Source organism: Cydia strobilella, chromosome 16 (genome assembly GCF_947568885.1).
Source record: "Cydia strobilella chromosome 16, ilCydStro3.1, whole genome shotgun sequence".
Lineage (NCBI taxonomy): Eukaryota > Metazoa > Arthropoda > Insecta > Lepidoptera > Tortricidae > Cydia > Cydia strobilella.
Genome location: NC_086056.1, coordinates 16,497,745 through 16,569,833, shown reverse-complemented (window position 1 = coordinate 16,569,833; position 72,089 = coordinate 16,497,745). Strand labels below are relative to the sequence as shown.

General features: G+C 44.0%; 3 protein-coding genes across 3 annotated transcripts; 1 reads left to right on the top strand and 2 right to left on the bottom strand.

The window, feature by feature from the left end:
- Positions 1 to 15,162: 15,162 nt before the first annotated feature.
- On the bottom strand, positions 15,163 to 60,415 carry LOC134748192 (protein kinase C). Its single transcript, XM_063682905.1, has 19 exons — positions 60,151 to 60,415; positions 59,846 to 59,978; positions 59,650 to 59,764; positions 59,102 to 59,162; positions 54,258 to 54,453; positions 52,085 to 52,116; positions 51,864 to 51,934; positions 50,976 to 51,126; positions 50,288 to 50,424; positions 49,770 to 49,851; positions 45,806 to 45,952; positions 45,245 to 45,363; positions 44,643 to 44,875; positions 38,165 to 38,313; positions 37,278 to 37,330; positions 36,854 to 37,040; positions 36,592 to 36,728; positions 29,583 to 29,681; positions 15,163 to 28,773 (listed from the first exon to the last, which is right to left on the bottom strand). The coding sequence occupies exons 1-19, from the start codon at positions 60,245 to 60,247 to the stop codon at positions 28,696 to 28,698; spliced, it is 2,277 nt and encodes a 758-aa protein (XP_063538975.1). The 5' UTR covers positions 60,248 to 60,415; the 3' UTR covers positions 15,163 to 28,695.
- Positions 60,416 to 60,822: 407 nt separating this feature from the next.
- On the top strand, positions 60,823 to 64,604 carry LOC134748191 (ADP-ribosylation factor-like protein 2). Its single transcript, XM_063682904.1, has 4 exons — positions 60,823 to 60,984; positions 61,057 to 61,212; positions 61,910 to 62,108; positions 63,724 to 64,604. The coding sequence occupies exons 1-4, from the start codon at positions 60,920 to 60,922 to the stop codon at positions 63,856 to 63,858; spliced, it is 555 nt and encodes a 184-aa protein (XP_063538974.1). The 5' UTR covers positions 60,823 to 60,919; the 3' UTR covers positions 63,859 to 64,604.
- Positions 64,605 to 64,634: 30 nt separating this feature from the next.
- On the bottom strand, positions 64,635 to 69,359 carry LOC134748190 (pinin). The gene is made up of 6 exons (XM_063682903.1): positions 69,125 to 69,359; positions 68,919 to 69,050; positions 68,195 to 68,411; positions 67,636 to 67,930; positions 66,291 to 66,635; positions 64,635 to 65,794 (listed from the first exon to the last, which is right to left on the bottom strand). The coding sequence occupies exons 1-6, from the start codon at positions 69,253 to 69,255 to the stop codon at positions 65,640 to 65,642; spliced, it is 1,275 nt and encodes a 424-aa protein (XP_063538973.1). The 5' UTR covers positions 69,256 to 69,359; the 3' UTR covers positions 64,635 to 65,639.
- Between the last annotated feature and the right edge of the window lie 2,730 nt (positions 69,360 to 72,089).

The window sequence follows — 72,089 nt, the reverse complement described above, 5'->3', positions numbered from 1 at the left end:
TAATTGCTGTGTATCCGGTGCTATGTCGTCACTGGGATAGCCTGGCATACCGGTCTATCCTCCTATCTTAACGGCCTTTACCTGGTTGACAGTGACTCTGCGTACTAAGCTGAATTTCCTGGGTTGACATCCAGGTAACATTTATTTGTGTGATGAGCTTAAATAAATGTTAAGGATTGTATATGAGGTGTGTCATATGTATATCTGAGAATGTATTTATCAGTAAATACCTAACTATTTATGTTGTCGCCTAGAATAGAACCCAATAGTGCAAGATTGAGTTAAATTTGATCTAGGTCGATTGTGTCTTATCCCAATTATTGGATATCTCCAATACTTCATACAATGACATATGAATGCTCCACAAGTGCATATAAAGCGTAATTAAATAAAATGGGTTGCACCGACACAATGAGCATTATTATTGGGAAATATCAACTAATATATCAAGAGGGACCCCAAAAATAGCTTTTTTAATTTGTGACAGTTGAAAGAGACACACTAATACTAAGCACAGACGCGTATGCAATAATGTTGGGAGATGTATTGTGATGAATAGAAGTACTTAAGTAAGGTTTAGTTTTGTTGTAACACTGGTTGACGGAATTGCAGATGATGTAAAAAAAGGTATAATACATTTCTAACTCAATAAACGAAGTAACATATACGTGGACTGTAATATTTATTAGTCGTTACACATACATATAGCTCTTTATTGATATCGTAACGGACAGCCGGATCTGATGACGGAACTTGTATTGTTCGACCATCGCCGTGCATCAAGGCTCTCAGCGAGACAATAACGCGGGTCAATTACAATTTATAGACGGATTAAACCAAACTTGATTATCTGACATCTTACAAAACATTCGTAGGCCCGAATGGACTAATCTGTTCATTTGCATGACGGCGCGCAGCATAAGTATCCCATAGGGCCTAATTAAGAAAACTGTCTCCATGTAATTGAAACTTTTAGTAAGAGATACGGCGCATAACATTTACATAAAAGCCTTAAAGACGCCGTTACGAGTCGCGCGGCGCGCGGGGAGGCCGTACGTCTATTAATATGCTAATGCCCCGCTCTACACTATTTATTGGACAAATCTAGTATATTCGAAGCGCAATGAATGCCCACGCGACCCAAGTAAGCTGTTTCGATTTGATTGGTATTTTTATTGGTGTAGAAAACGTGAGCATTTATCTGGGAATCGTTCGGAGCGTTATGGCGGTTTGTTGTAGTATCGACACGGCCATTACGATCGTATCGCCTCGCTCTATGTTACTGTCAGACGCAACAGTAAAAGCTCATTTAAAAGGCGGCGGTAGTTTTTGGATTATGCCGGAACAAAACACGAGCGATAAGATCTCTCGATGTAGCGATTGCGACACCATTGTATCACATGCTCTCTTTTTGTTAGATACATACCTACTGATCGTGGTGCCCGCATGCCGATACCACTGAGTAATACTCTTGCCATATATTTAAATATCACAATATTTCTTTTGCCTAGACGGATCATAAGTGGGTGTAATAAGAGCAAAATTAAAAGCAATTTCGTGCGGGCCGGTCGGCACGGCCGGTACGGGCTGCGCAGGCGCGGGCGCCGCAAAAATGCACACAATGAGCGGATCCGTGACAGATAGATTGCGGCAGCGCGACCTCTGCCGGTTGTTGCGAGCGAGGCGCTGCTGCCACCACGCTAGCCCGTTTCCAAGGAATGTTTATTTCTCCTTTGGTTCTCTGGATCTCAAAATCTCATAGGGCTCTTTCGTGCTACGATTGCGGATCGTTAAGATCTGCAGTAAGTTTTATATTCTGTAGTTATTTGGTAAATCGTAACTGAATTGATTATTTTTGCAGACCCCCAAAGTAGACACAGCATACTCATATGATCAAAGTATTACATAGGTAACAGATAGATAGTTTTACAGTCACCGCCAAAGAGCCAAAATGTCCGTCGTCCTACTCCTATCCTCGTGGTGGGCACCCTGGCCGGCGTCGGGAGCGAAATTAAAAGCTCTCCTCTCATAAATTATCGGCGCGCTGTTGGACCGACCACAGGGCTGCGGCTGCCCTCACACGAGATATGGAATAATATTAACATCAATAAATTACTCTGATAATTAGCTTAAGACAATATCTTCTTCTTCCTCGGTCCCTCATTGCTGAGGATCGCGACCATGTATGCTCCGTCTCCATAGTGTGCGGTCATAAGCCATATGAGTCACGCACTGCAGCATGTTGCCGCCAACCACCCTCTTCACACCATCAGACCATCTCGTGAGTGCTTTTCCTCGCCCGCGCTTGTCATCCATTTGACCCAAGATAATCTGCCTTTCTAGGTCATGCTTCTTAGACCGCATGATATGACAATATATATATGTACATTATTATTCACCATTCATAAGTGCTCGTTGCTAGGCCAACATGAATAAAGTATATGTGTACCTTGGCTAGCTTCCTTCTTCTTTTATCCGGCCAAGTGTGGAGGGATGATAGCACAGCCAGTGAGGGCAGCCCTGGGCCTGGGCGCCTCGCGTCGAGCGTGACGTGTAATTGCGCCGCGGTCACGAAACTAGCGCAGCCGCGTCGTGCGCGCGCGCAACCAGGACCCGGCACCAATTTACAACCTTCAAAATTTTCTTACGATAAATTAGACGCCAATACCTATTGATCTGTTAAAGTTCTTCTTATGTAAAAATGAAAAAATACAAGTGAGGAAAATTAAAAATATTTAAATCGTTATCTAATATGGGCATAACACCCTTGAAGTTGCAGACGACCAGTAACAGGCATATAGGCTGCCGTGACCGCTTACAAGGCCTGTTTACACTCGAGGTATTCAACAAAAAATATAACCATCTTCCATTTGTTTTAAAATAAACAGAACCTACGATGTTTCAGCTTGAAAGTTCGGTGTTGCAAATAATTCTGATGAGTTTTAGTTTTTCAGGGCAATCTCTCTCCGAGAAAAACTCATAATATATGATAGATATATTATGTACGCTTTGAAACAGTGAACCGTCCGACTTCTTTTTTAGGGTGCCGTACCCAAAGGGTAAAAACGGGACCCTATTACTAAGACTCCGCTGTCCGTCTGTCTGTCACCAGGCTGTATCTCATGAACCGTGATAGCTAGACAGTTGAAATTTTCACAGATGATGTATTTCTGTTGCCGCTATAACAACAAATAATAAAAAGCACCCTCGGTGCGCGAGTCCGACTCGCACTTGGCCGGTTTTTTTATTTGTAATGTCACTAAAATGCATTAAAGACGAACAGGAAACCGTAATGCCACATTAACTATACCTAATAAAAAGAAATGCCTCTTGTTTCGTTTAATTATCACGAAGTTTCCATAAAATAAATATAAACCGCTATAGATACAAAATGTTACTTGAAGTGCATACATCGCACTCCAGTGCGAAGTAATTATTAGCGCTTGTTTACTGCTAATTCCAATACCTCAAGACGTTTGGGAAGCCGTTCTGTAGATGGTAAAAGACGATAAATGCCGGTGCTTTTCTAATAGTAATTGCCTGCTGGCCAGTTTTTAGTTGCACTTCTGGTGTGTAGATGATAAAAAGCGGTAAATGCGATTTTCTAGTAGTAATTGCTGGCGAGTTTTTAATTGCACTTACTGCAGGGATTGATTTCGACAGGTTTCAAAGGTATTACCTACAAGTTGTGCCTCTCCCGTGGAGCATGGACATGGAAGCCCTTAGGAGTGGAGCATTTGTAGAATATGAATATGTAGGTATGTACACTACGAATATTCAATTTTGTAATATGAAAACATGATACGACACCCCTAGCATTATAAAACAACCATATGGGTAAGTAATTAAGTACGTTGTGATGGAAATAATCACCCCAAAGTGTGCCTAGGCTTCGATAGCTCAGTTTGTGGAGCTTTGTGCCGGTTTTATCAGATCCCATTTTTAAATCATGTCCAAAGCAATGTTTTTTTAGTAGACAGATTCGATGAGTACAAAAAATAAGTAGGTACTAAGCATTAACGAAGTACATCAGTCAGCAATCAGCATCAACAGAACGCGAATGAAATAACGCTCTTAAAGTAAGTAAAAGTACCACCCTGCGAGTTCTTTTATACCTAAATATAAAAATATATCAGTAGGTACATTTCAAAGTCAAAGTCAAATCATTTATTTGCCATACGTAGTAACGTACACATACACAAGTATACATCAAAATAAACAATAAAATAGTATTTACATTACAACAATAATTACATTGTTACTATTTACCTATTTTGGTAAAGTACCTGTCACAGTCTAAATTGTCCTATGTACTTATATATTTTGTTAAGCTATTAAATAGTTAGGTACTTTTAATGCTACTGTAATTGTATTTCATTGTATCAAATTGTATGAACGTTCTGTTCATATGTGTTCTGGCTCCCGGTCCATCGCGTCGCTCCCAGCATTCCTCGCGGTGGTGAACTGAGAGGGGGGAGGGGGACGATATTCAAGTACTAAAGCTTTTTCAAAACCACAGTATCAAGCCAGGCTTCTAAGCATAGACCTTATCTAACCTAACCTAACACTAACCCAATCAAGCTTAAAAAAACCATCAACCTTATTAACAAATTTAATATCTCGTCTGAATTGATTTTATGTGGTTTTAAAAGTGTGTTAACATCTCATTTCCTAAGTGATTAAATATGTATAACTGTAGCAAATATAAATCGTCTGTTTTGATTTCCAACTTCTATTAATTATCATCAGCATGCACAGACAGCTTGCTACTCACAATATACTATAACAAAATGTAGCTTTAAGGGGATCCCATGCCCCAATGACCTTCGATTTGAATCCCTTAGTTTTCTAATGTTTTTTGTAGCTTATCATATTAACAGCAATGGATTTTAGCAATATAGTATCCCATATTTACTCCAAAGTTCATTGTTTTCGAAATATTTGGCATCAAAGGTGAACAATTTTAGGCCAAAAAACTGGTTTTCTGGCCATAACTTTTGTGTTAATTAGTTTAAAATTAAAACCTTAGACAAATTTTTAGAGACGTCTAAGACGAACCTAAATATGTAGATTTCGTATAAGTAAGATCTTTCCCAGCAATCGAGATACGAAAAAAGTGTTTTTTTAGACAATGTTTAAAACAATCATAAATAAAGAAGTATTCATTTTTTTCACAATCCGGTAGACAAAAATGGAGATAAAAGATTGAAGAACCGATAGCCGCTTGTCTTATAATTTTATATATAGTGCAAAAGTAGGAGATACGATTCGAAACTTGTCAAAAATCGATGAAAAACCTCAGGTAGCCCCTTAACACAAAACATTGATAACATCTTTGTTATCTTCCTCCTAATTTTTTTTTTTTGAAAATACGCTTTATTCACATACAAGATATATACAGTGGTACTACGTAAACGAAATTAATAACTAGCTTAAATATAAAATAGGCCCTTGAGGCATTGTACCAAGGATGCTGGCGGCATTTCCCCGCTGTATCGCAATGCTGATACGTTGTGCGAGGAAGCCGCCAACTCTTCGGTCACCAGTTACGTCAACCAGACGCTTCGCGATTTCTGCAAACAACTTGTGCGCGCTGGGACCCCATGGACCTAGAGTTTCAACTCCAACTCCTTCTAATTAGTTTTAAAGTATGTCGATAGATGGCAGTGAATTTACTGTGATTACAAAATTTACTATGACAGTACCGCTCTATCTTATTATATCCTCTTTGCTTCTAATAAGTAGGATTTTAGATTTTTCGGACAATATTGACTACTTTTGATTTTTGTCACTATCACCTTTAGCTTTACTTTTAGATAAAAGCCATCACAATAAAACTAAACTCGTTAGGTCAAGATTAAAAGTTATATGTTAACCCATAACAATGTTTGTTTCTTCGTAAGGAATAAAGAGATGGGGTATGGTCGAATCGAAATCCACTTAGGTACATTACGAATTTACTGGTATTCGAATGTTTAATTACTTACCTATTTATTTCACCTATGTACAGCCAATACAGCTTATTGTTATGATATATAGAGTCCTAACCAAATGAGATGAATTTATGAGCGTCAATAAATCTCCCCAGAACGGCATGCATAAACGATACATTTATTACCTACTTGATAATGAAACCTACGGGAAAGAATCACCAATCTACCGGCCATAACCTCGTCGTGATTTTATGATCGACATCTCATCCCGATATCAGAAACATAGTCATTCCACCCATTATCGTTTCTATTCAAAGGTATCATTGATTGGGAATAATTTCTAACGCAGTAATCACGCACACGCTTGCGCGGGAGCCGATGGGGGGTGGAGAGGGAGGACACGCGCCTCCTGTTCCTTTTATTCTAATTGATTTCCACTAAACTCATCTCATCGCCATCGCGCCACATACCAGTTTATTCAAACCGAAACCCATTCGACTCATACCCGATCCATTGACCCCATCGTGGATTTAATCAAACGTCTTTTGTTAACCGAAATTAAATTTCCTGTCAATCATACAAATAACGAATGATTAATTTATGTGAATCGACACAATCATAATTTTACTGCGTTAGGAGCTATCACACAGCGTTCTAATTTAAACAACAAAGCCACAGTTTCGAACGCTTAAAAAACCTGACAAAAAGCGTTCCCGGGCGGGAGTCATCATTCAAATTACGCGATTGGTCATGGCGTACTCTAACGGTAGCGATTAAAATCGATTACGATAATACGCAGCACTCGAAACTATTCGATACGATGGGGCATTAATCGATCCGATTTTACGCCGCGATACACAGTTAAACACAATAATCGCTTTAATGAATAAAAAGATAGATTTAGGGGCGAGGGGTCGCACATGTTAAAAATAAACTGCGGAGGAATAATGCTGTCTATTGCGGCGTCCTTTAAACAATATCGTGCGATTTGGGCATATTATTCAATGATCGCGGTTAATCTTATTATTGTCGCGGAGTACAATGCTCCACTTGTGCAGCTGACGCCATAAAAAACCTGCCAAAAGGGGCGCTAGCGCAGCCCTGGCTGTAAGTACATTGGACGCGCAAGCCCTGGCAAGCCGAATGCTCGGACTATCCAGTATAATATTACCCCGAGATCCGTCGAAAATATGTGTAATAAAAGAGCGCACTTATAATAGTTCCCTTGATCGTTAAAACTCTTCTGCGGTTCAGCAATTAAATATATGACACCCCTAGGGATCTAATCTAACCCCTGCGAACCGCGATCGGCAGCCCTATTCAAATTATATTTGCAAACACGATAACGCCAAATGGCACCCAATTAAAACACACATAAATAAGTGTTAGACGTCTGTCGAGCGAGTTTTTACAAGTCTGCTCGTGAAACTGATACTCGGCCACAAAATGGACCGTTAGATTTTTCTATTAACCCAACCTGTCAGATTCAGATGTGTAGCGGCGGGGGACAATAAATAATAATAGACGGATAATCAATACGCGTACAGTCGGGTTTTTGTTTTTTGTACACAAAATTCTTAATTAATGATCGAGATACCATGGTCACGGAGCGGCGGTTAGAAATGGTCTTAAGGTGCTGAATTACTATCATATTTTAAAGCAAGTGCAGAAAGGTAAGCTTGGGTTTTATGCCTACCTCAGGTAGAACGTAGCAGCTTTTTGAAAATTAGGTACCTACATAGTTCTCACAAGAATCCTGCACCGTTGGGGATTATTTCTAAACAACAGCTAGCTCGCCTAGAATTCAGATTATTATGCAAGATTGGACAGTTTTTGAAATACTTTGAGTAATACGGGACAGAATCACCAATCTACCGGCCATAAAATCGCCGTGATATTCCAGAAGCTGATCAATTTTATACTTAAGTGTGTTATTAACTAATGGTCTCGACTGTAGTTTATTTTAATTTGTTAAACGGTAAAACAAACTCTCGGGCCATAAAATTAGCGCCGATGGCTGCGGCTGCGGTTGACCAACGCGAATATTATTATAAATATTATAATTAAAATGTTGCACAATAAATTTGTTTTGGCACCTATTTTCGTAGCCCAGTCCATGACGCGGGTATTTATGTTATATCTGGTTTATTATTTATCCGTTGTTGTATGAAGGTGTTAGGTATCAATTAAATATACATTAAACAGATTAAGTGTCGTCAGAAAACCCGTAAATAAAAAGCCAGCTGACACTATTGAACCCTAATTAACTGGGGTATAGAATATCACATTATTGGGCTATTCTTACGATAAATACCTATTATTCAGTTTAGACCAAGGACAATTTGGTTTAGACATAGAGTATTTGTCGTGCATGTTCACGCGGTCGGCCATTCTAACGATAGGTTTAGAACTACTGACATCTATTAATTTACAAAATCCTTCAGGCTTCATGAACAAATATTAAGTACCTAATTTAGTACTCCTGTGCCATCTATCAGTGAACCAAATCCTTTAGACTTCATGGATCGGGCTAGTAGGTAGAACCCGTTTCCAACGTGCATGTTCACGCGTTCGGCCATTCTCACGATAAACGCCCATTAGGCTAGAATTACTCTGAGAACGCAAGCGTAACACTAGTAACACTACATACAGAGTTTCCTACAAATGTAATATATACCAGTAAATAAAACTGATACCTAATATGAACTAAACATTATCTATGTTAACAGAATGTGGCATTTTTTTAAATAGTCATCACACTAGTTTTGTCTGTGTTGCGAGCTTTAGGGTTTCGGTGTTAAAACCCTTTGGTATCTCTCGAAAACCCTGTGATGTACCTACATCGAAATGCAAAATTGCATGGACATGTTATGTTATGAATGAATTGGGTGTAGGTAGCCTGCAATGTCAAAGTACGTATTTCTGAGCTTAAATATTATTAAATAATATTAAAATGGGAATGGGTGCATTCATATGAATCATTTCCTTCTGTCCCCGCCTCATGTGTGACGGCGGTCACGTGAGACGGGAGACGGGGGCAATTGGGAATAAGTACACCAAATTAGGGACACTTCTGTGCCTATTTTAGTCGAAGATTGCTCGACATGTTTCAATTCATAACGAGGAGTCTGCGACGTTAAAGCTCCTCGTTATGGAGCGAAATATGTCAAGCTATCTAGCATATCTTTGACTTAAAACACGTGTGACCCGTTTTAATGTATTTAATATGGCTGTGTCTCAGATAAGTTTTTTTATTAATATTGCTGAGCTTCATGAAGAAGCTGGGATGGACAGAGTACCTAGTGATGGGTAGCGCTACTCTATCCATCCCAGCTCCTTCACACAAAATCACTTACACACTGGATTTTGACCTGCAGAAAATGCCCACAAATACAAACTTTTATAACTATGACTATTTACAATGTAATGTTAGTTTCACATTCTTGAGCAGTTTATTATGTAAAAAACATCGGCATTTTGCCACAATAGCCTTGGGCTTGATGAAGCCTGTAACCGCTACCTAAAGCGCTCCCTCCGACGGCTCAGCTACCGTCGTGAGCTGCCTTCGTGTCGACCTTTAGCGACCTTGACCTTGGCCGCGCTTCATCTCCTGACCTCAAGTCAAACTCCACCACGCCACGCACATCCGAGGGACGTGGGGTATTGTACTGGAAGACCGGCCAACTCTCTAGTAGACAGACCCAGTATCTAGGCTTCGAACCCACTCATGCCCTTGTAGAAACATAAAATTAGACCATTAACTTAACTTAATTTCACTTAATTTAACTTAAACTTACTGTAAAATGTATAATTTTGCTGCAATAAAGAATATTTACTTACTTACTTACTTACTTACTTAATTTAACTTAGTCTAAACTTAATTCTTATCTCCTACTTACATATGGTAAACAGAACCTTATCTCTAAGCTAAAACGAGATAGTGTATATTAGTATTAGTGTAAATTTAATAAATTGTTATATAGATTTCAATATTCTTGATCATTTACGTCCCAGTAGCATCTACCCAAGTAATAAACGCTTAGGTGATATATATTTAGGTGACAGGGGGGGGGGGTGGTAACATTTTCTCGCAGTGAAGTAACTTGCAGGGAAACTACCGTTATTCCATGAAGAAAACTTCTATAAAATTACATAACAATCGTGCAATTCCTATAACTAGGCGATATCAATGCAACACAAGCGATCGTTTGTTGGCGGCTTTCGCGCAATAATGATATTGTTGACAAACAAAACAGAATGGTCGCAAACAAATTGTATTGCGAATGAGTTCGCGCCAAAAGCGGCGGCCATTTGCAAGTATTGCGCGGGCCTTTCCTGGAGATGGCTTCCCAATGTCGAGAGGTGAGGCGATCGGACTCGATTGAATGGACCAGTTTTACTGTGACTCAGAGATACCATAGAGAAATATACTTAAGTCAAAGATAGATATAATTCCGTAATAGATAGATACAGTCTAAGGAAAAAACGTGCCTCGAAAATCACGAAAATTTGACCCTCGATCAGATGGCGCCACTAGTTTTGGCCTACTCTCGTATAGAGGGCGTTGACGGTTTCCTGTGTTATTTATAATTTTAACGCATATCCGTTAAAGAACATGGGTCAAAATCATATAAAAATAATTAATGCAAATAAAAAAATCATTTATCCATATTTAAATACATTTTAACGTATTTTTATAAATCTTCATTTTTAGTTTGAAAGTATGTCGATAGATGGCAGTGAATTTACTGTGGTTACAAAATTTACTATGACAGTTATATCGCTCTATCTTATTATATCCTCTTTGACTTAAGTAAAGAAAGAATGGTAACTCCATACATCAGTTTTCTTACCAAAATGCGCTTTATTTCGTAGTCAACATCAACGTCAAGTAGCGAAACTCAGTACACAAACAGTCAACAAAAAGTCCAATGCCAAACGATTTTCAGCTAATATTATAACCAGAGTAACTGGAACTCTAATTTCAACTCCTTCTGCTTTTAATATTAGTTATAAATTGTCGATTGTTGACTTTTCGTCAGTCGCGACACATTCGACATCTAGTGTCGAGTAACAGTACTGAGAGTTCCGCTACTTGACGCTTGATGTTGACTACGAAATAAGGCTCGCGCACTGATGTATGGAGTTACCACTCTTTCTTTACTTATATTAAATTTCTCTATGGAGATATGTAAACACATATTGGAGGTCGATTCTAATTCAACAATTTGATAAGTTTTTGAACTGGTTTTGATACGATCTTGACGATCGTCTTGGTGATTGGCGCGCATCTCACGCACGACTATGGATGGTATAGAAAGGATGCACATCTCTTATGGCAGAATTGTTGCAAAAGTGATCGCTTTCAGCTTTAAATAATAGTTCCTAATCTCTCCGGTGGCGCTAGTTAGGCTCTGGGACATAAGCCATAAAAGGCAACAAATAACCCGACCAAATTACGTAGGTTGTTTTTGGTAGTATTTTGGTGTATGGTGGCGCCGCCTAATTACTGTTTTTTGATGGACAGTTTTCATACATAGAGATTTGGCTCCTTTATATAGTCTCCATGCGCACGACTTTCACATCATGTCGCATGCACCAATCAGCGTAAGCTATCTTCAAGGTAGATCAAAACCGTAACAAGTTGTTAAATCTGAATTGGGTTCCTGGTTATTATGGTTACTACACATGTTATGCAAGCCATATCTAGTTTGTATAGAATGCTTTTTTACTCCCTTCATTTTTTTGTTTCCACTTAGTTATTGCATGTTAATTAGGTACTTTTGTGGACATCTGTTATTGGCTATGTTTTCTGTTCACTATGATTTGTATTAATTTTTGTATTGCTGTTGATGCCCCAAATAAATAAAATAAAATAAAAGCCAGACTTGTACAGTATCAAAAAAGCTTACACCCTTAATTTAATATTGTCGACAATGAGAAACAAACAAAATTTTAGCTAATTACTTGCACGTGTAGGCACTGATTTTATCAACTTTAGCCCGAGGATTTTTCCTTTAATTGCATACCTACCACCAGATGCTTGATTGCTTAACCTCCTGAGACCCGGTAACGTTATCTTTTTCAGACAAATTTTAACTTTAGCACTATACATATATGTATGTAGTGTCCAAACTCTAAATAATATTTGTATTTATGACACGGAACGATCCAGTGGTCTCAAAAACCATAATAAAATAGGTATTATGGATGGATGGATAGATACCTATGGATAGGTACCTATCCATAGTACAAATTATCCTGCGCTTCAGACTCGTCTGTTAAAGTTAAGAAACGGGAATACAGCATTGTCCTTAGTTGGCGACTCTAGACTCGGGTAATTTAGTTCAGTGGCGGCGCGCGACCCCTGCCCTGCTATCGCTTCATTAGGGCGCTACATTAGAGCTGCGGAAAATGTATTAGAATTATATAGGCTGGGAAACAGATGCTAGTTTATTAGGGTTATCATGTACAAATAGGTATCTATAAATAAATAATTATAAATAAATAAATAAATATTATAGGACATTCTTACACAGATTGACTAAGTCCCACGGTAAGCCCAAGGAGGCTTGTGTTATGGGCACTCAGACAACGATATATATAATATATAAATACTTAAATACATAGAAAACACCCATGACTCAGGGGCAAATATCTGTGCTCATCACACAAATAAATGCCCTTACCGGGATTCGAACCCAGGACCATCGGCTTCACAGGCAGGGTCACTACCCACTAGGCCAGACCGGTCGTCTATGCGAGGGTGCTAAGCTAATAGTTTTGCTGACTGTACAATTGTACACTGTGGGTAGGTACGAGGTAGGTAGGTAGATGATAGAAGATGGAGCAAGCGTGTCCTAGCGTGCAGGCCTCGCTTAAAAAGATCAGATCACAGACCTCCAACAAGATGGGAGGACGAAATTAAAAAGATTGCGGGCCCACTCTGGAGGAGAGAAGCAGCAAATCGGGCTGCTTGGAGGAGCCAGGAGGTTTGGAGAGGCGTATGCCCAACAGTGGGCGCATACTCGCTGAGGAAGAAGAGAAGAAGAAGAAGAAGGTAGGTACGAAGTTTACTGTTATCAAAGCATTAACACAGGTCGCCTTAATTTCTAACAATCTATTCAACATACAAATTCGCCTGTACTTTAAGCTCGTCGACAGCTTAGGGCCACTTGCATCTCACTAACCCGGGGTTAAGCGGTTAAACCGTTAACCCAGTGTCAAATTGTACTGGTAAACATGGTAACTCCAGGTTTAACCGGTTAACCCTGGGTTAGTGGAATGGTGCAAGTGGGCCTTAGAAAATTAAATGTGATGTGTGTGTGATGTGTGTAAGTACCACAACATGTCCTTAGATGGCTCAAGACTCGGGTAATCTAGTACGGTGGCGGGGCGCGACCCCACTATCGCTTCATTAGGGCGCTACATTAGAGCTGCGGAAAATGTATTAGAATGATATAGGCTGGGAAACAGATGCTAGTTCATTAGGGTGTTCGACTACACTTTAGGTAGTACACTCTTTTATCAAAATATTAACGCGAGTCGTTTTTTTTAAATAATACTCAACTCTAAACCTATCATATTTTGTAACTAGTGTAGAGAAAATATTTCTACCACTAATTGTATTGAATGTGTAGGTGTAGAATGTTTTATTTTTATATTATATAATGTTTGTTTGTGCTTACGAATAAAATTTTATTTTTATTCTATTCGACAACACAACTAGTTTCTCGTCCATCTCACCGTCTACATTAGATTCCAGTCTTGTCGCGCTAAAGGTTAGCGCGCTCTCGACGTTTCTTTGTTGCGGACTTCATTAACCGCTCCAAGGTGCCCGGAAAGGCAGCACAATCAATTTAGTCACTTAGTCAGCGGCAAAAGAGCAGCTAAGTGGGTGATGTACCTACATGTACAGTTAGCTGCAGAAAGAGGTAACCCCCCTGCATAGAATTTCTTTTGCAGGGGGGGGGGGGGCACCTCTCTCTGCGTAGTGTGACTGCTATAGTTAGCCACTATTGATGTCAATAAGACAATTGAGATCATTTATAGCCTACATTGTTGCTGCTCTACGTTTTCCAAAGATCAGTTACTCTAACAAATCTAACAATAGAGGCCAGAGGGTGTAAAATTTCAGATCTACCTATACTCCATACAGTCTTGAAGCATTTCATTTTCTTGATTAGTGCCCCTTAAAAACTGTTACTAGAGTTAAACACCGGGACACCGGGTCCGGGTCGGGTAAGGTTGCCAGAGCTCGAGGGAGAGGAGTGTTAGGGTCGGCAACGCGCATGTAACTTCTCTGGAGTTGCAGACGTACATAGGCTACGGAGACTGCTTAACATCAGGCGGGCCACCGACGTAGTATAAAAAAAAGAAAAAACAGAAGTCTGCAACGATTTTGGTAGCATACGCAGTGCAAGTGTTATTTATACGTCATAATTTCGTAGAAGTATGACGTTTAAAATAACACTTGTACTGCGTGTGCTATCAAAATCGTTGCAGGCTTTTCTTGGTCTAACTATATTAGACAGGTCGACCGCAAGTCTTGAACATAAATAATATCTAACGTTGGTTTACGATTTTATGCGACTCGCTTTTACACACATACTCTGCTAATTATCTGCTAATGATAAACACAAGTAGGTACTTGGCGTTATGAATAAACTATCTGTATCTGTATAAAAAAGGGAATACGAACATCAGAGAAACAGACCTAGTTGATTTAAGATGATATAATTAACATATATTATCATTATATTCATTATTATCTAAAGGCCACTTTAATTGGCTATGTGCTAAGTTGGTGGTGGTAAAAACACAAGCGACGCCAACGCACGATGTGGTAAAAATATGAACTTTCACGGGACGATATCTTCATACTATTTGGCAGCTGCCATTTGTCAAATAATCAACCCACACCCACTGGGGCGGTGCTGCTGCTACAGTCATGCACATTGCACGGAGCGAACAGGATGTAAACATGGATGAAGGAACTTTAAAGGTTGGCGTCCACTAGACTCGCCGAGGCGAATCGAATCGCAATAATTCGCCTCCTACATTTTCTAATGCAACTGCGTCCATTGACGGGCGCGACGCGGCTCTTCGTCAATGGACGCAGTTGCATTAGAAAATATAGGAGGCGAGTTATTGCGATTCGATTCGATTCGCCTCGGAGAGTCTAGTGGACGCCAGCCTTAAAATGGAAGAAGGGTGAAGTAAAACAGCCTTTTTATAATCTATTTTTTCATTGATTTAATAGACATGTAGGTAGGTTACATATACATATTTATCTCACCATAAAACTATATTATATGCATTAATTTACTCAGCTATGTGACCTAATAGTGATCAGTGAACCAACAACAAATATAGGTACGGTCTTATAATATTAAGGCCTAGAAACCTAGTTCCTTCATGAAGCCAAAACACCTCTCTCGACTACATAGACCTAGCATTACATGGATCAGCAATACGCGTGCGCCCGTGACGGACAAAACATACGCAATGCGACAATATGATTGGTAGAGAAGATTTATAGCCCACCATAAACCATACTAGATTTACGGTGTGGAATAAAAAAATGTGAGACTGTGACAAGGAAAAACAATAACAGTGCTTGTTCATTTCCCTCCACCCCTCATGCCCGATCCAGTTATTTTAGATTCATGGTCGACTTAAGGCAACATGCTATACAGCTCGGTTCTAGTACTTTTAGTGTCGTCACAATGAATGTACGGACTCACCCTCTAGGCCTCATTATTGTAAGGGTAAGGCGCGCCGCAGCCGCCGCCCATGACGTCTGAGGCGCGCTGTTCTACGGATACCAACAAACAATTTTAACATTCAACTTATCTATGTGAGTCGATCTAACAATCAAAATGGGTTATTTAAGCAAGCTTAATCGATCGTTTCCCTCGTGCCGCTCACATCATTTTCACTATACATAACATTTTACTAGCGGCGGCGGGCCGGTGACCTTTATATCATGCTCAGAACTCGACTAGGATCAAAGCACCGACTGAAAGATTACTATCAGGTAGGTAGAGATATCAGGTAGAGATATAAGTTGCTTGCCTCAATAATAATATAGATGGCACCACTTTAGAAGTCTCACGCCTTTAAACAACAGCACAACGCTATCTCGTTTGCAGATTACTAGATGGCGTTAGCAAGTTACTTCTAGAATTAAGATTTATCTATAAGTTGCCATACACAGAACCGATGAGACACGAGACTGCCGGCCTAGCCAAGGTGACAATCGCTATCGCTTCGACAACGAAACACTTTGTGTATCTCTATCACTCTTCCGTATTAGCACGACAGCGACAGTTGCGTTTCGATCGCTACGGAGCGTAAGCGATTGGCATCATATTGGCATGTTGGCTACGCGACCTGAAAAGAAATTCTCCGATGAAAACACAACTGTTTTCATGCGCAAGGATTCGTCAGTTTAGGGTCTTCCCACATAGGTATTCCGACGCAACGACGTCTTTTTCGCTCTTATTACGCAGACATAAGGCTTTTTTACAAGCTTTTTTTTAACTTGCAATGTACCTATGTAAGTACGTATGTAATATGTATGTAACATGTTTGTAAGGGTCAAATCTTGCAAGTTAAATTTGACCCACTTCCCGGTTTCCGTTGAAGCTGAAAATTTGCATACATATGTAAATCGGGTGACAATGCAATATTATGGTACCATCGAGCTGATCTGACGATGGAGACAGGAGGTGATCATAGGAACTCTGTGATAAAACAACGCAACCTAATTGTGTTTGGGGTTTTTAGAATTGTCTCGATGAGTATTAGTTGTTCGTGGAAAGAAGAGTGCAGTCAACGATAAAAGCTTGTACCAAAAATGAAATTTTTGCCAAATTTCTATCAGCTTTTGCCAATTCGGCGTCGATATATGAGGGAAGACACTTACATAAGTTAAATACTATCATCTTGCAACGGATTATTTACGTGTTGCAACCAATTCTACCTCCCTGATAATAACCCCTGACTGGTGTGCCAACGGCACAACCTCACTGGTAAACTATACACTAATAATCTCTGTAGGTATATTAATCTCTACGTCACCGGTACCCGCCGTCGTACCCGTGCTTGACTACACTGGCAAGAAATTAACTAAAAACATAACAAAATAAAGGCTTACAGCCGCTTTGTACAATAAAAATACATTTTCTTTGGCTTTAACACCTCTGGGAAGCGTAAAATATACTTTTGTATAAGCGTTTAAAACGAGTAAATGATCGCTTCGCCGGCAGGCGGTTAACGATTTGTGCGCGTAACTAGTGCTAGGTCTCCCTTATGGCTCGGCTACGAAAAAACGTTCAAACTTTTGAACGCTTTGAACTTCAGAGCGAATTCGCTTATCGCTGAAGCTGATAGCGTTGATTGTCAAACATCAAACATTTATTCAGTAAATAGGCAACAGGGGCACTTTTACATGTCAATTTTTACAAACAATAGAATCAACCCAAAATTCTGTATGTCATGTGATATAGTCGTTCGATTTGTAGCTGGCCCCGAACGGCTTATCCTTTGTTTAGTGTTAAGTAGCGGTCACGTCCCTGTACGGTTACTGAGTGCCAGCGAGTCGAACGCTACAGAACCAGTCTAAAATGTGTCATCGAGATGCGTATAGTTAACGCTATCTCTACTGAGTTCGTTCACTTACCTGTACTAACAATGGCATTCTGTTAAACAAAAGCCATTATTTCTTTTGTATGAGCGCGTGGCCAATTGTGTGTGAGCCTCAGGCACAAAGGCCACGCGCTCATACAAAAGAAATAATGGCTTTTGTTTAACAGAATGCCATTGTTAGTACAGGTAAGTGAACGAGCTCAGTAGAGATAGCGTTAACTATAACAAAGGCACGTTATCGGAGAGCGCACCTACACTGGTTTGTTGTGCGTTGAACTAGCCCGCGCTCAGGTGCCAGTTAGAATTACACGACCCTTTTTTTGCAGGTGGCACGTTTTACTTAACAATAGACAAAGGATTAGCCGTTTGGGGCCAGCTACAAATCGAACGACTATATGACGGTCGGCGCTGTCAGCGTGAGCATCAAGCGATATCGATCGAAGCGTTTTTTTTTTGTGGCCGAGACAGGGCGCCTCGAGCATCATAATGATAACGTTATTGGTAGACCTATCTCAATGGAAGGAATATTGCACCTAGCCCGATGAGAGACATCAAAAATTAAGTACCTTTTAAAACATTAACCCTCTTCTTCCAAATGTAAATTATATAAATTATTATTATGCTGCGTATGTCTCAGGAAAATTTTTGAAACAGTCTGACGATCGCCTGACGCTTACAAAATGTTCTGGATCCCGTCAACCCGAAAAATATAGGGCACATATATATGAAGGCAGCAATCTTTGTGATGATTAAACTATATCCGCCTGCCGACGAAGTACATAAAACAATGCTCTATGTTTGACACAGGACAATACATATATAATATGTAAAGGAAACAGCGTGATATGTAAGGTTACGGCGCACTAATACATGGCATCGACGCGCTCGGCGGGGCGGAAACTATAGTGTACATATGACTATGTGTCACTGCTAATAAGTAATTTATAACAAATGATATTGCGAGAAAGGTGCGGTGACATTACACAAAATCATAAGCCCATTTGTGTAAATTTCCAAAAAAGCTGAACTCCTTTAGGTATGAATCTATTAGGCAATATACGCACAGGGCCTTTTCGATATATAATACTTCACAATAAAATCATCTGCTTCAATGCATATAAATAATTAAATATGTATATGTACCTAGTGAAATTTTATATATTGTTTTAACATTATATAACTATTAAAAATATTCGAATCGTCAATTTTATATATTTTTTCCCCTATTATTTGATTACCATGATCATAAAATAATCAATAGTAACTTATTTATAGAATATATTCATATATAATTAACATTATAATAATTTTGTTTCAAAATCTTTGACTTTATTTGACTCATATTATTATCTGAGTTTTAGTATTAAATTGTTCAACATTTGTGACAAGCGACAATAAGTACCCTTTTGGTTGAAAATGGCACATTTTTTTTATGTAAAATAATAAAATGTCACCAAACCTTCCTCTATGTAAAAAAATATAATAGAATATGCGTGGTAATACCTACGTTTGCGAGGTTACGTATGAAATGTGACTAGGTGTACACTTATTGCACTTAAATCCTCAGAATCATACCCTGTCATGGAAACAACACATTTCATTGTACATTATATGACATTTTAAATAGTTTTACGATAACATACATATAATATATAACGAGCTACAAATTCGATACTAAAGTATTGTACTAACATAACAAATTAATAATCTAACAATTATACTAAATATGTATTTTGATTAAGATCAAATGAACAAAACATTTAGCGTTCACATATTAAATCACATTTAGAAACGGGTCTATCGCGAATTTATTTTGTTACCTTTATTTACCGACGTTTCGACACAGGTTTCACTGGTCGTGGTCGCGGCTAAACCTGTGTCGAAACGTCGGTAAATAAAGGTAACAAAATAAATTCGCGATAGACCCGTTTCTAAATGTGATTTAATATGTGTTTAAACCGCGAAAGTTTTAAATGTTATATTTAGCGTTCAGTCAACAACAAATACAACTGAAACATATTTAGCTAGAAACATTTCATTAGACTGATTGTATCAGTTGAACGTACAGGGGTATAAATATATATACATTCCCAAAGTTTCAAAAATATGTGCACTCTCTTGCACCTTAGACAATAAAGTCGTGTTCACATATTTTTGAGCCATTTGTCTGGATCGATATTTTTACCTTCGACTGTACTTCGATAATTATAAAATCAACTTTCTATAGAGAAACCATCTAAAACAAAATGCGCACCCCTATTCCCTCTTTAAATCATCTACACTCACATAAGCATTTACACGCAACGCACGTGAACAGTAATAGTGGATACTGTGTCCACGTGTACGTATAAAGGTTACTTTAGTAGCTGGGTGAACAATTTTTTTTGTCACGTCACCATGGTTACGGTCGCCTGGCTCACTATTCAAACCAAACATTCATTTTGGTTTCCACAGTGGGTCAGTTACATGACGATATGACGCGATACAGCCAAGTTCATAAATATGTAAACATTTCTTCACCTTAATCCATTGCCATAAGGTGAAAAAATGTATACCTACTGTACGAGTAGTTCTAAAAACTGTGCTACTAATGTCGCCTGGCTGACGGGACAAAATAACAACAATAAATTCCTAGTTGCTTCAATGAGGGGCACGAATTTTAAAAATGGTTTATCTACCACATTAATTAGAAAGTTCCCTCTCCTATAACTTCAGCGAATCTTAATTTAAAAAATTCTCTGACAGGGTACGCATTTAAACCACTAACTCCCTAGTGACCTGTGAACTTATATGTATACTTATAAAATAAAGTGCGCCCCGCCGACCTGCTACGATGCGCTACGAAACGGTCGAGTCAACCGAGATTTGTACGTGGTCGAGGACATTTGGCACAAACGGTGACGGCTTCTCCATATACTATTTATTAACAAGCGTAAATTGCATCCATGAGAGAGATAAATAATAAAGAGTGTCGTATACACAGATATAAATATACCATAGATGACGCAAATGCATCTACTTCGCGTCCGAACCCCGACCAAGCGTCGAGGTTGACCGTCGCTGTTGACAGTCCACGCGCGTCAATTGTTGCAGCCGGACGTCCGTGAAAGCTTAAAAAATGCCTCGTTGCGTGATAAATAACTGCAACAGCCCAAAAATCGCGAGCACCCAAAGGCAAGGACATATTTCCTATCACAGGTAAGTAAAACCAGCGCCAGGCCCTCTACTTGGAGTGCTTCGCATATGCTGAGATTGGAGCCCATTGCCCAATCTTTAATATTAAATGTTTTAAATTTCTAATTAAATTGTACCTATTTTTAGTATTTAAGATTTATATTTGTACTTAGTTCTTAAGGTATTTTTTTTGTGGCAATAAATGTTTTTCTGATTCTGATTCTAATTTTAAAATTATGTTATGCGTAAATTTTGTATGAAAAAGTCGGTACGCTTGGTAACAATACAAATCGCGATATTTGCGTCATCTAGCGTATATATTAAATCTGTGGTCGTAAACATGTTCTTAATTGTTGTAGATGGCGTCATTAAGTGGCTCAGTTTCATATACCGCATGTATTTCAAGACCCCACACTAGGGTCTTTTGAGCGTCGGCGTCAGCGCTATGGAAAATTGTGTCGCTACACAGTTGCCATAGAGTTGACTGTACGCTCACTCTAAATCCCTCATTATGACATGTTGTGTTGAAGTGTATTAAGCAATTCATAGATGGTAAATATAATAAGTTTCAGATAACTTACTAGATGGTGCTACGACGTTTAGCAAGAATAACAGCACCATACAACCTCACTATGTGACGCCATCATCAATAAAAAATAAATCGACTATGTAAGGATATTCTTTATTATTTATCTGTCTATGATTTTACTGTACATCTACGACAGACGTAGAGATCGGAAGAAATAGAATTCTAGAGATTCTTAAACCCGAAGTATGGGAAGGGAGAAGCGAACTCAGACGAGTCGAAACACTATAATTAGTATAATTACAAACTATTATCATATATTCCTCTTTTAAATAAACTTTTAGAATCGCAAAAAATTAAAACACGTGTAAAATTCTCTTAGAAAAATGATTAAAAAACATATGTTCAAAAATGTTTAAACTCTCAATAACAAACGGGTCGCGGATACTCGCGCGGTGGCGGGGCGGAGGTGTCGGCGGTGAGAGACCGGACTCTGAATACTACTTGTAAACATAATTATTATATTCAAAATGCTGCACTACTGTCCTCCAAGACGACATAAGTGTTGCATTTATAAAAACTATGTTAACCCCTCGAGTTGGGCTTTGAAATGTCAAAAACCTTTGAGCCCCAGGTTTATGATTTTTCACGCATTTGTGATATCGCGTCCGTAGACTTAGTGATAACTTTTCTGCCGACGCGATAACGCTGGCGACGAGAGGGGTTAAACTTCACTTCAGGCATACTCAGTTCATCAAATGAAACAATAGAACAGTGAACAGTTTGAATCGCGGGGGTTTAATGTTTATTAAACATCGATTTTTGAGAAATTTATGATGTAGTTGACAATCTTAACAGAAATACATGATGAAAGTGTTCAGAAACTAATTCCTTATAGTTTCAAATAGATGATCAATATTTCCCCGCGATTCAAAGTAACTCCAGTTTACCGATTCAACCTTCGCAATCACAAATTCTTGAAGTGTCATCATAAAAGTATTTTTTTTAATGAAAATTGGACGTTTATATTAACATTTCCACTCTGTTTTCTGTCAAAATTGGTTCAGAGTTAACATGTCGTCAAACGGGATTTTGAACGTTCTTTTTATTTGTATATTCCGAGTCCAGCGTTCTCGTACGCACTGGTACATGTCACCGAGTCCACCCGCGGCGCCGCTGCGCACTCTTACACCGCACGCACCGCGCCCAATCTCAACCCGACTAATGACGAATCGAAAAATAGAGGACTGATTGTGTGTGTTCAAAATATATACAACTCATACAAGTAATAAGCCGCTAATATTGCACTACCCGTTTTAAATTTCCAATTAGATAAATCACTTTTGTAATTTGTAACTATTGATACGTCGCCTGAGTAACTTTTTACAACTTTGTTTTTATAAATATATCAAACTTAATTTTTAACAAGCAGAAACGTCTGCGATCGATGCTATTAAGCTTAGAATAAATTTAAAAGTGGAAAAATTACTGCCTTGGGTGAGACTTGAACTCACGGCCTCTGGATCGATACTCCAGCGCTCTGCCAACTGAGCCACCAAGACCTCATCCATAGTCAGCAAATCTTCCCACTATATGGGTCTAGGGGACCCTAGCGACATCTACCGTAAGAGTGTTACACTTCTTAAACGGCGTTTATATCAAATTGCATTGTTGTCGAAGCAACTATAATAAGTAAGCCAAATTTCATGATTTTGGGGTGTACATACCTATTATGAAAACATTTATATCTAAAGAAATTATGTCAATGTCCCCTAGCTCACAGCATAAAAAAACTAAAAAAAAAAACTAGATAAACTCATAAAAGAATATGTAACATCTGATATTAGTTATGTTTTTCGTGTGTTCTGATTTGATAATGACAACAACTTCCCACTATATGGGTCTAGGGGACCCTAGCGACATCTACCGTAAGAGTGTTACACTTCTTAAACGGCGTTTATATCAAATTGCATTGTTGTCGAAGCAACTATAATAAGTAAGCCAAATTTCATGATTTTGGGGTGTACGTACCTATTATGAAAACATTTATATCTAAAGAAATTATGTCAATGTCCCCTAGCTCACAGCATAAAAAAACTAAAAAAAAAACTAGATAAACTCATAAAAGAATATGTAACATCTGATATTAGCTATGTTTTTCGTGTGTTCTGATTTGATAATGACAACAACTTCGCCGACCTGGAAACATACCAAGACTAATCCGGTTCGCACCGTGTCAGGTTCGGATCGGGCGCGGCGCGAGCGCTCTTACGCTTAACTGACTAGTTACACGACACGGTCGAGCAGAGCCCGCGTGTCCGATAAATCGTATCCGATGTAGGACGCTCTCACGGACTGGTTCGCCAAAATTCACGGTCGGTATGAATGTAGATTTAAATAGGTCGTCGTTATTATAATAAATTAAATAGATTAGGTAGTGCATAACGTATGTTAAGATTACCATTTGTGTATTATGTATTTAAATAAAATAAAATACTATTGTTTATTGTGCATCACAACAATATAAACTATTGTTTGTTATTATTTAAGAATTTAATGTTGTCCCTTGGGTAACGTCATGGAACAACCGTGTCAAAAGTTTGATTCAAGCCGCTTTCATTAAGTATGACAATTTCTATACACATATTTTCATAGTCCTGTTTCATTGCCGCATACCGACAGTGTTTTCTAAAAAACCAATTACGTGAAAGAGCGTGCTATCAAAAATTCGCTGCCGTGACGCACCAAAAGGAAGCGAGATGCAAAATTTGACGGTTCACTTATCATAGACGGATAATACTTGCAAATTCATACAATTACAATAGTTACGGTGGCCACGATCACGTGATAAAGATATGATAAAGCATCAGTCTCTTCCTACCAAGTAGTGCCAAAACGGTAAAAATGCATTATATTATGTTTATCGCGCGATAAAAGCATTCATAGGCCTAATACAATCAATAGGCACAGGCAGCCATGTACTAATATTTGTACAAGATTTTATATAAAATCTGTTTCAAATATAGTATCATTGACACGAATAATAAATCAATGTATCATAGCAATGGCGCGTGCCATTCAAATATAACCCTAATCTCTTTGACATAAGACCTTACATTAACAAATATGCGATCACATTTGTGCGTTCCTTATTGAACCGCTCACATCTCGCCTCGTATCGGTTGCCGCGGCTTCCTTACTCTACAGTTAGTACGATTCACATCAAAAATAAATCAGCACTCACATCACTTACGCTATAACAGAGAAACGCCCAAACACGATACATACATACGCGATTACACAGTGGACATGGAAAGCCTCGCGGCCGCCTTGCGTATGTACACACAAGGTCTAAAGTCCCGCGAACTCATGCTATTAAATTAGCTTGCACGAGCTATTACAATAAATAAATCCACCGAACGAAGCCCTCCTATAAACACCACAATTAAAAAAACGTACACAAAATCAAAATAACAGATCTTTAATCTAGTACAAGGAACTGTGGCATTATAAAAGCCCGGAGGGCGACCGAAATGAACACGAAATTAGTTATAAACATGTCGTTAGACGGGCAACACGTACAGAGATTTATAATTAATATTATTAATTTTATAATACACTAACAACTACATAAAGCATCACTCGTGCGCGACGCACGGCACACCGGCACGTGTAACGCGCACTAACGACTACCGCTCTAACAACATAGCCTTTGGTTCCGGTCAATACTAAATCATAAAAACGTAAATAAATAAATTCATTATACATCACTCAAAATGTACCAGAGGTACCGCGTAAAACATTGGGTCAATCGATTTTTTGACCATACCTATTGTGATGTCTCCTGGGTAACTATTGAAAAGTTTTCTTTGTAAGTTTTTTCCTCAGAATGTTACAGTAAGCAATAATACTGGACGGACAAAGTGCTTAGAAACATTTGAACATGACTTTTCCAAAGCAACGTGTCACATTATTGAGCACGTTTGCGCGTTTTGATGGCGCCTGTGTCATCCACAAAACTTTTTTATTTTTATATTTTGCTTCCTAGCTCACTGGGCTGTATATACCTAAAACAAAAAATCGATCGACCCAACAATAGAAATAGAAATAAAAAGTGAACCGCGGCTCGCCGCGAATACTGTCAAACAAAACCCCTAGTGAGTATTGGGTCGCGTTCCGCGGTACTCGGAACGCGCGGACTAGAAACGGCAGGACCGTCGCTGCTACTAGTCTAACCAGACATGCGTCAGTGGAAACCAATAGAGAATATACACTCATATGTAAGAACATTAATTGCATTAATAAACTGCTTTGATAATGAATTAATACTTTTCGAAACTACTTGTGACTAGGTACTTAAAAAAATAATACTTAGAATCTAGAATTTTAATATTGAGAACTGAATAAAGCAACTTTTTGTACAGCTTTGCGTTTCTTGATTATGTCTCTGAGGACACGCTATTTATAATTAAATGTTTATAGGTTATGAATTCTCAAGACTAAGGACCGAATGCCGGTATTCTTTCCATACTTACAAATGGTTATTATTATAACTTTCTATTCTGCTAAGGTAATACAATCGCTATCGAGAACCGACGCATAAGTTTTCGTGTAAGCGTTTTAGATATAAAACGTTTATAACGAAAACTAATACAGATATATTTAACAATAACAAAATCTTGTTAGGGCAGCTTGTGGCGAGCTGTTGGGGAGTGACGACCCCACGGACCCGAGTGCTCCAGAGAGTCGGTCAGGGTCTCCGTCTCCGGCGTGTCTTCGTCGGTCGGAGTGGACCCCAAGGGGACCCGCATGACTCTCAGCTCTGGCTTGCCTTCATTGGCCGTCCAGAGGGGAGTCGTAAGAGCTATATGATCCAGGGGTGGAAATGAAAGATGCATAAGACGCGAGTTGGCACAGTGGCTGTTAACATCAGACACTGGGTAGAAAGCGGCGCACACCTCTCGACAGCCCTGAGCCGCTCACACCGGTGTTGCTCCTGGTCGTCTTCACGACGGCAGTTTCAGGGGCCCATCTAGTAAGCGGCAAGTCACCACCTGCCTCGATAACGTGTGTTAGCATTGTTATGGCAGGTGTCTGGACTTCTTTTCAATAGCCCAGTCTCATTATCCACCCAAACTTCAATCCATAGACCGGTATACTGTTCACTTTTTCTACAATAGTCCCAATGCCTGCTGCGATTGGTTCATGGGTGTCTATTGTTGCACCTGTGAACGGGTTCCAGCAGGCGTTCTACATGACATTAAAGCTCTCCAAGGGGCCTCTACGTGTTGGATCTATATCCCCACGCAAGCCTATTCAAAGACCGGGATTTATAGGCCCGTGAAATCCGAGGAGATACAAAATCTAATTGCAAGTAAAAAATGTTTTTTCTTTCATTCCGTATACGAATTAATAGATACAGAAAGGAACATTATTGGAAAGCCACCATCTCTGTCAATATACTGTCAATTCTCCTTTGAGCCCTTTGAATAAAAAAGAAGTGCAGTATTAGAGGACAAGATGATGTGGACAACGTTTTATTTTTAAGAAATCAACTGTTGTCCCTTGGCTCACGGACAGACCAACAAAACAAAAATATGAGACGCATGTATATTCTCAACTTCCTATTGGACGTTTAGGAAAAAGCATCCACACAAAAATCTGTCAAACAATTGAACTTTCTACCACAATGAAAACTCATTCATTTAAATTAATTTGTTGAGGATGTTCTTTTTACGCTAAACGTGGTAATGTCTGAGTAGACAAGCAAACAGTAGGTTCTGCCGCTGTTACTCATGTGCCTATAATATACGCTTCTTCGCGCCGGTGACGCGTGGGGTTTACTGATTCCGCCTCCGCTTTACACCCGAATATTAAATCTTCAATATTTACAACGATAAATAATTGCTCTAACTCTTTTCCATTTATATATAATCTGTGGCCGGCGATCCCGCCGGGATTTGTGTGCGTACAATCAAGGTCATACACGTTTACACCTTTACATTCATGTATTAAGGTAAATAAATGTATAAATTTTTGCCCTTAAGTGTACTCGCGGCAGCCGGCAAGGTCAAAAGCCTATCTTCCAAATTTACAATAACGCGCTAAAAACTGAAGCGCACGGTTTAAAGAACTATGTTGAATTTTACCTCCATAAGATAAATGCGATCAGTATTGCATCGGCAAAGAGTGCTAACATCAATCTTTAGAATATTCAATTTAAAACCAGTAACTGTAACGCCATACGATAAAACAAATTGCATCTAAATAGTGATTAAATTGCTTTGTGCCGTTAACTTAGACGCGTCGCTTTGCCATTACAAAATTATGACGATTTGCTTATAAAAGTATAATACAACATAGCTATTCAAACTTAATAGAGAAGAGCAACTTGCTGCCGCCGGCCGCCGCTGCATATGTGATCGCTGGCTCGTATGTGTGGACAGAATTTCATAAGAACCGGCCTGGAACTATACCGCAACGTTCAAACATCGAAGCTACGATATCTCTATCTCTCTTAAAGAAACTTAACACTCGCGGTCACCACTAATATGAATATGCGTACATAAAATACTATGCAATTAATACAGAACAGTCGAATATCACCGCGTATACTATAATAATCCCTTGTAACTTTAATTTACGTACGCAGAGGTCAACAACAATAACAAAATTTAATTACAAGTAAAAAATGTTTTTACTTTCATTCCGTATACGAATTAGTAGATACAGAAAGGAACATTATTAGAGAAAGCCACCATCTCTGTCAATATACTGTCAATTCTCCTTTGAGGCCTTTGAAAAAAGAAGTGCAGTATTCTAGGACAAGACGATGCGGACAACGCGACCGACGGTACGGTTCAGTAATTTATAAATACGAACGGTCATAAAAGTGATCACTGCGAGTCGTATACTATCTACACTATACTTGACAATTCATAAAAAGTGCCGTTTTTGTAACACTCCAACCGCGCTAAGTTTTCAGCCGCTACGTCAATTATGGCGCGAGCACGTCACGGGTCGCCGCAAACTCAGCGTAGACAGACAGTAGGAGATATCGTATCGCTTTATTCTACAGCAGCACGGTGCAGACGCACCACTTTCCCCAACAGCCAGACATTTGCAACGACAAAGCGTGGCAGTGTCATCATTAATGTATGAAAATACGCCGTTTACGACACTCCCTCACTGTCCTATTCGAGACGCCGCAAAGTTAGGCGGAGTCTAGGACCGGCCGAAAACCTTACGACCAAAACAATAATGCGAGAATGCAGAGATAAGGCAAGTTCAATGTTGGAACTCGGCGGCGTCGGTGCAGGGCCGCTCCGCAAGTCCGCACTGTACCGGCCGTGGCTAGAGAGTGCACCGCCACGGTGGCCGCGGTGGCCGCTGCACCGGGACACGCGCGAGTCAGTTGGCGGCCGCGAGCGCCGGCGCCGGCGTCGGCGTGAAGTCCGAGTTCACGAACGAGAAGCCGCGGAACTCCTCCTACGATATACATAAACGTCATCATCATCATTTATTTAATGCAAAACCATGGTTATAAAAGGTGTTACATAGAGATTTGGTACATGGTCACCCTGCAAGGGCGTAGCAATGTCTTAAAAACTAGTTAAAGCTAAAAAGTTAATTTATACAAAACAAGATATGTTTAAATTGGTACTTTCAGTGGAAATATAATAATAATCAATTCAAAAACAACGTCGTTAGTCGGTGACCAAATAATCCCAAATTGTGTTGCGTCTCTTGATACGATGGCAAAATAAAATGTTTAAAGCGTAAACCGCGATAATAAGCCACAAAATTAATTACTGGCATATAATCAGTTAAATTTTATTTTATGTCCCAAATGTCCTTTGGGTTACTCTTGTAAAACGTGACATAAAACTATGACTAATGAATGCTTTATTTTCAACTTAGTCTCCTGGGTCACATTTAAACAATATTAATACGGGTTTTATTTAATAAACGGTCAAGCTCACTATATAAAACGATATTCAATATTCGTGATAAAATTCACTAAATAGAAACTACAGACAACTAAACTTCATCATAGTCTCCACCACAAATATACTTGTAAGCAAATGTATCCATTGTCACTTGGGTCACGGAAAGACAACAATAGGTAAAAAAATAGTTGATCAAGTCGTAAAGTCATAATTTGTGAGTTTTGCGTACATAATCGTTCTAATCTGCCAATTTTAACACTGTGAAACTACGAAACGGTGCTACAACGGGTTGAAAATGTAAAAATTAACTCTTTGGTAGTACAGAGAGTAGCTGAAAAGTTTCCGTACCTGGTTGATGGTGCGCACGACGTCGGGCGGCACGGGCGTGAGCACGGGCTCCTCCTTCGTGAACTCCGCGTCGAAGTTCACCGCCTCGCGCTTGCTTTTCTGCAATTATAAATTACATTTCATGAGGTTATATGCCGTTTGATAAATTGGTTTATCAAATATTGTTTATTTTCTGGCAACTAAGGCCCATAGATACGTACATTACAAATTAACTAAAAAATCGCGTTGCTTCAACAACAGACACACACAGACCACACACACACACACAACACACACAACACACACACACACACACACACTCTGTTGTCTGTGGAACACATGATTCGATGCAGAATTTGGCAGATTCCCACGGACAAGCCGAAATACCGCAACCTTAGGCCAAAAGTCCGCGCTCGCAGTGGCTCCCAGCAGCGACCGCGGCACGCGCACCACGAACGAGCTGAAGTGCACGTAATAACGCGATCGCAGTTGAAACGCTTTCAACTAATACCAACTACTTGCTAACATATCCGGCGGAAACATGCAGGCGCAATACATATTTTAATCTGAATTTAATCAATGTTATTATTATGTTCCAACAATTAAATTTTAATGTCTAGAAATGCCGCAGCGCGACCCAGTCCATGTCCTTGAAGAAGGCGTGCGCGCGGATGTGGAGCCGCCGCTACAGTAGTGTAGTTACCTTGGGTCGGAAGGGTGGACGCAGGCGGCGCTGCTGCAGCGCGTCCCAGTCCATGTCCTTGAAGAAGGCGTGCGCGCGGATGTGGAGCCGCCGCTACAGTAGTGTAGTTACCTTGGGTCGGAAGGGTGGACGCAGGCGGCGCTGCTGCAGCGCGTCCCAGTCCATGTCCTTGAAGAAGGCGTGCGCGCGGATGTGGAGCCGCCGCTACAGTAGTGTAGTTACCTTGGGTCGGAAGGGTGGACGCAGGCGGCGCTGCTGCAGCGCGTCCCAGTCCATGTCCTTGAAGAAGGCGTGCGCGCGGATGTGGAGCCGCCGCTACAGTAGTGTAGTTACCTTGGGTCGGAAGGGTGGACGCAGGCGGCGCTGCTGCAGCGCGTCCCAGTCCATGTCCTTGAAGAAGGCGTGCGCGCGGATGTGGAGCCGCCGCTACAGTAGTGTAGTTACCTTGGGTCGGAAGGGTGGACGCAGGCGGCGCTGCTGCAGCGCGTCCCAGTCCATGTCCTTGAAGAAGGCGTGCGCGCGGATGTGGAGCCGCCGCTACAGTAGTGTAGTTACCTTGGGTCGGAAGGGTGGACGCAGGCGGCGCTGCTGCAGCGCGTCCCAGTCCATGTCCTTGAAGAAGGCGTGCGCGCGGATGTGGAGCCGCCGCTACAGTAGTGTAGTTACCTTGGGTCGGAAGGGTGGACGCAGGCGGCGCTGCTGCAGCGCGTCCCAGTCCATGTCCTTGAAGAAGGCGTGCGCGCGGATGTGGAGCCGCCGCTACAGTAGTGTAGTTACCTTGGGTCGGAAGGGTGGACGCAGGCGGCGCTGCTGCAGCGCGTCCCAGTCCATGTCCTTGAAGAAGGCGTGCGCGCGGATGTGGAGCCGCCGCTACAGTAGTGTAGTTACCTTGGGTCGGAAGGGTGGACGCAGGCGGCGCTGCTGCAGCGCGTCCCAGTCCATGTCCTTGAAGAAGGCGTGCGCGCGGATGTGGAGCCGCCGCTACAGTAGTGTAGTTACCTTGGGTCGGAAGGGTGGACGCAGGCGGCGCTGCTGCAGCGCGTCCCAGTCCATGTCCTTGAAGAAGGCGTGCGCGCGGATGTGGAGCCGCCGCTACAGTAGTGTAGTTACCTTGGGTCGGAAGGGTGGACGCAGGCGGCGCTGCTGCAGCGCGTCCCAGTCCATGTCCTTGAAGAAGGCGTGCGCGCGGATGTGGAGCCGCCGCTACAGTAGTGTAGTTACCTTGGGTCGGAAGGGTGGACGCAGGCGGCGCTGCTGCAGCGCGTCCCAGTCCATGTCCTTGAAGAAGGCGTGCGCGCGGATGTGGAGCCGCCGCTACAGTAGTGTAGTTACCTTGGGTCGGAAGGGTGGACGCAGGCGGCGCTGCTGCAGCGCGTCCCAGTCCATGTCCTTGAAGAAGGCGTGCGCGCGGATGTGGAGCCGCCGCTACAGTAGTGTAGTTACCTTGGGTCGGAAGGGTGGACGCAGGCGGCGCTGCTGCAGCGCGTCCCAGTCCATGTCCTTGAAGAAGGCGTGCGCGCGGATGTGGAGCCGCCGCTACAGTAGTGTAGTTACCTTGGGTCGGAAGGGTGGACGCAGGCGGCGCTGCTGCAGCGCGTCCCAGTCCATGTCCTTGAAGAAGGCGTGCGCGCGGATGTGGAGCCGCCGCTACAGTAGTGTAGTTACCTTGGGTCGGAAGGGTGGACGCAGGCGGCGCTGCTGCAGCGCGTCCCAGTCCATGTCCTTGAAGAAGGCGTGCGCGCGGATGTGGAGCCGCCGCTACAGTAGTGTAGTTACCTTGGGTCGGAAGGGTGGACGCAGGCGGCGCTGCTGCAGCGCGTCCCAGTCCATGTCCTTGAAGAAGGCGTGCGCGCGGATGTGGAGCCGCCGCTACAGTAGTGTAGTTACCTTGGGTCGGAAGGGTGGACGCAGGCGGCGCTGCTGCAGCGCGTCCCAGTCCATGTCCTTGAAGAAGGCGTGCGCGCGGATGTGGAGCCGCCGCTACAGTAGTGTAGTTACCTTGGGTCGGAAGGGTGGACGCAGGCGGCGCTGCTGCAGCGCGTCCCAGTCCATGTCCTTGAAGAAGGCGTGCGCGCGGATGTGGAGCCGCCGCTACAGTAGTGTAGTTACCTTGGGTCGGAAGGGTGGACGCAGGCGGCGCTGCTGCAGCGCGTCCCAGTCCATGTCCTTGAAGAAGGCGTGCGCGCGGATGTGGAGCCGCCGCTACAGTAGTGTAGTTACCTTGGGTCGGAAGGGTGGACGCAGGCGGCGCTGCTGCAGCGCGTCCCAGTCCATGTCCTTGAAGAAGGCGTGCGCGCGGATGTGGAGCCGCCGCTACAGTAGTGTAGTTACCTTGGGTCGGAAGGGTGGACGCAGGCGGCGCTGCTGCAGCGCGTCCCAGTCCATGTCCTTGAAGAAGGCGTGCGCGCGGATGTGGAGCCGCCGCTACAGTAGTGTAGTTACCTTGGGTCGGAAGGGTGGACGCAGGCGGCGCTGCTGCAGCGCGTCCCAGTCCATGTCCTTGAAGAAGGCGTGCGCGCGGATGTGGAGCCGCCGCTACAGTAGTGTAGTTACCTTGGGTCGGAAGGGTGGACGCAGGCGGCGCTGCTGCAGCGCGTCCCAGTCCATGTCCTTGAAGAAGGCGTGCGCGCGGATGTGGAGCCGCCGCTACAGTAGTGTAGTTACCTTGGGTCGGAAGGGTGGACGCAGGCGGCGCTGCTGCAGCGCGTCCCAGTCCATGTCCTTGAAGAAGGCGTGCGCGCGGATGTGGAGCCGCCGCTACAGTAGTGTAGTTACCTTGGGTCGGAAGGGTGGACGCAGGCGGCGCTGCTGCAGCGCGTCCCAGTCCATGTCCTTGAAGAAGGCGTGCGCGCGGATGTGGAGCCGCCGCTACAGTAGTGTAGTTACCTTGGGTCGGAAGGGTGGACGCAGGCGGCGCTGCTGCAGCGCGTCCCAGTCCATGTCCTTGAAGAAGGCGTGCGCGCGGATGTGGAGCCGCCGCTACAGTAGTGTAGTTACCTTGGGTCGGAAGGGTGGACGCAGGCGGCGCTGCTGCAGCGCGTCCCAGTCCATGTCCTTGAAGAAGGCGTGCGCGCGGATGTGGAGCCGCCGCTACAGTAGTGTAGTTACCTTGGGTCGGAAGGGTGGACGCAGGCGGCGCTGCTGCAGCGCGTCCCAGTCCATGTCCTTGAAGAAGGCGTGCGCGCGGATGTGGAGCCGCCGCTACAGTAGTGTAGTTACCTTGGGTCGGAAGGGTGGACGCAGGCGGCGCTGCTGCAGCGCGTCCCAGTCCATGTCCTTGAAGAAGGCGTGCGCGCGGATGTGGAGCCGCCGCTACAGTAGTGTAGTTACCTTGGGTCGGAAGGGTGGACGCAGGCGGCGCTGCTGCAGCGCGTCCCAGTCCATGTCCTTGAAGAAGGCGTGCGCGCGGATGTGGAGCCGCCGCTACAGTAGTGTAGTTACCTTGGGTCGGAAGGGTGGACGCAGGCGGCGCTGCTGCAGCGCGTCCCAGTCCATGTCCTTGAAGAAGGCGTGCGCGCGGATGTGGAGCCGCCGCTACAGTAGTGTAGTTACCTTGGGTCGGAAGGGTGGACGCAGGCGGCGCTGCTGCAGCGCGTCCCAGTCCATGTCCTTGAAGAAGGCGTGCGCGCGGATGTGGAGCCGCCGCTACAGTAGTGTAGTTACCTTGGGTCGGAAGGGTGGACGCAGGCGGCGCTGCTGCAGCGCGTCCCAGTCCATGTCCTTGAAGAAGGCGTGCGCGCGGATGTGGAGCCGCCGCTACAGTAGTGTAGTTACCTTGGGTCGGAAGGGTGGACGCAGGCGGCGCTGCTGCAGCGCGTCCCAGTCCATGTCCTTGAAGAAGGCGTGCGCGCGGATGTGGAGCCGCCGCTACAGTAGTGTAGTTACCTTGGGTCGGAAGGGTGGACGCAGGCGGCGCTGCTGCAGCGCGTCCCAGTCCATGTCCTTGAAGAAGGCGTGCGCGCGGATGTGGAGCCGCCGCTACAGTAGTGTAGTTACCTTGGGTCGGAAGGGTGGACGCAGGCGGCGCTGCTGCAGCGCGTCCCAGTCCATGTCCTTGAAGAAGGCGTGCGCGCGGATGTGGAGCCGCCGCTACAGTAGTGTAGTTACCTTGGGTCGGAAGGGTGGACGCAGGCGGCGCTGCTGCAGCGCGTCCCAGTCCATGTCCTTGAAGAAGGCGTGCGCGCGGATGTGGAGCCGCCGCTACAGTAGTGTAGTTACCTTGGGTCGGAAGGGTGGACGCAGGCGGCGCTGCTGCAGCGCGTCCCAGTCCATGTCCTTGAAGAAGGCGTGCGCGCGGATGTGGAGCCGCCGCTACAGTAGTGTAGTTACCTTGGGTCGGAAGGGTGGACGCAGGCGGCGCTGCTGCAGCGCGTCCCAGTCCATGTCCTTGAAGAAGGCGTGCGCGCGGATGTGGAGCCGCCGCTACAGTAGTGTAGTTACCTTGGGTCGGAAGGGTGGACGCAGGCGGCGCTGCTGCAGCGCGTCCCAGTCCATGTCCTTGAAGAAGGCGTGCGCGCGGATGTGGAGCCGCCGCTACAGTAGTGTAGTTACCTTGGGTCGGAAGGGTGGACGCAGGCGGCGCTGCTGCAGCGCGTCCCAGTCCATGTCCTTGAAGAAGGCGTGCGCGCGGATGTGGAGCCGCCGCTACAGTAGTGTAGTTACCTTGGGTCGGAAGGGTGGACGCAGGCGGCGCTGCTGCAGCGCGTCCCAGTCCATGTCCTTGAAGAAGGCGTGCGCGCGGATGTGGAGCCGCCGCTACAGTAGTGTAGTTACCTTGGGTCGGAAGGGTGGACGCAGGCGGCGCTGCTGCAGCGCGTCCCAGTCCATGTCCTTGAAGAAGGCGTGCGCGCGGATGTGGAGCCGCCGCTACAGTAGTGTAGTTACCTTGGGTCGGAAGGGTGGACGCAGGCGGCGCTGCTGCAGCGCGTCCCAGTCCATGTCCTTGAAGAAGGCGTGCGCGCGGATGTGGAGCCGCCGCTACAGTAGTGTAGTTACCTTGGGTCGGAAGGGTGGACGCAGGCGGCGCTGCTGCAGCGCGTCCCAGTCCATGTCCTTGAAGAAGGCGTGCGCGCGGATGTGGAGCCGCCGCTACAGTAGTGTAGTTACCTTGGGTCGGAAGGGTGGACGCAGGCGGCGCTGCTGCAGCGCGTCCCAGTCCATGTCCTTGAAGAAGGCGTGCGCGCGGATGTGGAGCCGCCGCTACAGTAGTGTAGTTACCTTGGGTCGGAAGGGTGGACGCAGGCGGCGCTGCTGCAGCGCGTCCCAGTCCATGTCCTTGAAGAAGGCGTGCGCGCGGATGTGGAGCCGCCGCTACAGTAGTGTAGTTACCTTGGGTCGGAAGGGTGGACGCAGGCGGCGCTGCTGCAGCGCGTCCCAGTCCATGTCCTTGAAGAAGGCGTGCGCGCGGATGTGGAGCCGCCGCTACAGTAGTGTAGTTACCTTGGGTCGGAAGGGTGGACGCAGGCGGCGCTGCTGCAGCGCGTCCCAGTCCATGTCCTTGAAGAAGGCGTGCGCGCGGATGTGGAGCCGCCGCTACAGTAGTGTAGTTACCTTGGGTCGGAAGGGTGGACGCAGGCGGCGCTGCTGCAGCGCGTCCCAGTCCATGTCCTTGAAGAAGGCGTGCGCGCGGATGTGGAGCCGCCGCTACAGTAGTGTAGTTACCTTGGGTCGGAAGGGTGGACGCAGGCGGCGCTGCTGCAGCGCGTCCCAGTCCATGTCCTTGAAGAAGGCGTGCGCGCGGATGTGGAGCCGCCGCTACAGTAGTGTAGTTACCTTGGGTCGGAAGGGTGGACGCAGGCGGCGCTGCTGCAGCGCGTCCCAGTCCATGTCCTTGAAGAAGGCGTGCGCGCGGATGTGGAGCCGCCGCTACAGTAGTGTAGTTACCTTGGGTCGGAAGGGTGGACGCAGGCGGCGCTGCTGCAGCGCGTCCCAGTCCATGTCCTTGAAGAAGGCGTGCGCGCGGATGTGGAGCCGCCGCTACAGTAGTGTAGTTACCTTGGGTCGGAAGGGTGGACGCAGGCGGCGCTGCTGCAGCGCGTCCCAGTCCATGTCCTTGAAGAAGGCGTGCGCGCGGATGTGGAGCCGCCGCTACAGTAGTGTAGTTACCTTGGGTCGGAAGGGTGGACGCAGGCGGCGCTGCTGCAGCGCGTCCCAGTCCATGTCCTTGAAGAAGGCGTGCGCGCGGATGTGGAGCCGCCGCTACAGTAGTGTAGTTACCTTGGGTCGGAAGGGTGGACGCAGGCGGCGCTGCTGCAGCGCGTCCCAGTCCATGTCCTTGAAGAAGGCGTGCGCGCGGATGTGGAGCCGCCGCTACAGTAGTGTAGTTACCTTGGGTCGGAAGGGTGGACGCAGGCGGCGCTGCTGCAGCGCGTCCCAGTCCATGTCCTTGAAGAAGGCGTGCGCGCGGATCCCGCCCACGCCGCCCGCCACGCCCAGCCGTCGCGCAGAGTTCTTCGTCATGAAGCCTGTACACATTGCATGGAATTAGAGACACATCGGAAAAATTAAGTTAACGGCGTCCTTAGACTGCCAGACGGGGTACGGCACGCCGTGGGGGATGGACTCGGGACATGTCCGTCCGTGTACTCACCCTTGAGGATGGACACGGCGTCCTTGGACAGCCAGACGGGGTACAGCACGTCGTCGTGCAGGATGGACTCGAAGAGGTCGTCCTCGTTGTCGGCCTCGAAAGGCGGCTGGCCGGCCAACATCTCGTACAGTAGCACGCCGAGCGCCCACCAGTCCACCGACGGACCGTATTCCAGCTCTTGCAGGATCTACACACAAACAAACGTTATCAACAGCTTTTTCTCAATAAAGAATACACACTGGTTCGATCTTACGAATAATGTGAAGGTTTAAACGAGGCAAAATCAAGCTAAATCAATAGAGAACGAACCTCCTTGCAAGGAAATTGTCACGCAAAACAGGAACGCTTGGAACTGAGCGAACTGAGCAACCGCCGATTGATAAAAAATCTGATGATTCGATTTCATTATTAAAAACTGACTTACCTCAGGGGCTATGTAGTCTGGAGTACCACAAAAGGTCGTAGTAGTCGCTCCATCTGAAAATAAGAAGTTGACTTAGACTCCCTCTCAAACTATGCATTTTATATTAAAGGGTATGAGTTTGTCCTCAGCTCTCGTAATCGTAAGTCACAGGGCACCTCTGCGTCGGACATACCAAACTGGTCCGTCTTTCGCAGCTCCCCTCCAGCGCTTTTTTTTTGGACAAATACACGCTTCCGTTAAATAAACTTTGTGTTTTTAAATCTACATACTGGGTTAATGTTGTGTTACAAAAGAAAAAACAGTACGTATATAGATGTGGTGCATAATTATTTTCCATCGTTTTTTCACAGAAACGTACGAACGTGTGTCGCCATTTCAGTCAGTTTCGGTACAAAAAGTACTGAGGTTGACTGAATGTAGCATGAAAAATAGGAACGTTTCCAAGAAAATACGATAGAAAAAAATTATGCACACATCCGTTTTTTAAGTAACAACGACCGATATCTAAACCACCGGAAGAAGAATAGCCAAAAGCAGGAGATGATGTAGATATCATCAGTCTTACAAATTTCGGAAGCGACAAATGTTGTTTTTCGAGGTTTAGTCTAAGTGATCTAGTCTGGAACCCCAAGCTCTCAACTCGGAGCTAGCGCTCGCGCCTCCACGCGCACGCGCACGCGCCACGGCCGAGCGGCGACAGCGGCGCGCGGCGGTCTGTGCCCGCGCCGGCATCGAGGCTGTAATGACCAACCTAATAGTGTGAAGTCTGCATCCAGAAAGATGTTGTCGAGCTTCAGGTCGCGGTAGATAACTCCGTGCGCGTGCAGGAACTGTAGGGCCAGGGTCACATCGGCCGCGTAGAACCTGCACACGTGACAGCGACTAACCTAGTATGCCCTCCTTGCACATGCCGAAGTCTGCGAGTTTGCAGTGCCCGTCTGCGTCTAGTAATATGTTATCGAGCTTCAGGTCGCGGTAGATAACTCCGTGCGCGTGAAGGAACTGTAGGGCCAGGGTCACTTCGGCCGCGTAGAACCTGAGAAACGAACGGAAGTTTATAACGATAACATTTGTTACTTTTTTCATTGTTTGTTGTGGTTTTTTTAATATATTTATATAATATTTAGTTCGTCCTCAGCTCTCATAATCTTAGGTCACGGGGCACCTCCGCGTCGGACAGACCCCCGAAGGATCCGTCTTTCGCGGCTCCCCTCCAGCGCTTTTTATAATCATAGGACTTCATAAATTATGTTGAAATGTTAGCTAACACGTTCGATGTAGATACATTCTCGTGACATTCTCAGTTATTCGCTAATATGGATCAAAGACGACGCAAAGAAAAGCCGACAGGAAAATTTTACATTAAACATGGAAAACAATACATTTAAATCTAGCTACCAATGTACAGAATACCATACCCGGCGCGGAGCTCGTCGAACTTCCTCGCGCGCCGTATCTGGAACATGAGATCCCGCCATCCACATGCTCCGTGACGAAGAACAGTCTGTCCCTCGTTTGGAAGGCGCAGGGCCGGGAGGAAGGGAGCCATACCTCGCTCTCGGTTCGTCGAACTTCCTCGCGCGCTGTATCTGGAACATGAGGTCCCCGCCGTCGACGTACTCCATGACGAAGAACAGTCGGTCCCTGGTCTGGAAGGCGCAGTGCAGCGCGGTGAGGAAGGGAGATGTACACCGTGTGCCGTACCTCGCTCTCGGTTCGTCGAACTTCCTCGCGCGCTGTATCTGGAACATGAGGTCCCCGCCGTCGACGTACTCCATGACGAAGAACAGTCGGTCCCTGGTCTGGAAGGCGCAGTGCAGCGCGGTGAGGAAGGGAGATGTACACCGTGTGCCGTACCTCGCTCTCGGTTCGTCGAACTTCCTCGCGCGCTGTATCTGGAACATGAGGTCCCCGCTGTCGACGTACTCCATGACGAAGAACAGTCGGTCCCTGGTCTGGAAGGCGCAGTGCAGCGCGGTGAGGAAGGGAGATGTACACCGTGTGCCGTACCTCGCTCTCGGTTCGTCGAACTTCCTCGCGCGCTGTATCTGGAACATGAGGTCCCCGCCGTCGACGTACTCCATGACGAAGAACAGTCGGTCCCTGGTCTGGAAGGCCCAGTGCAGCGCGGTGAGGAAGGGAGATGTACACCGTGTGCCGTACCTCGCTCTCGGTTCGTCGAACTTCCTCGCGCGCTGTATCTGGAACATGAGGTCCCCGCCGTCGACGTACTCCATGACGAAGAACAGTCGGTCCCTGGTCTGGAAGGCGCAGTGCAGCGCGGTGAGGAAGGGAGATGTACACCGTGTGCCGTACCTCGCTCTCGGTTCGTCGAACTTCCTCGCGCGCTGTATCTGGAACATGAGGTCCCCGCCGTCGACGTACTCCATGACGAAGAACAGTCGGTCCCTGGTCTGGAAGGCGCAGTGCAGCGCGGTGAGGAAGGGAGATGTACACCGTGTGCCGTACCTCGCTCTCGGTTCGTCGAACTTCCTCGCGCGCTGTATCTGGAACATGAGGTCCCCGCCGTCGACGTACTCCATGACGAAGAACAGTCGGTCCCTGGTCTGGAAGGCGCAGTGCAGCGCGGTGAGGAAGGGAGATGTACACCGTGTGCCGTACCTCGCTCTCGGTTCGTCGAACTTCCTCGCGCGCTGTATCTGGAACATGAGGTCCCCGCCGTCGACGTACTCCATGACGAAGAACAGTCGGTCCCTGGTCTGGAAGGCGCAGTGCAGCGCGGTGAGGAAGGGAGATGTACACCGTGTGCCGTACCTCGCTCTCGGTTCGTCGAACTTCCTCGCGCGCTGTATCTGGAACATGAGGTCCCCGCCGTCGACGTACTCCATGACGAAGAACAGTCGGTCCCTGGTCTGGAAGGCGCAGTGCAGCGCGGTGAGGAAGGGAGATGTACACCGTGTGCCGTACCTCGCTCTCGGTTCGTCGAACTTCCTCGCGCGCTGTATCTGGAACATGAGGTCCCCGCCGTCGACGTACTCCATGACGAAGAACAGTCGGTCCCTGGTCTGGAAGGCGCAGTGCAGCGCGGTGAGGAAGGGAGATGTACACCGTGTGCCGTACCTCGCTCTCGGTTCGTCGAACTTCCTCGCGCGCTGTATCTGGAACATGAGGTCCCCGCTGTCGACGTACTCCATGACGAAGAACAGTCGGTCCCTGGTCTGGAAGGCGCAGTGCAGCGCGGTGAGGAAGGGAGATGTACACCGTGTGCCGTACCTCGCTCTCGGTTCGTCGAACTTCCTCGCGCGCTGTATCTGGAACATGAGGTCCCCGCCGTCGACGTACTCCATGACGAAGAACAGTCGGTCCCTGGTCTGGAAGGCGCAGTGCAGCGCGGTGAGGAAGGGAGATGTACACCGTGTGCCGTACCTCGCTCTCGGTTCGTCGAACTTCCTCGCGCGCTGTATCTGGAACATGAGGTCCCCGCCGTCGACGTACTCCATGACGAAGAACAGTCGGTCCCTGGTCTGGAAGGCGCAGTGCAGCGCGGTGAGGAAGGGAGATGTACACCGTGTGCCGTACCTCGCTCTCGGTTCGTCGAACTTCCTCGCGCGCTGTATCTGGAACATGAGGTCCCCGCCGTCGACGTACTCCATGACGAAGAACAGTCGGTCCCTGGTCTGGAAGGCGCAGTGCAGCGCGGTGAGGAAGGGAGATGTACACCGTGTGCCGTACCTCGCTCTCGGTTCGTCGAACTTCCTCGCGCGCTGTATCTGGAACATGAGGTCCCCGCCGTCGACGTACTCCATGACGAAGAACAGTCGGTCCCTGGTCTGGAAGGCGCAGTGCAGCGCGGTGAGGAAGGGAGATGTACACCGTGTGCCGTACCTCGCTCTCGGTTCGTCGAACTTCCTCGCGCGCTGTATCTGGAACATGAGGTCCCCGCCGTCGACGTACTCCATGACGAAGAACAGTCGGTCCCTGGTCTGGAAGGCGCAGTGCAGCGCGGTGAGGAAGGGAGATGTACACCGTGTGCCGTACCTCGCTCTCGGTTCGTCGAACTTCCTCGCGCGCTGTATCTGGAACATGAGGTCCCCGCCGTCGACGTACTCCATGACGAAGAACAGTCGGTCCCTGGTCTGGAAGGCGCAGTGCAGCGCGGTGAGGAAGGGAGATGTACACCGTGTGCCGTACCTCGCTCTCGGTTCGTCGAACTTCCTCGCGCGCTGTATCTGGAACATGAGGTCCCCGCCGTCGACGTACTCCATGACGAAGAACAGTCGGTCCCTGGTCTGGAAGGCGCAGTGCAGCGCGGTGAGGAAGGGAGATGTACACCGTGTGCCGTACCTCGCTCTCGGTTCGTCGAACTTCCTCGCGCGCTGTATCTGGAACATGAGGTCCCCGCCGTCGACGTACTCCATGACGAAGAACAGTCGGTCCCTGGTCTGGAAGGCGCAGTGCAGCGCGGTGAGGAAGGGAGATGTACACCGTGTGCCGTACCTCGCTCTCGGTTCGTCGTACTTCCTCGCGCGCTGTATCTGGAACATGAGGTCCCCGCCGTCGACGTACTCCATGACGAAGAACAGTCGGTCCCTGGTCTGGAAGGCGCAGTGCAGCGCGGTGAGGAAGGGAGATGTACACCGTGTGCCGTACCTCGCTCTCGGTTCGTCGAACTTCCTCGCGCGCTGTATCTGGAACATGAGGTCCCCGCCGTCGACGTACTCCATGACGAAGAACAGTCGGTCCCTGGTCTGGAAGGCGCAGTGCAGCGCGGTGAGGAAGGGAGATGTACACCGTGTGCCGTACCTCGCTCTCGGTTCGTCGAACTTCCTCGCGCGCTGTATCTGGAACATGAGGTCCCCGCCGTCGACGTACTCCATGACGAAGAACAGTCGGTCCCTGGTCTGGAAGGCGCAGTGCAGCGCGGTGAGGAAGGGAGATGTACACCGTGTGCCGTACCTCGCTCTCGGTTCGTCGAACTTCCTCGCGCGCTGTATCTGGAACATGAGGTCCCCGCCGTCGACGTACTCCATGACGAAGAACAGTCGGTCCCTGGTCTGGAAGGCGCAGTGCAGCGCGGTGAGGAAGGGAGATGTACACCGTGTGCCGTACCTCGCTCTCGGTTCGTCGAACTTCCTCGCGCGCTGTATCTGGAACATGAGGTCCCCGCCGTCGACGTACTCCATGACGAAGAACAGTCGGTCCCTGGTCTGGAAGGCGCAGTGCAGCGCGGTGAGGAAGGGAGATGTACACCGTGTGCCGTACCTCGCTCTCGGTTCGTCGAACTTCCTCGCGCGCTGTATCTGGAACATGAGGTCCCCGCCGTCGACGTACTCCATGACGAAGAACAGTCGGTCCCTGGTCTGGAAGGCGCAGTGCAGCGCGGTGAGGAAGGGAGATGTACACCGTGTGCCGTACCTCGCTCTCGGTTCGTCGTACTTCCTCGCGCGCTGTATCTGGAACATGAGGTCCCCGCCGTCGACGTACTCCATGACGAAGAACAGTCGGTCCCTGGTCTGGAAGGCGCAGTGCAGCGCGGTGAGGAAGGGAGATGTACACCGTGTGCCGTACCTCGCTCTCGGTTCGTCGAACTTCCTCGCGCGCTGTATCTGGAACATGAGGTCCCCGCCGTCGACGTACTCCATGACGAAGAACAGTCGGTCCCTGGTCTGGAAGGCGCAGTGCAGCGCGGTGAGGAAGGGAGATGTACACCGTGTGCCGTACCTCGCTCTCGGTTCGTCGAACTTCCTCGCGCGCTGTATCTGGAACATGAGGTCCCCGCCGTCGACGTACTCCATGACGAAGAACAGTCGGTCCCTGGTCTGGAAGGCGCAGTGCAGCGCGGTGAGGAAGGGAGATGTACACCGTGTGCCGTACCTCGCTCTCGGTTCGTCGAACTTCCTCGCGCGCTGTATCTGGAACATGAGGTCCCCGCCGTCGACGTACTCCATGACGAAGAACAGTCGGTCCCTGGTCTGGAAGGCGCAGTGCAGCGCGGTGAGGAAGGGAGATGTACACCGTGTGCCGTACCTCGCTCTCGGTTCGTCGAACTTCCTCGCGCGCTGTATCTGGAACATGAGGTCCCCGCCGTCGACGTACTCCATGACGAAGAACAGTCGGTCCCTGGTCTGGAAGGCGCAGTGCAGCGCGGTGAGGAAGGGAGATGTACACCGTGTGCCGTACCTCGCTCTCGGTTCGTCGAACTTCCTCGCGCGCTGTATCTGGAACATGAGGTCCCCGCCGTCGACGTACTCCATGACGAAGAACAGTCGGTCCCTGGTCTGGAAGGCGCAGTGCAGCGCGGTGAGGAAGGGAGATGTACACCGTGTGCCGTACCTCGCTCTCGGTTCGTCGAACTTCCTCGCGCGCTGTATCTGGAACATGAGGTCCCCGCCGTCGACGTACTCCATGACGAAGAACAGTCGGTCCCTGGTCTGGAAGGCGCAGTGCAGCGCGGTGAGGAAGGGAGATGTACACCGTGTGCCGTACCTCGCTCTCGGTTCGTCGAACTTCCTCGCGCGCTGTATCTGGAACATGAGGTCCCCGCCGTCGACGTACTCCATGACGAAGAACAGTCGGTCCCTGGTCTGGAAGGCGCAGTGCAGCGCGGTGAGGAAGGGAGATGTACACCGTGTGCCGTACCTCGCTCTCGGTTCGTCGAACTTCCTCGCGCGCTGTATCTGGAACATGAGGTCCCCGCCGTCGACGTACTCCATGACGAAGAACAGTCGGTCCCTGGTCTGGAAGGCGCAGTGCAGCGCGGTGAGGAAGGGAGATGTACACCGTGTGCCGTACCTCGCTCTCGGTTCGTCGAACTTCCTCGCGCGCTGTATCTGGAACATGAGGTCCCCGCCGTCGACGTACTCCATGACGAAGAACAGTCGGTCCCTGGTCTGGAAGGCGCAGTGCAGCGCGGTGAGGAAGGGAGATGTACACCGTGTGCCGTACCTCGCTCTCGGTTCGTCGAACTTCCTCGCGCGCTGTATCTGGAACATGAGGTCCCCGCCGTCGACGTACTCCATGACGAAGAACAGTCGGTCCCTGGTCTGGAAGGCGCAGTGCAGCGCGGTGAGGAAGGGAGATGTACACCGTGTGCCGTACCTCGCTCTCGGTTCGTCGAACTTCCTCGCGCGCTGTATCTGGAACATGAGGTCCCCGCCGTCGACGTACTCCATGACGAAGAACAGTCGGTCCCTGGTCTGGAAGGCGCAGTGCAGCGCGGTGAGGAAGGGAGATGTACACCGTGTGCCGTACCTCGCTCTCGGTTCGTCGAACTTCCTCGCGCGCTGTATCTGGAACATGAGGTCCCCGCCGTCGACGTACTCCATGACGAAGAACAGTCGGTCCCTGGTCTGGAAGGCGCAGTGCAGCGCGGTGAGGAAGGGAGATGTACACCGTGTGCCGTACCTCGCTCTCGGTTCGTCGAACTTCCTCGCGCGCTGTATCTGGAACATGAGGTCCCCGCCGTCGACGTACTCCATGACGAAGAACAGTCGGTCCCTGGTCTGGAAGGCGCAGTGCAGCGCGGTGAGGAAGGGGTGGCGCGCGGCCAGCGCCAGCACGCGGCGCTCCGTCAGCGTGCACTCCACGTCGTCGTCTTGGATGATGGCGTCCTTCTTTAACACTTTCACTGCGTACACCTGGTGGACAATGGCTGCATTAAGCAATTAGAGAAAAAAATTGGTATAACCGCTCAGTTGGAAGTGTTCGTCCTCAGATCGCATAATCTGAAAGTCACGGGGCACCTCTGCGGCCGACGGACTAAAAAAATATCCGTTCTTCGCAGCTCCCCTCTGGCGCTTTTTTGTAATCATCGGACTCCATATTGATATTAGCGACACGATCGTTATCAATAGTAGATTGTTCATTCGAAGTAGATCCTTCCATGACTTAGTATAATTAATATATTATTAAACCCTCTTTCCATAATATTAAAATCAAAAATATTTAAATTCTTCTGTTTTCCTCGAACACCTAATTTCGAGTGGATGTAAATCGTTATTTCGTACCTCATCGGTGCCCTTCTTCTCGGCGAGCATGACCTTGCCGAAGGAACCTTTGCCCAGCACCTTGATGAACGTGAAGTCGTCCAACGACACTTTATCGCGCGCACCCGCCGTGTCGCCACCTAAAGAACACCCCCATTTCATAAAGTTAACACTGACTTGGCGGTAGCGATGCATACATATCCCTTTCGAGCGTTCTTGATCTAACCTAAATGTAGGTAATATTTTTATTTTCAATAACTAGAAATCTGAATATAAACACAATAGGTAGCACAGCTGATGGGTTTAAGAAAAAAATTGTCGTATAATATTATTGTAAATATGAAAACTTAGTGTGCATTAAATCATTTCCAGAGATAAATTAATCATTAGTCAGCGGTAAAATAAGTATATAAAATATATATCAACTTTCAAACTAGATGGCTCACTTCACTTTTAAAATACGTACGTACTTACGACTAAAACTAAACTGTTACAAAACCTTAAAATCCAACTAATCTGAAAGCACTATAAATAAATATAAAAGTCCATAGCCAAAAAAGCGTGCAAACCAAAAAAAGGAACCTTCGTAGCACGTAAATATGTCTTTCAGGTCGTCCCAATGGTCGCCACCGCCGAACGGCGCCGACGGTATGTACTCGCCGTAAAGGGGTACGAAGTCGTACGAAGGGGGTACGAAGTCGTACGGCGATGACATGAGCAGGTCCAGCACTAGTGTGGGATGCAAACAAACACAATAACAACAACACAACATTAACAAAAACAATGCACTAAAACATAAGACATGAGGATGCTTGCTAACATTCAGGGCTCATAATTAAAAATTAGTAAAATATATATATATATCGACTACAGCTTTGTTTTGTTTTGGAAGTTATAAGTCGATAAATTAAGACGAAAGTGGAGGACCCGCGCGAAATTGCCTTTTCATACAAACGTAGTCCTCTCTTTCCTCCCTGGATATTAACATTATTGAAAATATTTTGACACAATGTGTTGTATATCAACCACAGTTATGCCCCCACGTTTGATTTTTTTTACAAATTTTTAACCGACTTCAATTTCATAGAAGGAGGAGGTTCTGTATTCGGTTGTGGCTATATATATATATATATATATATATATATATATATATATATATATATTTTTTTTTTTATGTATGTTCACTGATTATTCCGAGACCCGTGGTCCGATTTGAGTCGTTCTTTTTTTGTTCGAAAGGAGCTACTTCCAAGTTGGTCCCATATTAATCTGGTTCTGATCTGATGATGGGATCCATGAGGAATTGAGGGAACTCCTCAATTTTTAAAGGCACATGTATGGTGATTTGGTCGTTTTCTTAAGCAACTTGATCATTTTTTCTCGAAAACCACCAATTTGATGAAGTGGAGCTGATGATGATGATTGTTTTGATGATAATGATTTCAGCGATTACTCCGGCACCCATGATCCGATTCGAGTTATTCTTTTTCTGTTTGAAAGAAGTTACCTCTCCAAGGTGTTTTCGTAATATTTTTGGTTTTGATCTGATGATGGAATCCGTGAGGAATTGAGAGAACTCCTTAATTTTTAAAGGCACGTGTATGGTAGTTTCGGTGTTTTCTAAAGTAACTCAAGCATTTCCTCACCAAAACCACCAATTTGATGTAGTGCAACTGTAGCCTAACCACGAGTTTGGCACTAAATATTCTTCGTAACTTACTTTGTACACTAATACGCCAGTACGAGCGAGATGCATAAACAGTAAGTTACGCACACGATAGCGAATATATCAATGCCAAACTCGTGGTAAGGCTACTGATAACTTCCCTCGTATGTGTATTATGATTTTTGATGTAGGTAGTGTTGGAAACAACCAAAGAGACTGAGAGGTGAAGGTAGAGGGTATTAGTGTTTGGGGGGTTTGAGGTTGGGGGTTGAGGGGAGGTGAGTTGATGGGTCGGAGACTGAGGGGTTGGGAGTGGGATTGGGGGTTAGGGTTAGGAGTTAAGGGGTCTGGGGTTAGGGGTCGGGGAATGGCGGTTGAAGGGTTGGTGGTTTAGGGTTGAGGGGTTCAGTGATCAGGGGTTAATGTGCTGTGAGGTTGAGTGATCGGGGGGTTTGAGGGATTGGGTCAGTGGCGGGGCGGAGAATGGATTTACTGACAAGAATGATTTCCCAGACGGACTCGAGGAAAATTCTGATTATTTAATAAAGTTTACGAATTTACAGATAAACATGATTATGTTTTTCATTCATGCGTCACGCTCTTAATAATGTCTTAAAACTAAAAATGGAAAAATAAAAACTTTTATAAAAAAAAGGATAAACCGACTTCAAAAAGGATGAAATAAAATATTATCCTTTTTAGGGTTCCGTGTTTAAGTATATGCGTTACCAACTGATATGTTTGAAGTCGGTGCCAAGCCAAGTACTCCAAGTAGTAACAATACCAGTCAAAAATAATCAGCTTTATGTCTATAAATCCCATTACAACTGTACAAATGTTATAAACGTGAAAGCAATTATGTCTGCCTCTTTGCTACCTTTTCATGGCTAAACAACTGAACCGTTTTAGCTGAAATTTTGCATGAAGGTTCCTTGAATTGTTTTATATTTTGAAATGTAGTCCTCTGGATAAGCGACAGAAAATAACTCAGTCCCAATCCCACACTTGCGTGCTATGACTGTTTAAGAATTAGTAAGAAATGCTCTTTAAAAAAATACGACGACAAAACGTATTAGATTTACACTAACGTGCCGACAAGCATGGTACGAACTGCGCCAAGAAGGTTCAACCGTGTGTTCTGTTCTGAGGTGTACAGGAAGTTCGTTTATTGTCGTCGTGTAACGCTGCGTCTTACATAGGCGAACACTCGCGAAAGCGAAGCGAAGCGACGCGGCACGGCGCGGCCGGCCCAATGCGTTCGCGTTCGCAACGAGATCGCCCACGTAGGACACTTCTATATAGGTATCAAAGGATTAATTAAGGCACCGTGCCGCGCCGCTTCGCATTCGCGTGTTGTTCGCCTACGTAGTACGCTGCATTAGGTAATCCAACGTACATACTTATATAGCCGCATCTGTATCGAATTGCACCAAAATCCCTGGTTTAAAATTTGGCTTGGCACCGACTTCAAACATATCAGTTGGTAACGCACATACTTAAACACGGAACCCTAAAAAGGATAATATTTTATTTCATCCTTTTTGAAGTCGGTTTATCTTTTTTTTTATAAAAGTTTTTATTAATTATTATAAGAGTTAGGAGCATTTAATTTTTTTTTATGAAATATGTTTCCGCTCCTCATTTTTACTATAATCAAAAAACCTAAAAAAGCCAAACGTAGGGGCATAGCTTTGGTGTAATATACATCAAATTATGTAAAAATATCTTCCATAATGTCAATATCCATAGGGGAAAATGGATACTAAGTTTGCATGGAGAAACGGCCGTCCCCTTTCCTCTTAACATCTCATTTATCCAAATCGGCGTTTGATTGTACGCTTAGTCGTAATCGCGTAAGCGAGAAAAAAAAGTTCATGCTAACGGGATAAACTGGTGATTTGTGACAAAGTAGAAGTCGTATTAACATTTGATAAAATTTAGTAACAAAAGAACACACAAGTGATCAAGATCATCAGTACAGATGTAGTGCATAATTGTATTCGATCGTATTTTCTCGGAAACGTTCGTATTTGTCATGCTACTTCGGTCAACCTTAGTACTTATTGTACTGAGAGTTGACTGACTGAAATAGCATAACACATTCGTGCGTTTCCGTAAAAATACGATGGCAAAAAACGCACTACATCTGTAGTAAGGTTTACGAATGATTGGTTAATAAAAAAAAATTTCGATGTGCAATCAGCAGCAGAAATATTTACGTAAATAGTTAATGCAAATATTTTATTTTTAATAAAAGTGTGAAAATAAAAAATAAGTTCAGTACGAGCTTTAAAAGTTTTGATGTTTGTAGCGGTGTCCCACAGCTCAACTAGTTGTTCAGTTCACTCGGAGCTTACAGGTTTAGACATTTAGCTAAACGAATATGGAAATATATACACTACACATGTCTATGTATCTGTCTGTTGTGTTTGTGTATTTTCTATAAAAGGGACCTTATTGTCGATGGCGCTTACGCCATTATAAACGATGCTCCGAAATAAATACAATGCCGCGCGACGCTGTGGGGCGTAAGCGCCATCGACAATAAGGTCCCGTTTTCATAAAAAAATGCCCCATATGTATAAAGATTTAATAGCATATTTATTTCTACTGCTTCCGATCATTCCAATAAAAAAAGATAACAAACAAAAATAAGTTAATTATCAACAACGTTTGATCATTCGTGGACCCTATTACAAGATTTACAAGGAGGTAAGGTTTAGATTAGAGTATCAGTGCAGGTTCAGGTGCAGCGGGCTGAGCACGGTAGCATTTTTATCGCCTGTCACGTTCTAACAAGTATGTAAGTGCGAAAGTGACAGGCATAGTGACAGGTGATAAAAATGCAACCATGCTGACACCGCAGGTGTGAGCGCTCACCCTTGTCGTCGTGCTTGTCGAGCGGCTCCTTGTCCGCGTCGGCCCCCGCGTCGCCGCCGCCCTCCATCAGCACGGGGTTGTACTGTAACGTATTCCTCATGATATGTGTCATGTGTCCAACTCTACTCATCTCCACTTTGTCGCTTACAATAAGGACGAGATTTGCTTGTATCTTTATACGAACAACCTGTCAAAGGGTTCCCTAATGGCAAGCGACAATGTGGGACTTTTTGCTTGGAAACGACAAAATAACTGGGGGTATTCAATTATTCCTCATTTACACTATGAAGAAGGGTTGAAATATTTAAAAGTTTCAGCAATTTGCAGGCGACCATATTTGTTTGAAACCATGGTGAAAAGCCTCGGAAAGTATTGCCATTTTAGATAAATGTAAATTTTTCATATACGATGCGCTAAATAAGGGTGTGTTATGTGGAGCGAGCGTGTAATGACGTGGCTATTAAACGGGTCCACGCAAAAATTTAGATTTTATGAATGGCACGTTAAGGATTTCCTACCTTGGAGGTCCTAGGGCGCGGGTTCTTGTCCGGGGAGATGCCCATCTCGGAGAGGATTTCAGCCATAGCCTTGGTGTTGATGCCGCAGTTGTTAGCCACGTTCTTCTGGCACCGTTTGTGCACGTTCATCGAGCACACTGCGACCAAAAACCTTGTCAGTGCCTACATATTTCGTAAAAGTATCATAGATATCGTTTTCTAGGTTCTCGGGGATGCGAATTTTGAAATTTTTAATCCAAGATGGCTGACAGGTAATTTTTCGTAAAATCGGCATGTATACCGTATTCGAAAATTATTACATTCATTCACTGAAGCAATACGAAATTCGCCTGGACCGCTAGTCCATACTAATATTATAAATGCGAAAGTCTGTCTGTCTGTGTGTTACCTCTTCACGATTAAACCGCTGAATCGATTTAGTTGAAATTTGGCGTAGAGATAGTTTGAGTCCTGGGGAAGGACATAGGATAGTTTGCATCCCGAAAATCATCCCTTAGGAGGGTGAAAAGCGGGGTGGAATCATGGTGGAATTGAGATAATTAATGAGTTGCCTAATAATTTGTGTGCATATTATGCTCAAATTGAATGATTGCTATAAGACTTTCTCCAGGCGCTATTCTTACTCTAGCTGGGGTTACTAAGTCCACGCAGACGAAGTCGCGAGCACATAAAGTAGAACAAAACTTACCTTCACACTGCAGCCCCTGCTTGATGAGGCCATAGAGCAGAGAGCCGCAGTGGTCGCAGAATGTGAACCGCTTGTAGGAGTGCACCACGAAGCGGTGCGGGACGTTGACACTGAACCGTTGGCCTCCGGACACGCCCACAGCACTGTGTTGCTGTAATAACAAACTACATGTTAGGGATAGGCAATTAGGCAGGCACTATGGAGCGATTCGGTTTTTACATTTGCTTCGAAATACTTTTTAAGTATAAAGAATATAGATTCTTACTAGAAGATCTTGGAGTATGGCTGATCATTAAACAATCAACTTATGGAATGTTAATATTTGTATAATTTTCGACATTGTATTTCTGTATTGTGTTTTAATGTATGTATTGTGTTTTGTAAAACCTACTGTAGTTAATTATTAAATAAATTTTTACTTATGGAAGTTGATTGTTTAATGACCAGCCATACTCTGCGGTTTCTGCGTAGTGACTTTATAGGTTATACTGAACAACTTTTATATTATGGGATCAATGCCGAAATCGCAAATAAAAAAATTAGGCTGTTTCATAAATTCCGGCTGATGTGATGCCGCTGATTTCTATAGGACTGTGCGTCTCCGTCCATTATGTGGTAACACTGGTCGTCAAACGTTGATTGACAATTCAGTAACCACAAAACATCATCCATTTTGACTGTCAAACCAAGGGGGTACGATGATTTATTAGACTTTACACCTCTATGACAATCAATAACTCTTTCCAGATAAATAACTAATTATTTACTTAGGTAATGTCTGCGCTATGAAACAACAGTTTCATAACGATATTCATAGTAAAGAGTATTTTGAATATATTTAGGGAGTGGTTCATTGACTCTGGTGCAACATATCACATGACTAGTTACCTCTTCCTTCATCCCGGGACACTTGGTGACGACGGACGAGTGGCAGCGCTTGTGGACCACGCAGGTGCACACTGCAACAAACGAGACTCGTCAATACTGATCTTCACAACATACATAACATAACACACAACATAACACACACACAAACATAACACATAACACACACCACATAACACACATGTGACATAAGTCGAACTTGAGAAAAAGAGAAAAATAATTACCTTGGCATTGATATCCTTGTTTTCCGAGTCCCCTGTAAGAAAATTGAAAGCATTAATAAACTGCGCTCACTTTACAAATTCCACATATATTTGTATAATATCTGTGGGAGACATATATATATATATATATATATATAACTCAAAAATGCGCGTTTTCCCAGACATAAGACTTAGCGAGATCGATTTTTCGCCCCCAAATTTCATCGAAATCGTTAGAGCCGTTTCCGAGATCCCCAAAATATATTAATATATATTTATTATATACAAGAATTGCTCGTTTAAGGGTATAAGATATATTATAACGAGTGCACTCGTAGTAGTCGGTAAATACCTCCTAGTGGGATAACCGTTTTAGATACATTCGGGATTATTGTGGTGTTGCCTTTACTGACACAGTGAGTATTGCGTGATTTGCAATGTAATCAGATATTCGACATAACATAAACAATAAAGAGAACGAGGATAGATCCTTCTGCTCACTATTGCCTGACCTATGCAAGGCTGCCTGCGAGCGGAGCGTAGGCCCGCCGTGAAGATGAACTCACCAAATGAACTCGCGGCAGTGGGAGCAGAAGGTGGGCTGGCGCAGGAAGGTGGCCATGAACTTGTGTCCGTTGACCTGGTGCACGCGGCGCCGCATGGCTCCGTGACGGTGCCCTCCTTGAACTGCGACCGCCGCCGTGTTACACTCACCAGATGAACTCGCGGCAGTGGGAGCAGAAGGTGGGCTGGCGCAGGAAGGTGGCCATGAACTTGTGTCCGTTGACCTGGTGCACGCGGCGACGCATGGCTCCGCGCCGGCGCCCTCCTTGAACTGCGACCGCCGCCGTGTTACACTCACCAGATGAACTCGCGGCAGTGGGAGCAGAAGGTGGGCTGGCGCAGGAAGGTGGCCATGAACTTGTGTCCGTTGACCTGGTGCACGCGGCGACGCATGGCTCCGTGACGGTGCCCTCCTTGAACTGCGACCGCCGCCGTGTTACACTCACCAGATGAACTCGCGGCAGTGGGAGCAGAAGGTGGGCTGGCGCAGGAAGGTGGCCATGAACTTGTGTCCGTTGACCTGGTGCACGCGGCGACGCATGGCTCCGTGACGGTGCCCTCCTTGAACTGCGACCGCCGCCGTGTTACACTCACCAGATGAACTCGCGGCAGTGGGAGCAGAAGGTGGGCTGGCGCAGGAAGGTGGCCATGAACTTGTGTCCGTTGACCTGGTGCACGCGGCGACGCATGGCTCCGTGACGGTGCCCTCCTTGAACTGCGACCGCCGCCGTGTTACACTCACCAGATGAACTCGCGGCAGTGGGAGCAGAAGGTGGGCTGGCGCAGGAAGGTGGCCATGAACTTGTGTCCGTTGACCTGGTGCACGCGGCGACGCATGGCTCCGTGACGGTGCCCTCCTTGAACTGCGACCGCCGCCGTGTTACACTCACCAGATGAACTCGCGGCAGTGGGAGCAGAAGGTGGGCTGGCGCAGGAAGGTGGCCATGAACTTGTGTCCGTTGACCTGGTGCACGCGGCGACGCATGGCTCCGTGACGGTGCCCTCCTTGAACTGCGACCGCCGCCGTGTTACACTCACCAGATGAACTCGCGGCAGTGGGAGCAGAAGGTGGGCTGGCGCAGGAAGGTGGCCATGAACTTGTGTCCGTTGACCTGGTGCACGCGGCGACGCATGGCTCCGTGACGGTGCCCTCCTTGAACTGCGACCGCCGCCGTGTTACACTCACCAGATGAACTCGCGGCAGTGGGAGCAGAAGGTGGGCTGGCGCAGGAAGGTGGCCATGAACTTGTGTCCGTTGACCTGGTGCACGCGGCGACGCATGGCTCCGTGACGGTGCCCTCCTTGAACTGCGACCGCCGCCGTGTTACACTCACCAGATGAACTCGCGGCAGTGGGAGCAGAAGGTGGGCTGGCGCAGGAAGGTGGCCATGAACTTGTGTCCGTTGACCTGGTGCACGCGGCGACGCATGGCTCCGTGACGGTGCCCTCCTTGAACTGCGACCGCCGCCGTGTTACACTCACCAGATGAACTCGCGGCAGTGGGAGCAGAAGGTGGGCTGGCGCAGGAAGGTGGCCATGAACTTGTGTCCGTTGACCTGGTGCACGCGGCGACGCATGGCTCCGTGACGGTGCCCTCCTTGAACTGCGACCGCCGCCGTGTTACACTCACCAGATGAACTCGCGGCAGTGGGAGCAGAAGGTGGGCTGGCGCAGGAAGGTGGCCATGAACTTGTGTCCGTTGACCTGGTGCACGCGGCGCCGCATGGCTCCGCGCCGGCGCGCGAAGCCGGCGCCCTCCTTGAACTCCCGCCCCCGCGCGCCCGCGCCCGCCGGCGCCCGCGCCGCCTCGCCGCCGCCGCCCGAGCCTGCACAGTGCACAGGGCCCCACCCACATGTCACTACTACTCCAGTAGGTATAATAATAACTTCAGACAGACCCAGCCTCGCCACGTCTGGCTGCCGGCTGGGCGCTCGGTCTATCTAGACAGTGGCTTTGCATGGTCCCCAGTTCACTTGTAGGTAAAAACTTAAGAGGCCGGTGTCGATTTTAGTCGCAAAAATGTAAAATTGATAGATTTAGTCGGTGAAATTGTACATCTTTTGTTACCTGATTGAAATAACAAGTACTGGTTTCTATTAGCGCATCTTATTATCTTACCTTTTATCAGATCAATTTGTTGAAAACAGACTCACTCAATTAGTAATGTTTGCATTTCTGATGGACGTTTAGGTAAACGCGCGTAAAGCACTGGTTTTGTCGCTCTTATTTGTAAATTTCGTAAAGTTTGGACGGCTAAACATGGTAATTTTGTATTACACATATCCTGTACTTGACGTTTATCAGACTACATTTTTATTATTATGACTTTGAAGTAGTGTAAATGAAAGTTAGACGAAATCAATTTTCTCCAGACATACATACATACATACATATAATCACGCCTATTTCCCGGAGGGGTAGGCAGAGACCACGGATTTCCACTTGCTGCGATCCTGACATACCTCTTTCGCTTCCTTCACTTTCATAACATTCCTCATACACGCTCGCCGGTTTAGGGTGCTTTTCTCCAGAAATTACTTCAAAACAAGTGACAATTTCTCTGAAAATCGACTTAATTTCAACGTAATTTTGATACTTAAACAATCTACAACATTTGTTGAAACTATTCTTATACATCAATTTGTATAATTTACCACCATCAATGTTTGATGATTTTTTTAAAACTGCCCCTTCTTTTCATATATTACCGGTGACGCACGCTCGCGACCTCATTATTAAAAGGCTAGATGAGAAGACGTGCTAATAGAAACCAATACTTGTTATTTAGATATTACGTAACAAAACGTGTATAATTTCAACGACTAAATCTATCAATTTTAAATTTTTGCTCTAAAATCGACTACGGCCTCTTAAGTAAAGCGCTTCCATGTGCCGTCAGACGGGGCGGGGACCGAAGCCTATTTGGCATTGTCCTAAAATTGCCTAAACGATGTGTACAAGTCTTTTGTAACAATCGACAGTGATTTAAAATAAGGGTGGTCTGTATTTATATCAACTTAAATCGAGTATCTAAAGGGACCCACTGATTATCATTACAAAAATTTGACAGTTCCGAACAACTGACAGGCCGATATCGTCCGGCGGACTGGTAATCAGTGGGCCCCTTAAACCATCTACGGGACAGGGCGATTAAAAATTAAATGTGACATTCAGGCAAAATATTGTTTCAAAAAAGGGACTTTTACAGCAAAACTTTATAAAGCTGTAAACCATAATTCAACTGAAGATACCTACACGGAAAAGATCTAGATAGTGCTGGTGGTCGAAGTCAAGAGAACGATAAAAAAGTACGAAGAAGGTGTCTATTACTAGATAGCTGACATTAAGTGACATGAATAATGATTTACCTTTTTTCGCTTTCATATAAATTTTCATATAAAATGAACCGTTTTCATTGTCGTTTCAGAATAAGTTAGAACAATCCAAGCACTTCTCTAATAGTTAATCTGCTATCGTACTTTAGAGCATTACAAATTGTCGCACTAAAATTACGAAAACTTAAAGTAATTTGCCGTTCAAATCTATTGCAAAATCAATGTAGCATGAAAGCTAAATGTATAAGTAGTATAATAGCAAGCAGCCGCTAAAATAAACCACTAGCAGCAGATGCTCTTTAAATAAAAACATTTAATAATCATAACATTGTACCCATACTACTCACCATAATTCATATTAAAACGATACCTATCGCGTCTTTTATCGGAAACAGGGGAAAATTTTCTGACTAACCGAATACTTACTAGGCATATAGATCTCAACACAAATCTCAGAAAAGGTGTATGTATGCTCCAAAAATAAACGATTTGTTTTTGGAGGTATAACACATTTCCCTTGAGTTCCAAACAACTACAAGTAATAGAAGGGGAAAATATATCTTATCATAAATTGGTTATGCACGGGAGTTCTGTGCGTCAGTACAATTTTCCACTTGCTGACCCCAACGCGTTGAAATCAGATATTACCTACTGATTGTAGGATTTGTAGGTAACGCCAGTGTGGTCGAAGAATGCTTTGATAAGATAATAAGGACAATAAGGACATCTTGTGTGTTTTATCACGCTAATAGTGTCGGATCGGAAACCGCGGCAAGTAGCATGCCGCATGCGATGGCAATCTTAGCAGGAAACCGGTGTTCTAACAGCATCACTAACTGACCATTTGGTGTTATATCTTTGAAATAAGGGAGATCACACACAGCGACTTTTTGTACCGATTCAGTCGCGGCATTGCAACTCGCGACAGAAGCGATACAAGCACGGGATTGTGGCGATGCATGGCTGTATTGATTGGGCAATGCTACTAACGCGTGAATGTTTGTTCGGGTGATCAGGTGTGCAACTGTGCAGCCGCGGCTGTGCAGGCTCAGACAGGCAGACTAAATAAATTCTACATCACGACTGTATCGCGGCTGTATCAATGCTGTATCACAACTGTTTTTTTTTTTATTACAAAAAGGCAAGCATTTGACCGCAATCTCAACTGTAGCGATGCGGAATTGTATTTACGTGTGCGAGGGTATATAACCGGCGAAAACATGGCGAATGTATAGCGGCCTTTTTGCGACTGCATCACTGCAAAAAATCGCTGTGTACGACCTTAATAAGGTTTACAAATTAATTAAACTATGATACTAATAGTAATATGCTAATATGATCCTCGGTAGACCTTATTTCTTTGAAATAAAGTTTACAATTGGTCAATGTGTGGTCTATTAAAGGTCTATTAAGTGGTGAACGGTGTTGGTCACACATACTGTAAATAGTGTTAAAACTACTATATTTAAGTTTCCCTTGTAGTGATTGTTTGTTTACCTAAATAAATTGAAAAAAAAAATAAAAAAAATGTGACAACAATAATACTTAGTGTGCGGCCATGGAACCCGGTAGACCGCATTGATATTAAAATTATAACAGGAAAATAGACAACTTAAGTTTTTTTTCATATAAGCTAAATTATTACAATGATTAGTCTGAAAAATCTACTATGAATAATGGCAATTGTATATCAAACTTCTTTAAAACAGAACTGCTAAATTAAATATGTAATCTAATAAATTTTGATTACCAATCTTTTCTAATTATGTTCTAGCAAAGTTAAATCAATTTGTTTGGTGCATGTAAACTTGCACTTTATCTCATACAGAATAAAGCTCAAGTAAATTTCTACCAAACAACGAGAAAATGCAAATTTCAAAGTGTTGTAAATTTTGAGGCCAGATGACTCATAAAAAAGCGAAGCATCAAGAAATGTGATAACAATGAAATAAACCCTATAGGAACAATGAGACACGATCTAAACTAGCACTACTGATATAAAGGACTTACTCTTGCCCGCGAAATAGGACGATTTTGCTTTGGTCTTTGCTGCCATCGCACATCCTGTCGTTATTGTGTTGAGTCAACATAGAAAGTTCCCAAGGTTTATTACTAATACTAACTACACTCTTAGACGAGTTATCAATGTTGCAATTCATTGAAAATAAGGGTTGCCAAAACTTTGTACTGTAGGGAATCCAAACTTCACCATTGGTGCCCATCTTCGAGCGAGTAAAATAATAAAATAGAAACGTAGAAAGGCATAGCTGCGTAAAAGTAAATATAAATTCTAAAACTACGTCACCCGTTTCCAACTTTGCCTAATTGCCAACATTGATAACCGAGTTCGACAATGGTACTACCAGCAACAATCTTTACTGACCTTCGATGGACCTTATATCTATATCTAGATTATGAATAAGGTTTACAAATTGTCAGTTAACAGTGTGGATGATACTACAGTTATTTATTATAGAGAAATGGAATTTGTGTGTCTGAGTCAGATATGAGTCATGTTCCTTGTAATGGAGATGCACACATGTGCCACACAACTAATCTTTACTTTCACTTTTTTGCTTTAAGATGATCTGATATTCAAACACTAGCTGACTAATTAAACATATACTTATATATTTTGTTATTAAAACTAGCTGACTAAATCAGTTATTTATTTTGAACAGCTCTTATATGCTGATTTAAACTTACACGATTTTCACTCATAATTTTAAAACTAACACCGGACCGGCATGGACCGGCAGGCAGGTGGTGGTGAGTCTGCCTGTGACCACGAACGTAACGTCACGTTCGAAACGTCAGGCCATATATAAGCGTAAGTTTGTACGTGATTAAGTCCCGTGTTAATTTTAAAATTATGAGCTCTTATGTGGTCCTTAATTTATTTGACTTACATTCTGTAGTCAAAAAAAAATTAATTGAATAAAATCTGACTGTTTGCAATATATAAATAAACATGCATTGAAAATTTTATACAGTAATGATAATATTGTTAAAAATTTATAAGTCAAAGTGGTTTAATTTTATTCAACAATAATGAACATCAATGAGAATATGTATTTTTAGTTTGCCAATTAAGTGATTAAGTAGGAATGTAGTGTTTATAATAAACTAATCACTCACCTTGAGAATTCCATTTCAGATCTATTTTAAGATGCAGTTTTCCTTGAGGTTCTAGATCCACCTACAAGGGAAAATTATCATTAATTTATCTGGTAACTTAGTTTCGTAACTAGTTATTTTTCATACATAAAAAATCCTAATTAACAAGCTTAAAATCTCGTGAATTCCAAGGGGCGTCATTTCCTGTCCAAAATATTGAGGTAATTAAACTGTATTAATAATAAATAGAACTTCATCTTGTTTATAAGTAATAAACACCTCATTATGAAGCAACTCATATTTAGGTTCAGATGACAATAACACTCTTCTCCAGCAATACATGCTTATCACACTCCGATTAGACAAATGTAAGGCCATCAAACAATACCACGGCTGATAACACCTATCACCACAACAAACACACTGGTCTATGATAACATCTTACAACAATACTGAATGTTTGTATTCTTTATCAGAGATTACGGGATATAGATAAGCCATTGTCTCCTAGATCCCTATCAATCACTTGTCAGTAGCTTCAATGTTGTAACACTGTTTTGTTTACTCACCCAAAAGTCTGTGGCGTCTTTATCACGATGAGTTAAATCTTCAAATGGAATTGTGCAGTTTGCAACAAAATCGTCCGGAGGTATGGCGGCATCGTGAAATACAGTGATCCCCAAGCTGCAGGCAAATATTTGTGTGAATATCCAAGTCAAGGGGTGATAAATAAAACATCAAAAACGAGGTCGGAGGGTGCGGTACCTGGCGACGTTCTGCACTTCGTGGATGAAGGTCTCGTTCCACACGGGGTCGAAGGTCTTGGGCTTGGTGGTGGAGCGGTCCAGGTGGTGCTCGTCCGCGTCGATCGACACGTACGGGTCTATCGGCTGGTCGTCTACAACCCCACACCATATTTACATACATTATAGACACCCATTTTGGTAAACATGCTACGCCTATTACGACCGAAAATTTACGACTGCGCGATAGTTTTCAAGGGCAAAATTAATTAGAAACGAGTCATAAGGTTCATGAAGAAAAGAATTAATACTACGGTCGGGACTCACCTGGTTTCCCGAAGGTCATGTTGTGCCGTTTCTGAAAGTCAGTCGGCCTGAGGCCCGTGGCCTCACACACCTTGACGCGCACAGTTCCGCTGAACATGGCGCTGACACAACCGGATCGCCGGCACCGCGCCGCGCCACCGCACGATCACTTCCACACTATAAGCCCACTCAAAATCATTGAAGGTGCTTCATAATTGAAACAGAATTAAATAAAAGTCTTGACAGCGACGAGATCCGCCATGGATGGATGTTTTACTCTATGGTTGCTAATGGATTCCTATTCGATTTTAAAAAGTTTCGGGATAGAGTTTTTGGTGATGGGGACTTTTGAGGATAAATTTTATTATTCAATTAATAAATAATCTAATGCTGATCAGGGATTTACAATGACCCCTTAAAATAAGTGTTAACGATGTTGATTACAAATGAAATTGCTCATTCATTTTTACAATATTTTACCATTGTACGATTTCAACTTTATTTTGTGGTATAAAAGTTACACAAAAATATTTCAATTATACCTTTTTTTTTCAAAATCATTTTTCAAAATCGTTTTTCGTGATTTTTTTATTTATACTTATTTTCGTCTACTGACATTTGGCTGTTTGGCTATCAGTACGCAAGTTCTAGTCTGTGTTGTATTTAAAAACAAATTTTGACGTTTAATTTAACAGTAACAAACAGCTGACAAACAAACGTGTTGTGAATCACGAAATGAAACGATAAAATTCAATTATAATCGCAGTTTATTCAGAAAACTTGTAGTAAAATGGGTTTCCTTACAATATTGAAGAAGCTTCGACAGAAGGAGAAAGAAATGCGAATACTCATGTTGTATCCTTTTAAGAATTTATTACTTTCTAAGTTTCTAGTTTCTTTCCGTATATTTCCTTAGCTTTCGTTCAGAGGACTGGACAACGCGGGTAAGACGACGATCCTGAAGCGGTTCAACGGGGAGCCGATCGACACGATCTCGCCGACGCTGGGGTTCAACATCAAAACGCTGGAGCACCGCGGGTACAAGCTCAACATCTGGGATGTCGGCGGGCAGAAGTCGCTCAGGTACCCCACTTGTAGCCATATTAAACCTTTCGAACGGTGTAATTACATAAAAACCATTGATACAACCACGAATAGTACTATTTTTATTTAATTTTATTGACCACTGGTAGCCAGTGTAACAGGGTGGATTTTATTGTGGCAGGGTCATGGTATCCTTCTATACATCGTTTTTCAAAACTAGATAAAGTGATGTTTGCAATCATATAATGAGGTTGTTGCGTTATGCTACAGATCCTATAGTTTTTATAAATTGACTTTTTTATGGTTATAGTTATATATATATAGGAGGCACTATATCGGGAGTCGTGGAAAACAAGGGGAGAGGCCTTTGCCCAGCAGTGGGACACCATAATGGGCTAGTAAAAAAAAAAAAAATAGTTATACAATAAGTGCAAGTACTTAGTTTGTAATCATGCTGCCCTGATCAGTTTGCACAGACTGCACAGTGCGGAACATCATAAAAACTATAAACAGCCTAGATTTAGATGTAGTGTAGGGACGCCCGGCCGGAAGCAGGCGGGCTGTCGATCACATGTTGCGTTCATTCAGCCCATTTCCCTGTAGTTGGAGCTGCAGGTTACTGTTCCCATTCCCACACTATTTTCCTCAAATAAACAGCCTAGCCTAGTTGGTTGTAAGATTGTCCTCAAAATACTTATTTATGTATATTTACATACTATCTTTAATTTCATTTTAGATCGTACTGGAAGAACTACTTTGAGAGCACAGATGGCGTGGCCTGGGTAGTTGACAGCGCTGACACGAGGCGCCTGGACGGCTGCGCGAAGGAGCTACGTACGCTGCTACAGGAGGAACGTCTTGCTGGAGCAACTTTACTGGTGCTGGCAAATAAAGCAGACCTGCCGGGAGCTCTCACTTTGCAGGAGATCAGAGAGGTACCCTTATAAGTATAATCTAATACAGCCATTCTCAAAGTGTGCTCTGCGGACCCCTAGGGCTCCGCACAGCCTTTGTTGAAGCTCCGCGAGAATACTTATAATAATTAGAAAAAAAACAGCTCCTCTATAGGTATATCTGGTCTACAGTGATGAACGATTTTTTTTAATTTGGGGCTCCATCAAATATTTTGCTTTCCAAAAGTTTGAGAATAAATAATAAATAAATAAATCAATTTATGATATTTGTTTATAGGTTAGTGTGCCCAATAAATACTTTTACAGTGAAATCCCGATAATCTGGCACTTCAATGGTCCTGTATAGCGTTTCGGTAAATTTTTGTCTCATCCAATTAACAGCTTACTTGAAAAACAAATCAGTTGAAATAAAACTATGAAAACGGATTATATCGCGTATATTGAATTTATAATACATCCCGACGTTTCGAACTCTTTACAGCGTTCGTGGTCAACGGGTGACTGAGGAAAAATTACAAAATGCAAAAATACCCACATACTAAAATAATGAACAATCATAGACTACAAACTTTAAGGCTGGTTGTACATGCAAAATCGGTTCATAAGGCTAGTTATACACTATAATTATTTTTCAAGTAAAGATATATATATATACGCGATAAAAATAAACTATGCCGGCTCCAACCCTACACCACGGACCCGAGAAGATTTAATTCCCTCCTAAATTGTAGGAGGGTATCCCAATATGGGACCGGCAACAAACTCGGCGGGACACATCTTTTCAAAACATCAGAATGTCCAGCATCATCCAACACTACGGTCTCACAGTCTATGTCTCGCTTGCTCCTTTATCAGGTGGACTACAGGATCCCAAGCTGGTGGTAGAGAAAAGCCATCTTCCCTATTAAAGTTTGGATATTTCTTAATCTCAATGGCCTCGGAAACGTCGGGATGTATTATAAATTCAATATACGCGATATAATCCGTTTTCATAGTTTTATTTCATGAGTAACTATCGCGGTAACCGAAGACAATATTATAAACAAATCAGTTGTTAAGTTTACCAGTAGTAATAAGTTTTTTTAACAATAATTTCATTTTAGATACAAGCTTTTTGCTGACTGTACTTATCTTTCAACAGTAAATACAATTCTAAGAAACCCAAACCAAACACATTTATGTTGAGTTCCTATGGCCACCTCCTGTCTGTATCAGACACCCATCAGATCAGCTCCATGTCACAATAATATTGCATTTTCATAGAATTTACAATTTCATACAATTGAAAATTGAGAAAAGAAGAGGAAGAGGAAGACCCAGAATATCATACATGACACGGATAAAAGAATGGTGCTGTAGCCATTCATACCAGGAAGTGAAAACGAAAGCCCAGAATAGGCTGGAATGGAAAATGCTGCAGCGACAGAGGGCCCCTCTTAATATTGATAGATAGATACAATTTACATGTATGCATTTTTTCAGCTTCATCAAAAATCGGGAAGTGGTACTAACATACATATAGTTACATACATTGCAAGTTAAATAAAAGCTTGTATAAAGTATTTAAAAATCCGCAATCTGGTGATGTTTTCAAACCCTTTTTCCATGTTTTCATAACAATGGAATATTGTTACAGGCCCTAGACCTGGACAGTATCAAGTCCCACCACTGGCGGATCGTGCGCTGCTCCGCCGTCACCGGCGAGAACCTTCTCGAAGGCATAGATTGGATGCTGGATGACATTGCCTCGAGGATATTCTCACTAGACTAGATTATATATCATACTCTAGATTTTACTAATCGAATAATTCCAATTGATGTTTATCGAGGTTTCAGAATGAAAATTCGAAAGTTTATCTAAGCCAATAAGAACCCTATTTGATTGAAATAAGGTCTAAATTATGTAAAAATTTCTGCAATAAAATAGAAGTCGAAAATTTGATATATCGGATTAGCCATTATTGGCTACTGATATATTTTGTACTGTAAAATGTAAAGGTAGGAAAAGTTACCGCTTCACGCAAAAAAAAACATTACGCATAACTTTAAAAAGCTACAAAACCCTGTTAAAAGTAGCTTTCGATAGCTCTTACCACTCTCAGAGAGCTCATTAGTTGTCCTATTAAGGATTTGCCACACTGGATTACAGTAATAACATATACTAATCTATGACACTGGATGCGTTCTGCGGGCAGCAGTCAAGTCAAACCCGCATTATGTATGAACAACATTAACAACAACCTTTGAAGTTGAAGTTTGACCTGACCGCTGCCCGCAGAATGCATCCAGTGTGGCAAATCCTTTATTCTTATACCTTGATAAGAAGGGTAAGAAGGCACGCGAATTGGTAAAGGGTTCAGTCTTCAGCATTACGGACTAGTTCCTGATTATGCACATAATATATTGCTATAGGTTTCACGTGTATGTATTGGTAAAAGGAATGCAGCATAACAATGAACTCCTAGACTATTATATTTTAATATGCTCCTCGGACATTGTCCAATGTTAGGTACTTATTTAAAACAATAATTTAATAAAACTTTTACATAAAGTCAGCAGTTTATTCACTTCATAACACATCCCAATTCTAATCACAGTGATGCTGAATGTAAACATTTCAATTTATAATACACTAGTAAGTTTCACACTTATACCAGTAGAGGGCAGAACAAGTCAAAGAAAATATAATGCCGTGAAAAATGTATCAGAGGGTCTATCGCGAAAACAGAACATCGAAGTTTCGTTATCTACCTCTCTATCGCTCGAATATGCAAGTGAAGTGAATAGGCAAATAATGAAATTTCTACATTCTCTGTAGACCCTCAGGCTAGACGCGCGAGAATGTTGTTTGTACCACATTGATATTAGAAGAGAAGCATTGATATTATAACCAGCCTGATGGTAAGCAGCTACCGTAGCCTGCGTACGCTTGCAACTCCTAAAATGCTCGTTTTCGGCCTATTAACCAACTTTCAAAACCTGTGCCTTTCTGAAGAGCTTCAAATTTTAGTCCTTTTTGAAAAAAGCTTTTCACACTGCCAGCGGCAAGTTGAGAAAACACTTGTCCGCAAGGAAAAACTTCAAGCGGTTGAAACAAAAACACGGTTTGTTTTGTTTTAGGGATGGAATGGAATGACTGATCTAATATAAACTGATAATTTAACAGCATAATATTTCCTTTGCTTTTAGGCTTTGGTATCCGGTTGACACCATACAATCCATACAATGTTTATAGAAGTTTTTCTGTTTTCCAGATATACTAGAATCGGTCTAAACTAACTTTGCACCAATTTGAACAGAACATGAGGTAGTGTCATTATAAACGGCATATTTTCATAGAATTTTTACATTAAAAATGACATTGGCACACTTTGTCATTGCAAATGCCGACACAAACATCAGCTCTCGAAACTAACCATTGGTGGACCTTATGTCTTATGCAATAGGATTAACGAATGTTCAGTTAACATTAACAGTACGGCGTCAATGAAAGGCCAAGGCCTTAGAATTCTAACCCTCTGCATATACTGTAAACATGCTATCATCTAGTATTCAGGACTCTTCCGTGGGCTCCGGCGGGCCCTCCACACTTGGCCGTAAAAATAGGTCACTGGTGTCCACGGACATATGGGAATCGTCTCGTTTCTCTTCAGCTTCCATTGTTGCGTTCTGCTCTGTGGTCTTGTCCAGTTTAGTTTCGTCTGTCACTGAAACAGAAAAAATATATAATCATAATAATCATAATCATTTATTTATTTCTTGAATGCGGTACAATAAAGATGTATTAATAAAACAAATAGTTAGAAATATGTGATTCTTTTATGGTCTTTGATTAGGTTATTGTTTTTTACAACCTTTATCTGCTTGCATTTTTGAGAAATGCACTATGCAAGACGTGTTACTAAACGGCCCTATTTCTTTCGTACTTGTACAATCATCTCACTAGGCGTACAAGTCCTTATTTCTTGGCCTCAGTACAGTCGGTGCCCTAACATAAGTATCCATTTTTCTATTCAGCTAGTATGGCAACGTGGGTAGGTGGGGCACTGTACCTCGCCTACCACTATGTATACGCCAAAATCATCTGCCTTTTACTGTGATAGTACCCTATATGCCCTATAGGCTATATCGGATTGATTATTTTGAATTATGACTAAGGTACAGCTAAACTGGAGAGTATCGTTTACAGACAACTGAACTGACCTGGCTCGTCTTTCACCTCCGCATCTCCGTTGCCCTGCCTCTCTTCATTCTGCTCCTCAATATGCTCATGGTGGTCCTCCCCGTCCCCGTCCCCGTCGCTGTCCTCCTTATCCTTGTGCTCGGCGTCGGGGGCGAACTTGTCCCGGCGCTGCTCGCCGCCCGCGCCCCCGCCCCTCGCCTCCTGCCCCCCTCCCCCCGCCTCCTGCCCCCCTCCCCCCGCCTCCTGCCCCCCTCCCCCCGGGGCGGGCTCGTTCTCCTTGGCCTGGGGCCCGCGCGCGCGCAGGCAGCGCTGCTCTATCCGTTGCAGCTCCTCTTGCAGTTCCAAGCGTTTCTTTACCATGCACTCTGAGGATTTCAAAATTAGGAATTATTCTACACCCGTCTTATCCTGTTATATGACAGATCTTCGAAAATGTACGAAGCGTTCGTGATAGCATTTCGTTTGAGTACTTAATAGTACGGTTCCTAGATGATTCTAGCGAAAAACTTGGGTCATGATACCCATCCGAACATGTAGAAAGGAACACTGATTTAAACTTTCACGATTTTTACTCATTATTATTCACAACGTCTCGAGGACGGCGTTGTCCCCGTGGTCTCGGAGACAACGACGTCGTCGACGGTGACGTCGGAGGTGAATTTAAAACTTATTTTACGCGATTAAGTCCCGTCGTTGTGAATAATAATATGTAGAAAGGAAATATTAAAATAATTATAAAAATCTGAGTTTAATAATGTCAAAAAGGAACTTCTTTATCAGTTTTAATTTAGAATCTGTAAAATACAACCATCTTTATTCCTGTAATAAAGTCAATGAAAAGAAGGGTTCATTTAATAAAGTAGGAAATATTATCAATATCATATCGTATTTTACTACTCACTGCGATACAAAGGACCATATTTAGCTGCAAATTAACGTGCAATTACTAAAAGACGATGTATCAAAAAATGCAACATAACATAAACAGAAGCAGTACATAAATAACTATAAAATTAAAGCCAACAAAATCCACTTTATGCCAAAAATGCCTTACATCATATTGGAAAATACCTGATACTCCCTGCTAGCATAGTTGCATTCTCGCGCGCGACTCCACGTATTTTGCGCGACTTCAAGTACGGATTCACGCGCGAGAACATAACACATGCTAGACGGTCTGAATTGTTTTCTATGAAATATAGCTAAAAATCACTTTCACGTAAAATAACGCATAATCGTCCCATCTGTTGGAGAGCTACGATGCCACAGACTGACAGACAGACATACAGACATTGGTATCAAACATATAAGTGACTTGTATGATATAACACCCCTCTTTTTGCATTGGGGGTTAAAAAAACTTACTTTCATGATACTTTCTACTGGAGTTCAGCTTCTCTGTGGCCTTGTCGGTCATCTTCTTTGGTATCCAGTACACGTGCGGCTTGGCACGAGTCAGTATAAAGTTACCCAGGCTCTTCTGTGACGCCTCCCATTTCTCAAACTCTTGCACTCGCGCCATCTTGGCTTCGAGAGCTTTGATTGTGGCTTTTTTGTGTTCTCTCTCGGCAAAGAGGGTCTTTCTTTCCTTCTGTTCCTTTTCTTTCTGTACCCGAGCTTGCTCTTCTATCTTTCTTTCCACTTGTGCCTTTTTATCTTCCTGTAATAAGTGATTTACTTTTATTAATATTGTAGTGCGTGCACATAAGAAGCAGCAGAAAGAGTTTAAAGTTAAAGATTCAAACCACAAATTGGTTGAGCCAGTTAAAGTTTCCAACCAACAGAGGCATGACACGACTAAGCTAATAAAGAACCCAATTTTATAATAGTCTAGATTAAAAAGGTTTTTCAGCAGCTATGTTGAATGCTGCTCATATCAGACAAAATCATGCTAGGAGTTACAACCTGTAATGACAACCCATACCTGAGTTTGCAGCACAATCTCCTCCTGTTTAAACTTCTGCAGCGTCCCGAGCAGCGAGCCAAAGATCCGTCGGTTGCGCGTGCGCGCCTGCTCGTCGCCGCCCTGCGCGCGCAGCACGGCCGCGCGCGTCGGCAGCTCGCGGGACACTTGGGAGATGACACGTGGACGCTTGCCGCCGGACTCTTCATCGTCACTGCCTGCTGTGCGCGCTGATAATCTGTGAACAAGTTAAAATATTACTTACCTTGCTGCAAAATACCTTTGAAGATACTACCAATTCCTAGTGATACCAGGAACCTGGATTTGATATGACTATGTAATTAGTGGTAATATTTTAATGTCCAAGTTTGGTGCGACATTTTACATTACTGCAGTATGTTTTTCTAGATCTTAGTACAAGTACTTTTCTATATTTAACCGATTAAGCTAAGTAAACTTGTATTATTTTGAGTACCTCACGAATAAATATGCCTTTCTATACCAATAATGTTCAAAAACTTCAATTTTGACCATTATTGCTTTTGGTCAACTCTACTAACAGATTTTAGAAGTTGATTAGTGATTAAATGAAATAGATGGAAAATGAATTCTAGTGTTTAGGATATAGTCCATGTATCAAATCAGAAATCAGAATAAGCATGAAAATAAACAACTGACCATTTTAATTACTTGCGTGACGTATCGAATGTGTGTGTGTGCGAAGATTAATTAGTTTGATATTTACCTGCTAAAAACTGTTTTGGTCTCTTGTTTTCTCTTTCCAAAAGAATCGTCATTTTGTCTAGCGTCAGGGAATGAATTTCGGCCTCCTAAACGTGGTCCACCTTTTAAGTAGTCATTAGATGAGTTATTAAACCTAAAACAAAACAAATTACTTAGCAAACATAATCATAAACTGGAAATTTCCTGTCGTCAAGGCTCAGCACTAACCTATCGTTAGAAAATCGACCCGTCGTTTGCACTATCTTTTTGATGTTTGCATCTATTTTGTACAAGCTGCTCCGTTCCGATTCTAACTGAGCACGAAGTGCCGTAAACGATAATGCTACTTCTGTCCCCATTTTGAGCTCAATCAATATAAATTGAAAGTAAATAACAAATTCACTTCGCAAGATACATTTCCGTACCGCTGCCGCTGATGGCAGGCTGTCTATAATGCGTTTTGTTATTTTTGTGTATCTGTGGAAGTTCCTATGCGCGTTTTGTTTTGTTATCTTGTAAAGTTTCATCTTTATAAATCAGGCAAATCTTTTGTATTTCTTATAAATTTTATAAAAATAAATAAATAAAAATAGTTGTTACTAGTTAATTTTCATTTCAAACAATTTCAAAGATGAACAAGTGAATGCTACTGCACACTAGATGGAGCTTTCCGCAAAATATGTGTTCTTTTTCTACTTAATGGTAGATGTCGCTACACGTTCAAAATTAAAAGGCCAACATAAATTATATTTAAAAAATAACGGGTAAAAATTGCTGTTTAGCCATGATCAAAGATAGATATAACTCCGTAATAGATGGATACAGTCTAAGAAAAAAACGTGCCTCGAAAATCACGAAAATTTGATTCTCGATCAGATGGCGCCACTTGATTTGGCCTACTCTCGTATAGAGGGCTTTGACGGTTTCGTTTGTTATTTATAATTTTAACGCATATCAGTGAAAGAACATGGGTCAAAATCATATAAAAATAATTAATGCAAATAAAAAAATCATTTTTCCATATTTAAATACATTTTAACGTATTTTTATAAATCTTCATTTTTAGTTTTAAAGTATGTCGATAAATGGCAGTGAATTTACAGTGGTTACAAAATTTACTATGACAGTACCGCTCTAGATATATTTGTGAAACTCGGTCGGTTGCTTAAGCCGCATCGCCTTAGAAGCGAACACACAGGTGCCGCAAGACTAATTATTAAATTTAATTAAACCAATATTGTCTAAGTTTTTGCGTGTTGTTAGACGGCGGGCTTTGGCGGGCGGGTTCCGGTGGGCGGTTTAATTTCACGCGCCGCGGCCTGGAGCGGCGCCCACGCCTGTCGGCACGCACTGTGTCATGACAGTGCGGCGCCCGCTACCAGAGTACAAAGCAAAAGTTGGGTCATACACATGCATAAACACAAAAGTTATCTCTTCTCGAAAATTCTTCTGCTCCACCTGTAGCTTAATCTCTAGTTGAGACTTTATTACACTTAACTTCAGGTTGTACCAAAGTTGTGAGCATTTCTTGAGAAAAAACACATTTTCACGCCTATTGCCTTCTATTTATCCTTTATTACGCAATACAAGAAAGTACAAACGTCGGGCTTATTAGGGCCTAAAAGCATTATCTATCAGTCAACTATTTGGTCAAACAGAAACTTACAATTTTCATTTCGCCTTTATCGCTACTTTTGTATTTCTATAGGTACTATATATCAATGAGGATATAATAAGATAGAGCGGTACTGTCATAGTAAATTTTGTAACCGCTGTAAATTCACTGCCATCTATACGTTGAAACTAAAAATGAAGATTTATAAAAATACGTTAAAATGTATTTAAATATGGATAAATGATTTTTTTATTTGTATTAATTATTTTTATATGATTTTGACCCATGTTCTTTCACTGATGTGCGTTAAAATTATAAATAACAAACGAAACCGTCAGCGCCCTCTATACGAGAGTAGGCCAAAACTAGTGGCGCCCTCTGATCGAGAATCAAATTTTCTTGATTTTCGAGGCACGTTTTTTTCTTAGACTGTATCCATCTATTACGGAGTTATATCTATCTTTGTATATATACATGATAATAGGATGAAAAGTAAATAGGTAAGTATCCGACTTAAATCAGGAAAACTAGATACCATTAAAAACTGTAATAGATGTCATATATTAAAGAAAAAGTGACGAAGCCCTCCAGTGGTGAAGGCCGGATTCGAACCGGCGTCTTTAGCTATCGCGGCTAACGCCATGAACCCCTAGGCCACTCCGCCACCATACCATGATACCATTATTTTTTATTCAATGTTAAATATAAAAATATTAATACGCTTTATTTACATACAAGATATATACAGTGGTACTACGTAAACGAAATTAATAACTAGCTTAAATCTAAAATAGGCCCTTGAGGCATTGTACCAAGGATGCTGGCGGCATTTCCTCGCTGTATCGCAATGCTGATACATTGTGCGAGGAAGCCAAAAGCTCTTCGGTCACTAGTTACGTCAACCAGACGCTTCGCGATTTCTGCAAACAACTTGTGCGCGCTGGGACCCCATGGACCTAGTTTCAGTTTTTTATTTATTTATTTAATAAGCAGGGAGTTATTTAACTTATTTATGACAACTGATATGGCCTGTATCCAGTAATCATATTGTCTGTTCATTACTAAGTGTAAGATAAAAATTAAATAGGCATACTAACTTGTAAAGTTCAAAGTTCAAAAAGTGTTTTTATTTGTGAGCATATGTCAAACTGATTACAGTGGCGGTAAATAAATATTTGTAGCACTATACCTATATACTAACCCTAACCCTTACAACGATTTATCTACGAGGAACTAACTAATTTCAAATAACTTTACATCTAATCGTTTTTGCTACAAAAGATGTTCACGATCAAATTACGAGTTCAAGCTTCAGATTTTGTTTCTCTATACAACTACAAACAACTAGCAAACCTAGTCAAGTTTAAGAACCCTATTAAAATATCGTTGCTCCAGCGGAGCGTGCATCCTCGTTTCCCGCTGAAAAAAGCAATTAGCTGTTATGCCCGCGTCTGTTGTCTGTGGTTAAATCTGAGGCGCGGCCGAGCGTTCAGCCGTGCCATGAAAAATGGCCGACTGAAACTGCGCTGGCGTCGTTCTACACACTAGTGACATCGGTGAGGCGATTGTACATTATAC

Coding starts and splice junctions, on each gene's coding strand:
- LOC134748192 (XM_063682905.1), bottom strand. CDS start 60,247: ATGTTCAGCGGAACTGTGCGCGTCAAGGTGTGTGAGGCCACGGGCCTC. Junction 36,729..36,853: donor CGCCGTGTCCATCCTCAAGG/GTGAGTACACGG, acceptor CAATGTGTACAG/GCTTCATGACGAAGAACTCT. Junction 29,682..36,591: donor GTCCACCCTTCCGACCCAAG/GTAACTACACTA, acceptor TTATAATTGCAG/AAAAGCAAGCGCGAGGCGGT.
- LOC134748191 (XM_063682904.1), top strand. CDS start 60,920: ATGGGTTTCCTTACAATATTGAAGAAGCTTCGACAGAAGGAGAAAGAA. Junction 61,213..61,909: donor GGCGGGCAGAAGTCGCTCAG/GTACCCCACTTG, acceptor ATTTCATTTTAG/ATCGTACTGGAAGAACTACT. Junction 62,109..63,723: donor CTTTGCAGGAGATCAGAGAG/GTACCCTTATAA, acceptor ATATTGTTACAG/GCCCTAGACCTGGACAGTAT.
- LOC134748190 (XM_063682903.1), bottom strand. CDS start 69,255: ATGGGGACAGAAGTAGCATTATCGTTTACGGCACTTCGTGCTCAGTTA. Junction 68,412..68,918: donor ACCAAAACAGTTTTTAGCAG/GTAAATATCAAA, acceptor ACTTGTTCACAG/ATTATCAGCGCGCACAGCAG. Junction 67,931..68,194: donor AGATTGTGCTGCAAACTCAG/GTATGGGTTGTC, acceptor CACTTATTACAG/GAAGATAAAAAGGCACAAGT.